Source organism: Coffea arabica, chromosome 3e (assembly GCF_036785885.1).
Source record: "Coffea arabica cultivar ET-39 chromosome 3e, Coffea Arabica ET-39 HiFi, whole genome shotgun sequence".
NCBI classification, from domain to species: domain Eukaryota; kingdom Viridiplantae; phylum Streptophyta; class Magnoliopsida; order Gentianales; family Rubiaceae; genus Coffea; species Coffea arabica.
The window spans coordinates 47,836,592-47,908,680 of record NC_092315.1 but is presented as its reverse complement, the minus strand read 5'-3'; the positions used below and the strand labels follow the sequence as shown (position 1 = coordinate 47,908,680).

General features: G+C 34.9%; 5 protein-coding genes across 6 annotated transcripts; 4 read left to right on the top strand and 1 right to left on the bottom strand.

Annotated features, from left to right (window-relative positions):
• Positions 1–15,769: 15,769 nt before the first annotated feature.
• LOC113737754 (chaperone protein dnaJ 20, chloroplastic-like) lies at positions 15,770–16,276 on the bottom strand. The gene has a single exon (XM_027264934.1). The coding sequence runs from the start codon at positions 16,274–16,276 to the stop codon at positions 15,770–15,772; it is 507 nt and encodes a 168-aa protein (XP_027120735.1).
• Positions 16,277–28,514: 12,238 nt separating this feature from the next.
• Positions 28,515–32,012, top strand: LOC113737107 (disease resistance protein RGA2-like). The gene has a single exon (XM_027264364.2). The coding sequence runs from the start codon at positions 28,605–28,607 to the stop codon at positions 31,986–31,988; it is 3,384 nt and encodes a 1,127-aa protein (XP_027120165.1). The 5' UTR covers positions 28,515–28,604; the 3' UTR covers positions 31,989–32,012.
• A 12,923-nt stretch (positions 32,013–44,935) lies between these two features.
• On the top strand, positions 44,936–53,672 carry LOC113737008 (2-alkenal reductase (NADP(+)-dependent)-like). 2 transcript variants are annotated; one of them, XM_027264251.2, is made up of 6 exons: positions 48,365–48,505; positions 49,188–49,520; positions 50,639–50,816; positions 51,462–51,628; positions 52,246–52,328; positions 52,649–53,672. In XM_027264251.2, the coding sequence occupies exons 1-6, from the start codon at positions 48,500–48,502 to the stop codon at positions 53,025–53,027; spliced, it is 1,146 nt and encodes a 381-aa protein (XP_027120052.1). In that variant the 5' UTR covers positions 48,365–48,499; the 3' UTR covers positions 53,028–53,672. The 2 variants fall into 2 exon arrangements, 1 of the variants encoding a protein (XP_027120052.1); XR_003459891.2 differs by lacking the exons at positions 50,639–50,816; positions 51,462–51,628; positions 52,246–52,328; positions 52,649–53,672 and having other exon boundaries at positions 44,936–48,505; positions 49,188–49,403.
• Positions 53,673–58,731: 5,059 nt separating this feature from the next.
• On the top strand, positions 58,732–62,130 carry LOC113737005 (putative disease resistance protein RGA4). Its single transcript, XM_027264249.2, has one exon. It carries the CDS (start codon positions 58,732–58,734, stop codon positions 62,128–62,130), a length of 3,399 nt encoding a protein of 1,132 aa, XP_027120050.2.
• Positions 62,131–64,931: 2,801 nt separating this feature from the next.
• Positions 64,932–69,248, top strand: LOC113737006 (2-alkenal reductase (NADP(+)-dependent)). The gene is made up of 5 exons (XM_027264250.2): positions 64,932–65,548; positions 66,689–66,866; positions 67,512–67,678; positions 68,355–68,437; positions 68,758–69,248. The coding sequence occupies exons 1-5, from the start codon at positions 65,312–65,314 to the stop codon at positions 69,134–69,136; spliced, it is 1,044 nt and encodes a 347-aa protein (XP_027120051.1). The 5' UTR covers positions 64,932–65,311; the 3' UTR covers positions 69,137–69,248.
• The last annotated feature ends 2,841 nt before the right edge of the window (positions 69,249–72,089 follow it).

The window sequence follows — 72,089 nt, the reverse complement described above, 5'->3', positions numbered from 1 at the left end:
TTCTTTAATTTTCACCAGAACGGAGCGATAGAAGCAACCTAATACGCATTATATAAACGGAGGAGCGTAACATACGAGCAATTAAATAATGCTTTAGTGGACCACGCAATACGACTTTTGCTTCCAAAAAAAAAAAAAAAGAAACTCTTTCTCGTATCACCATCTTTCCCAGGCAAAAGTATGTGGTATTCATTTATTGGACTTTGGCTTGCATCGTTTTTTGCAGACTTTTAGTTTTTTAAAGCAAATTGTCATAGGTTAGTGGGAGTTTGACTTGGTGAAACTAGTAAAATATACTAACATAAGCCTAGATCTTAGTTGAAAATGTAAAAATAAGTGCACAAAACTTGAACAAAAAAAGAGTAATTATATATATCATTGGTTTTCAAATCATCCACATATGACTACCAAGTGCCACACGTTTATAATATTCTTTTCTCAAATTTAGATTATATATATATATATATATAATTGTAATCTAAAGGTGCAATCAAGTCAATTGAATTTGAGTAGTGCATTATTCGATCTCAAATCGAGTTAAAAAATTCGGATTTGAACTCAAGGTCAATTTTATTTTGCAATCCTCAAACTCGAATTCATGCTCATCGAGTCAAATTGGGTTTAATTTGAGCTCAATTTAAGAAATGTAAATTTATACTTTATATAATTTTAAACAAGGGATAAAATAGAAATTTCATATTAATAAATAAATTTTTTTTTAAATCATGTATATGTGAAAAGCTCAATTGAACTCAATTAAGTTTGACAAGATTTCAAACTTCATATATTAAACTTGAACTTGATTCATCAAGTAGTTTGAACTGCTCAAAAACGTGAGCTCAAGCTCGATCTTTAACTGAGCAAATTCACGAACTATTCGATTAAACTCAATTTGTTTGCATCCCCTATTTTATTCTAAGCAAATCTCAAGTTTTATTGAGTTTTGTTAGGAAAATATGGGAAATGTTGGCAGAGGAAAATTTCTTTGTCCATTACCTTTATTTCGTCACTTCCCTCATGGCTTCCTTGTAATTTTGTATAAGATTTTAAATTATTCACACAAGCCATCTATAGTTTTATATAAAGTGAAAAGGGACAGAAAGTATCTCCTGTTTCGGCAATTAATCGAATGAGCACCAAAAGTGCATTTGATGAAATTATAACATTCACTTAATCTTTCTATAATTTTGTATAAATATCCATTTAATCCCCTCCTATGAGTTTATATAAATATCTACTTAATCCTCTTTTGGGGTTTTGTATTTATATACATAATTCTCTTATGATTTTATGGAAAATGGTCAGACTCGTTAATCAATTTAATGCACAAGTAAGGATGATATTGATATTTCAGCTAATGATGCTACAGAGACTATCTTCCATCATATTTTCATACTATATAAAATTATTGAGGGTTATATGAATATTTTCAAACGTTAGTAGATTACGAGTAATCTAGCCCTTTCAATATGACTTTGGGTTAAAATCACTGTCTTCAGTTTCTCGTACTGTCCTCGTCCCCAAGCACGTTTCAATCTTCTATTAGTGCCGGTGCCTCGCCATCGTTTTCGTAAACTGGAAATTTTCGAAAACGAAGCCCCTTAAATGTACGATGTTTTGCAGGTAGGCCATACACGTGTACGATGTTTTGCAGCAGTTTTTGGTCCTTAGCAGTAAACGGGTCCCCGTAGTTTAGACTAGTATTTTTTTAGCAAGTCCTAGAAATTCGAAAATTAAGATAAGGAGGTAAAGTAGTAAATTTGACTATAGAATTGGTAAATTTAACTATAAAAATATTCCTAGTCTTGTTTTCTTTTTTTATGGGATAATTTCACAGACCTCCCCTAAAATTTTTAATAATTATAGAGAGCTCCCTTCAGATTTTAAAAATTACATATACCTCCCCTACATTTACTATTTAGTAACAATATAAGTCCAACAATATTGATTTTTTCACAAAATTTCTAAATTACCCTTTAGACTAACAAAAATATAGTATACTCAATTATTTTTTTCCACACTTTACACGAATCAACAAACCTAATTCCTAACAACCATCCAAACATAAGTTTTAAAACCAAAATAGTCATCTAAAGGATCCCAAATTACATGTACAGTATCAATACTTGCTACGTAAAACACGCACACACACACACACACAAACCCTATTGACAATCAATTTTATACGTCAAAATTAAATATCAATGCTCAAATACCTTTTCAATACAAATTAATCTGACTTAGAACCGCTATTACAACCCTTCTATGGTTTTGAAAATATTAATATCTCAAAAATAGAGAATAAATCATACCTCCACAATAAAATCATAATAAAAAATTTCTAATCCAATGAAGGAAATCCTTATGTAATTATTGACATTTTATAAAAATTTTTCTTGATAACAAACAAAATATGACAAATTCAACATCTTTAGTTCTTCTTCCTATTTCAATCATCAATTTCATTATTTATTTCTCTATCATTGCGAGTCTCTTTATTTCCTTCTAACTTAACACATAATCTGATTCCTCTGTTGATTTTATAATTTCAATTTGCTAATATTTACAAAATTAAAGATAATAAAAAGAGGTTATATTAACTAAAAAAAAGAGGAGTGAAAATAGACAAGAGACAGAAAAATATATTTTTTTTTGGGGTTTGTAAATTTATTGCCTTAAATTTAAAATTTTCTACCAAGTGGAGGGCATTATAGGTATTTTACTATCCCAAGGGAGGTAAGTGTAATTTTTTAAACCTAAGGGGAGCTGAGTGAAATTGTCAAAAATCTCAAGGGAGGTTTCTGAAATTATCCCTCTTTTTATTCATCCCAAATTATAATTAACCTTTTAATTAAAAAATTTAGTTAACCTTTTGCTTCTCTAATATTAGGAAAGAAGATCTCTGGTTTTTGGAGAATAAAATAAGTGTAAATTTTTAAAAATTTCTTGGGACTCTTTAGGTACGTGATTCAACTTTGAAATTTTTTTAATGAATGAAATTTATTAAACTGGTTTAATTTTTTTATTCATCAAAAGAATTTAATTGGCAATAAGTGGCTTTTAGAAGCAAGATTACAATGCAAAGTTTCTAGCTGTTAATTGTTAAAAACAAAAGACAATGATACTCTATCCAATTATGTTTTACTTAATCAATAATAACTTTAAATTAGCTACTAGCATCTAATTTCCGTAGAAACTATTAATTGGTGGTACTTAGCTACTTGGATCAGCTTTGACACTGTAATTAGCTACTAGCCTCTAATTTCCATAGAAAATATTAATTTTTGAAATCTGAACCATCTGTGCTGCTTTAGAAATTCTGGAAGCTGCAAAAAAGCTGTGGTTATTTCACAAATTTGCTACAACACGTGCTACTTAGTTTAACTAACCATTAACACTTCAAAACTCAATGTTCACCTTCAAGAGTGCTAAATCTCTCAAATTGCCCTCTGTAGACAAAAAGTCAAACAAGTGGATTTGGTTTTTAATGTACGAGATGTGTGAAAAGATATTCAAGCCCTCGCATACATAATACTCTGATAGTTTTATCATTAGGGAATGGTGTTATTATATGTTTTCTAAATAAAGAATATTTTTGTGTCTAGAAAATTGTGATACAATTGTAGCTGTATATACTCATAGTAATTACATAAATTCTTTATTAAGTAAAATTTATAGTTATGATAATTTATGCAATTTAAATATTTTTCGTAAGAAAATACTAATATAACTTAAACATTAAAAAGATTTTATTAATAGAGAAAAAGAAATAAAAATGAAAGGAAATGTTTTTCATATATATTTAATCTCCATTTTTTAAAAGAAATCATTACAAAAATTGGAATACTTTTTTGTCAAAAAAAAAAAGTATATTTGATCATTGAATTATTCCAGTGTTTTAATATGTATATATTTCACTTTTCATTTTCTTTCTTTTGAATTAAAATATATATAATTAGAACATTGTATTTGTCAATATTTAAATGTAGATTGGTTTTTTTTTTCGGATAAAATAGTTAAATTTATGTAGAACATTGGTATTCGACCGACTTTCCAAAAAATGGATGATGCGTCAATCCAAGCATCAATTTGAGCCATAAATTTTAGTTTTTGATTTAATTATTTTTTGTTTTTGGTTCTAGTTAGTTATCGTTTGATTTGTAGTAGGTTTAGTGAATAAAAGGGCCAACTTTTGTGTTAACTCTTGAGCTTAATAGGCCTTTGATAATTAGCTTAGTTTGTTTAGTAGGAATAAATGAGGTAATCCCTATCCAATTTGGATTTGGGTTAGAGTAGGGTTTTCTATGTTTTCTATTTAAATCGCAAGTCTCTACATTGTAAAGAGTTTTTGGCCGTCTAATTAATGGAAATTGAGAATTTTCTCATTTTTTTTCTTATTACAAGTTGATTGTGTCTTCTTATCAAGAGTTATGACTTATTAATTCAAAGGCTACATTTGAATTGCGGTGTCGTTCTACCCTTTCTATTCCGAGATTCACACCATGTGTTAGATGTTGGATTACGATTGTATCAAGATAGCATCAATAGGTTCGCAACTACAGGGATTTGTAAGGTCGAGAAGTCATACCACCTCCAAATTTGATTCCATAGGACATAGTTTTTGGGCTGATCACATATAGGTTTTGTCCATTGATGGTTTTGTATCAGTGGACATGGTTAACACCATAGAGAGATACTTATAGAATTTCTATAATTAACCACAGCTAGACTCAGGAAATACTGAACTGGTGCGCAAGTTTTAGACCCTAATTTTCCACGTTGTTCTTAAAGGTGTTTTGGGCTTTATGCTGCAACTCTTTACTTCGTTCTAGAAAAATATCCTCCTATCTCTCAGTGATTTACCACAAAAACATGGGCAAATACTTCTTCAAAATGCATTCAATTCAAAAGTTCTCTGATTTTTTTCTTGTTTGAGCACCAAGATGTTTACTGGAGCTACAATTTCCTCAAATAACTGGTCAGTATCTTCTTAATCTAATTACATCTTATTTTTCATCCACATATGTCTCTTTCCAAGTTCTTTTATCCCCTATATAAATGTTCACTAAAGTTAAAGCCTTCAAATGTAGCTTGAGTCGTGCTTTTGGGAGAGACACGTTCTGAGCTGTGTTTTAAAACTCGGACTGGATCGGCCAGTTCGATCGATCGAATCGAGAACCGGCCAAGTGTCCGGTCCGAGTCATGTTTAAAAACCGGGTAAGTAAAAATCCGGTCAAAAACCGGGTTTGACCGGAAAAAACCAGATTTTTCCGGTTCAAACAACACCCCTAGATTGTTAAAATTTATTAATATACCTCAAATATTTCATACTTTACCAATATTTTCTTAAAGTTTGGTATTATTTTTCAATTAAGTCCATAATTTTAATTCTAAACTTGTTAATGCTCATTAAATAATATAAATTATTGCCTGATTGTTCTAATTTCTTTGTATTTTCTTGTTAAATATATTTAAAACATCAAATATATATGAATATATATTTATTAATATTTACATGTTATTAGGTATTTTACATATAATATTTTAATTTTTAAATAATTTTTATTTATGACATCATCCGGTTCAACCCTTATCGAACCCGGTTGAACCCATTGACCCCTGAGCTTGACCAAGTCGACACCTGGTCCGGTTCTGAAAACATAAGTTCTGAGTTCCATCTATCCTCTCCTTCTGAGACTGATAAATAGAAAACTTTGCACCAGTGAGACGACTGTATGCTCCTGAATGGCATAACTCTGCTGGGATGTTTATTTTGCCCTTTAAATTGCTTAGTACCATAGAATTTTGTCGTTGAGAAGTAAAGTGGCGTGTCCTTTCTTTAACTATATAATTTTCGAGATAGTTTAGCATATTAAGATTCGTATATTGCAACCATGGTTTGCCATCACGGGTCGCGGTCTCGGTTGTTCGGCATCCGTCACGGTATATCGGTTGAATATCGGGTGATACGCATATTATAGCACATGAAAGTTTCCAAAAATTTTGAAAAAATTATTAAAATTAGAAAATACCAAAAATGCATAATTTAAAAAAAAATCCGAGTCGACTCCGAGTTGACACGGATATATCGGCCGATATCATGCATCACAGATTCAAATCGGCCGAGTCAGAACGAGTCATCGCGGATATGGTAATATCCGCGATTCGGAGATTGGTATCGTACTGGTCCCCTCCATTGCAGTTACGACTCAGTCGATACGTATCGATATCAGTCGATATGGCGAACTATGATTGCAACAGAAGTAATATCAGCTTTCCATTTAATGAATCATTACCTGTTGTATTTCTGTAATGCTGTTTTCTCCATTATGATATATTACCTCATTCGTCCATAAACTGGTAGCAATAAGCATGCTAACTCTCAATTTTGATATATTATTTCAGTGCAGCCGCAATTTCAGAATGTTTAGCGGCACTGCGTGGTCTAGCAATTCTCCCAAAAAGAGACTGGAAAAAGTCTGAACTGTTAAAGGGTAAAAGAATGCTTCTTCTCAATTAACAGATTGATGTCTTGGTCATTGATCATTATTACAAGTTCAGGTTATTTATATAGCTAGCATATTATGCGTTGGTACATTCAGTTTACCCCAACTTTGTCACCATCTTACATTTGATACTTGCATTGACAAAACAAGCGTCATCAGTGTTGCTGATAAGAATTTTGGAGCACATTGTTTAGGATCTGCTATGGTGCGCATATGTCTGCATGTTTTGAATTTCTTGTTTAGGGAAACAAAGTTGAGTGCATCTGATTCAATTTGTTAAGTCTCTCTCTCTCTCTCTCGTTTTTGTTTCTGTTTGTTTGTTTATTTTTAATGTTCATATGGCATAAGCTGAATTGAACTTGTTTCAGCTCATTGGAACAGTCAACTGGCTGCATCATTTAGGCCTTTCTGCAATGATCTAAAAGCAAAAGAACCTCCATCATGATAAACATATTTAAACTCAGCCCCTCTACCTCTACCTTTATAACAGGAAATCCTGCTTGCTGCCAAATTGAAATTGTGCCTCGGTTGCCATTTTACAAAGTTTACCACCCTTGTTGGGGTAAATTTGTGGTGGGGTCCATTGCGAATTAGAGGATTTTTTAAAAAAATAAAATGAAAGAGAGAAAATCTTTCAAAACATTCCTTACATTTTGCAAATTGACTTTTTTCATTCCTCACTTTTAAAAGTATAATTTTATGTTCCTACAAATTCACATTGGTCAAGTTTGCTCTCTCTACCTAGGTTTTCGACTAGTTTTTTGATGGAATCCACCATGTGCCGTGCACATGATAATTTTTTAGGGGCAAAATTGCTAAATCAAATTTCACATAATTTAATTTTTTTCATCTCTCATATTTTACAAAATGAATTTTTTTGTCACTCACATTTCAAAAAATGAATTTTTTCATGCCTCACATTTCACAAAATAAATTTTTTCATCTCTTATTGATCATGTATATGAATAGTTTCTTTTTTTTTTTAAATCTATGTATATATCTATTTGATTTCACCTGAATAATGCAAATAGCATTTACTATATTTGTATTTGATTTCATCTACAACTAAAATTAGCTTATTTAGGTAAAATTAAATAGAGATATATTACATGTTATTTGTACTATTTAGGTGAAATCAAATAGACATATATATGAGTTTTCAAAAGGAAAAATCGTTCAAAACATCCCTCACATTTTGTAAAATATCTTTTTTATCCCTTACTTTTAAAAGTGAAATGTTACGTCCTTTACAAATTTACATAGGTCAAATTTGGTCCCTATCTAGATTTTCGACTAATCTTTGGTCGGAATCTACCACGTGCCTTGCACATGATTATTTTTTAGGGATAAAGTTGCCAAACACATTTCATATAATCTGATCTATAGTCCCTCACATTTCACAAAATAAATTTTTTATTGCTTATATTTCACAAAATAATTTTTTTCAAACACATTTTTTGGGCTGACTAAGCCCAGCAGGTATAGTTTCATACCATACCTATGTTAGAACAACATTTTTTTGGTTATTTTTTTATTTTTTGGACAATAATTGAAGGAATTAGCACATTAGATGTGATTGGATTATGTATGCCGTGGTTGCTAATGAAGTTCAAAATCGGGATTGAGACAAATATAAAAGTTGCAATTCAAATGGATTCTAACAAAAAACCACGGTTTACCCAAAACTATGAATTTCTGCAATTGCATGTGCAACACTTGTATTTAAACAAGTGTTTCATATGCAAGTACGTAACTTATCTGTTTTTTGTTTTACAGGTATTGTAATTGTTTATATGGCATGTGCAAATACCAATTATAACCTCTAAATTCAGACAATACACTATCCACACCTTAAATACATACAGTATTCTACTCCATTTTTTTAGCACAATAGATTCTAACAAAAAACCGTGGTATATCCAAAACAATGAGCTTGTGTAATTGCGTATGCAACACTTGTATCAAAGTAACAAATGTATAAACAACTACAATATGTGTAAAAACAAAAGCGAAAATTATTCAAAACGTGCATCACATTTTGCAAAATAACTTTTTTCATTTCTCACTTTTAAAAATGTAATTTTGCATTCCTTATAAATTCATATTGGTAAAATTTGGCCCTACCTAGGTTTCCAACTAGTTTTTTATCGGAATCCACCACGTGTCTTACACGTGATTATTTTTTAAGGGTAAAATTTTCAAATCAAATTTTATATAGTTCGATCCATAGTCCCTCACGTTTCACAAAATAATTTTTTTTTGTCTCTCACATTTCACATAATGAATTTTTTCTTCCAGTACATTTCACAAAATAAATTTTTTCAATTCTCACATTTAAAAAAATGAAAATTTTCATCCCCCATTGATAATATGTACGAATTGGTTTTTTTTAAACCTATTTATATATCTATTTGATTTCATTTGAACAGTACAGATAGCATGTAATATATCACTATTTGGTTTTCCCTAAACATACTATTCAGGTGGAATCAGATATATATATACATGGGTTAAAATAATTGTTAGTTTTTCAATCATATTCATTTCCTTTTACTCGAAAATTGAAAATATAGAAGACATTTAATCCAAAACATTATCGAGTGTTTATATTGAATTAAATTTGGACAAAAAATAAACAAAGAAAAAGTATGACAAAAAGAAGTAAGTGACTGGCACTTTCAAATTTTAAAACAATCACAAAGCAAATAGTTCAACCGTTGGTCTTAAAAGTAGCAAGTAGAAACTTCATATTTAAACTACAATTTGTTAGCATGATTATAAAATTTGAGTTGGGACCCATTAATTAGATGACCTTATTATACAATTCAATAAATGAATTATTACTAAAAGAGAAAAGGCAACAAATATTAAATAGGTTCACTTGGTGAAATCAAATAGATATACACATGAGTTTAAAACAAAATTGTTGGTTTTAAACCCAGGTATATATCTATTGAATAGCATGTGTACAACTACAATTAGTCTATTTAGGTGAAATCAAATAGAAATATATTACATGTTATTCGTACTGTTTAGATGAAATCAAATAGATATGTATATGATTTAAAAAAAATTCATACACATGGTCAATAAAGGATCAAAAAAATTATTTTGTAAAATGTGAGGGATGAAAAAATTCATTTTGTGAAATGTGAGGGACTATATATCAGATTATGTAAAATTTGATTTGACAATTTTGCTCCTAAAAAATGATCAGATGCAAGATACGTGGTAAATTCTGACAAAAAACTAGTTGTAAACCTAGGTAGGATTTGATCAATGTGAATTTGCAGGGTACATAAAATTACACTTTTAAAAGTGATGGATGACAAAAGTCAATTTTCAAAATGTGAAGGCATTTTGAATGATTTTTCGAAAACAAAAATAAATATTTACATTTTAAGCATAAATATCAATTATAGCATCTAAATTCAAATAATACACATTTTTTACACATTTGTAAGATCAATTATAACATCTAAATATCAGTTATAACCTCTAAATATCATTTTATGCATATTTACAATCTTCCAGTGCTTTATTTGTTCTATGTTATGCAGTCCATAATTTAGTAGAGAACTGTTATAAAAGAAGTGTGAAAAGAACATTAACCAGTGGATATAAACATATTTAAACTCAGCCCTCTGCCTCAACCTTTATAACAGGAAATCCTTCTTGCTTCCAAATTGAAATTGTGCCTTTGTTGCCATTTTATAAATTTTACCCATCCTTGTAGGGTAAATTTATGGTGGGATTGCATTGCGGATTAAAGGGTTTTTTTTAAAAAATAAAATAAAATGAAAACCTAATTCTTTTCTTAAGTGAAATGTATATTTGCATTACAATCTTCAAGTGCTTTATTTACAATATGTGTAAAAACAAAAATGAATATTTATAGTTTATGCAGAAATATTAATTGTAACCTCTAAATTCAGATAATACACATTTTTTACACATTTGTACTGTCAATTATAACCTCTAAATATCATTTTATGCTTATTTACAATCTTCAGGTGCTTTATTTGTTTTATGCTGGGCAGTCCATAAATATCATTTGTTTAGTTTTCCAGTCCTTTAGTACACTTTCTCTCTCTCATTGTCTCTCTGCCAGTGCTTTGGATATTATGTTCATTAAATTTTGTTAAAAAAAAATTTATGTTCCATCATTGCTTCTGAAACCTAATACTTGTCCCTGTATGTTAATGTTTTGCAGTGCTTTGGATGGGGTCATCAACTTGTGGCAGGTTCAGGGTAAAGGGTATGTAGTTCATTAAATCTTATATCTTCCCTCAGGATCTTGTTTTAAAAGTTTTGCATGTATGGTTCTTTAGATCAATCATGTTAATTAACATCATTGTCTTTTGCTTCTTGTTATCGTGATATATGTTCTAAGTTTGGGTCGCTTGCTTTCTTTATGGAAAACGAAGATCGAGTGCCTGTCTTTTAAGTACAACTGATTGTACATCCGCCAAGCAGAGGAGATGGCCAGAAGATATAGCTTGGCATCCTCAGGGAGATAGCCTCTTTTCGGTTTACAGTGCCGATAATGGGAATTCTCAAATATCAATCTTGAATTTGAACGAAACAAAAGAGGTGAGTAGGAACCATTTTAGTCTGAACATTGCTTCACATCAGTTTGTATTGGTCCTGTTGGAGATGCAGAACACATGTTTTTTAAGCTTGCATGTTTTGTATATGCTTACCAATGCTGTACAATGACCATCCTATTCCAGATTTGTAATTTTGACGTTTAGAACATGAATAAAAAATCACCCGTAGTCTCTCCTTTTTTTTTTTGCCCCCTTATTCTTTTTCTTTCCTTCTTTCTTTTGCCTGTAGACTTAATGGACTAAAGTTGGAAACCGTACTGAATTTAAGCTTCATAGTTTTGGTACTAAGTTATGGAGTTCTTCATCAACACTTTACAGAAATTAAGTTGATTGAATCTCATTGACCACTACATTAAATGGTACACTCCATAATGATGGAAATTCAGATGTAATCCTCCGTAGCGCAGCCTTGTAAAATTTGGGTTTATACATCATTTCGGGTGCACCAGAATAAGGCATAATTTGGGCTGGAGATTGGTAAAAGCCAATTGGTTCAGCTTAATTGACTTCCTGGAGGGAGCAATCTGGACTTAAATGATGGTAACTAACTACTTGGTTCACCTTCGACAGCGTAATTAGCTACTAGCCTCTGATTTCCGTAGGAAAAATTAACTTCTTGAGGGACCAATCTGGACTAAATTGGTTCTACGTAGCTACTAGCATTTAATTTGTGTGTATGTGCGTGGACATTGTACTTAGCAGAAGGGGCTTGCATCCCTTAATCATGAGGTCTCGGGTTCGAAAATCATGGGAATGAAAAAGACAATGTTTGGAGAGTTTTTCCCCGTAAGGGGCCAGACGTGGTTCGAGCAGGATTAGTCATAGATTGTAAAACGGATGCGAATACCTGTGGATTATACAAAAAAAGAAGAAGATATTTATAGAACAGTTTGTGCAATTGGTTAGATTTGATAGTTTGGCATCGTACTTAGCTACTTGGTTCAGTTTTGACATTGTAATTAGCTAATGGCCTCTAATTTCTGTAACTTCCTGCGGGAGCAATCTGGACTTGATTGGTGGTACCTACCTACTTGGTTCAGCTTTGACATTGTAATTAGCTACTTGCCTCTAATTTCCGTAGAAAAAATTTAACTTCCTGGAGGGAACAATCCGGACTTAATTGGCCGGTGGTACCTAGCTGCTTGATTCAGGTTTGACATTGTAATTGGCTATTAACCTCTGATTTCTATAGACATGCACGGATATTTATGGAGCATCTCGTGCAATTGATCAGATGTTGTGGGTTGTGATTTAAGATATAATCTTTCTTATCTTGTAACTCTCTCTGTTAAATCTAATGATTCTTCAGATCATATATATCTATGACGTGTTCTATATATTTTTTTGCTATTAGTGCAGCATTTTTGTCAAACAAATTGTGCTGCACGATTTTTAACTAGTGTGCAGTATTTCATTATCAGCTCAAGGAACAATATTCAAAGTCATATTACTTGCTAGAATAACAACTTTTCTTGCAGGACCCCAGAGCGACAGCTTCGGTTGTTTGATATTAGATTGAGGAATACAGAGATGCATGCTTTTGGGTGGAAGCGGGAAAGCAGCGAATCACAATCAGCTCTTATAAATCAGACGTGGTCTCCTGACGGTTTCTACATTTCATCAGGATTGATGAAATCAACAGAACCTGTTACCCACATTTTTGATATCCGGTTTAATGGTCACAGCCCTTCCCAGTCTATAAAAGCTCATCAGAAACTGGTTTTCAAAGCCGCGTGGCACCAAGCTCTTCCGCTCCTGATATCCAGTCTTGGGAACATTGGGCTGCACAGCACAAATTGAATGTTTATTTTCTCGGCTGTGGCGTCCGCTGCCTCGTCTTTTTTACTCGTTGTTCCCGATGTTTAGGAATTTACATTGTTGTAAGATCCCTCCTATCTTTTTTTGTTCACTTTTTTGTTCACTTTTTGATATTTTTAGGGATTAAATACATTAAAGCATTTGTATTATATGCTTTTTTTTTTTTGTAAGATACCTTTTTTTTTGAGAAATCTTAATTACAATTTATTTAGTCTAAAACTTGAGGTGAAGTTTTAATTATACTCAAACTCCAGATACAGCAAGTACACCGGTCGTACACGAGTATAGTGAGTATTCGAGTGTCAATACCATATGGAAGATTGAATCAATTACTGCCATTATTCGAATTCTTTTATTATTATTTTAACAATCACAGATGCCGGTGAATAAAACAATGCTGCAAATATGAACTAAAAGGAAGTAAAAACTACAATAGACAGCTCCTAGAATTGTGAAATTCCTAACTACTCTTGCTAGTGAATCTCTTGGGATGATTGATTGTTACTATCTCGATCAGTAATGGCGTAATTTTCTAAAATATATGATATCCAACATTACCTATAGCTAATCTATACCTATTTTCTCGATTATGAAATTAATTACAAACTCATGAAATTACTATAAAACAAGCCACAAAGATGCATATCTATTTTCGCGAATTTACTCCCTAAGTTTAGTACTTTCTTGAATTAGTATTAAATCCCAATTCTCATTACAAACTTAACACTTAAGATTATTACAATTAATGACCAATTAATCATGATTATAAAAGTAAAAGTACTAAATATCTGACTTAAGATAATAGCATCATATAATCCAAGAAATGTTACAAGATAGATCAACCAAAATCCAAGGCATGAAACTTAGAAACACATAAAGCAAATGAAAATAAGATCCAATCTTGTATTATAGTCAAACATTAGAATCCAAATATAATAAATCAAGAGTTAGAGAGAACCCTTGTCACATAGACCTCCAAGCTCTTCCTCCTCCATCCTCAATTTTCATCCAAGTTAGTTAAACACAAAGATTATTGGATGAACTAACTAACTCCGCCTATGCTAATCTAGCCTAAACTTAAGATTTTGGAAGTTCTAGTATAAGATCTACATTTTGTTGGTGATTTTCTCCCCTTTTTCCTCTCTAAAAGCTGCCTAGTCCGTCGACGGAGTCCCTTATAGGGAAGAAAGAAAAGGCTAAAAAACAAACAAATTGCGCAAATGATCAAGTTACATCTGACACAAAATCTCTGCATGGATTGTATAGAAAACCTGCGAGAATTGTCAATTCATGCATGGTTTGTTGCCATGGTTTGTGTTGCCCAATTTTTGCCTCTCAAAGGTAAACTTCTACCAACAAACCGCGAATAGATTCCATTCATGTAATCAGAATCCGTGAGTGGATTCGCCTTACTTTGCTGAGGATCCTCTTTTAATTCTGCCACTAATTTGATGTGTAAATATCTCCATGAAAATTGTTACATCAGCTCTTGTGCAAAACACGAAAGTTGTAACTCATCGAGTTAACTTTTCAAGACTCAAAGAATCAAGTCATTTGGAAGTCTAAATGTTAAGTTATGATTAAAAAGAAAAAAACTCCACACTGGTATTCAACTAGATTTCCAAAGGCTGGACAAGTTAACAAGATATAGATATGCTTTTTAATTTAACATGGTAATAATTTCCCATCACAAAAAATGAAAATAATACTTATAAAAAATATTTCACTTTTAATTTAACATGGTAATAATTTCCCATCACAAAAAATGATAATAATACTTATAAAAAATATTTCATTTTCACTTTTCCTTGTTTTCCCTTATTAATAACCCTTTTTGTTGTTTAAATATGTTGATGTTTTCTTATAAAAAAATATAAATATCTCAAATTATCAAATTATTTAGTAAAAATACTTATATAATTTCTACAATTACATCTGCAATTGTAACTCTATTTCTTAGACACTATGATGCTTTAACTAACATTTTATAATGATATCATTGTCTAGGATAAAACTGTCAAAGCATTATTTATCCAATGAAGGATATGAATATCTTTTCATACCTCTCATTCACACAAAATCACCCTACATATTTGACTATGGTTTGCAAGGGGCAATCCATATGCTTTATAATTACAGGGGGCATTTTGCTACTCAACCTAGGGGGGTGGAACTTGCTATTAAGCCTTTGTTTTATCACAAAATATGAACTGTATGAGGAGATAAACACAATTCAAAAATTAAAATTTTCACACTATCAAGTATAAAAGGCAATTTTCCAAGTTTGCAATCAAATAATACTATTAAGTACTTTTTTTTTTTTTGTCGAATACATCATAACTTCATTTCATTTTGTAAACTTGATATTACAAGACTTAGATACAGCAGATTCGCTTCCTCTGAGGTCATAATAAATACTAATTGCTCTTAAATATGTCACCCCAATCCCACTTTAAAACTTTGGGTTTCATATTCACGTTGATTTATTAATGGCTTTGAAAATGACGAATCATGATCAATTAGGAAGTTGGACTGTGGTACTTAAAACTATTTGCACTACAATTACTCATTTCAAATTTTCAATTAGCATAGGTTCACAAACCGCTCAAGTCAAATTAAAACACGCCATAATGTAAAATCCGACTAGATAAGCATAGTATATGAAAATTCATGTGAAACATATGGAACTACAGGGACTTGCCATAACATTTCTGCCTCAAACATGAGAGGAAAAACCAGTTCTGGGAAGAATTTAAGCCCTATAATAAAGTTCACTAAACTTTCTTGCTATGTTACAGTCAGGATAGCCATATTTAGAAGTTGGTGGCAGTTTTCTTAATTATACATTCCCATTTTCTTTCTCTTCTCCATCTTTTTCCTTGATCGCTCATTCAGTTCAGCGATTTGCCTCTCCCACACCTTATTTCCCATGGAACAACTCATCCCATGTCTTGTTCTTCCATCCGCTTCAGCCAAACTAAGCTCAAGATCGTACAATTCTCGCGAAATTGGATCGGATAATGTCTCGTATGCCATTCTCAGCTCAAGAAATCGCCTCGTGGACTCCTCTTTTTCAGTTGGAGGACAAGCATCAGGATGGAACTTGAGAGCTTTGCATCTATAGGCTTTCTTGATTTCGTCAAGACCTACAGATTTGGAGCAATCAAGAGAAAGTACCTCATAAAAGTTGGCTGCTCTTCCATTTTGCATGGTTCTATCAGCCTGACATCTGATCATAGTTCTGTGCTGAAGAAACTTCTCCTTACAGCTTCCTTTCTGATTAAATTGAACCATTTTTCCAGACAGAGTACTAATCCTACTAATTTGCAAGGATGCTTCCATACTATGGATTTGAGACTGAGAAAGAAATGAAGAAGTGTCTTCTTTAATTTTCACTAGAACCGAGAGATAGAAGCAACCTAGCATGCAATATATAAACGGAGGAGGGTAACATACGAGCAACTAAATAACGCTTTAGCGGACTTTTTAATATGACTTTGGCTTCAAAAAAGTCTTTCTCGTACCACCAATCTTTCCTAGGCACAGCTACGTGGTATTCATTTACTGGGCGTTGGCCACCATCGTTTTCGTAGACTTAGATTTTTAAAGTAAATTGTCTTACGTTAGAGAGTTTGACTTGGTGAAACTAGTAATATATATATATATATATATATATATATATATATATATATATATATATATATATATATATATATATATATAAATTTTGAAAACTTTAATCTAAGCGAATCTCAAGTTTTATAATCTCCTTCCCCAATTAATCCCCTTCCATGATTTAGTAGTCATCTACATAATTCTCTTATGATTTATGGAAAGTGGTTAGACTCTTATTCAATTTAATGTTTAAATAAGGGTATTTTTAATATTCCAGTTGATGACACTACAAAGATTATCTTCCATCAGATTTTCTTATTACATAAAATTACAGGAAATTATGCGAACATTTTCAAATCTTAAGGAGTTGTGTCCCATCATGCAAAAGTACAAGAGGTTATGAGTACTTTAGCCTTTTAATATGACTTTGGATTAAGGTAATGTCTTTAGCTTCTTGTATTGTCCGCTTTTCCCGCACCCAAGCTGATTTTTTGAAGCAGCTTACACGTCTAGGTCTTGGAGATAGGCCATACGTGTACGATGTTTTGCAGAAGTCTTTGGTCCTTATCTCTTATTGTTGTTCTAGCTTAGGGTCCAGAGAGCGCATCCGATCCTCAGCCTCTCTGAGGAGCGCCTTATCGGATCTCACTCTAAAAATTTGACATTTATAACAAATTTAACATTTGCAAACAAATTTTTTTTCATAATAGGGCTAGTGATTTTTTAGAAATCCAAGTCAAGTAAATCACAATTATTTGAAAGTGATTTTTTGGAATTTCAAATCAATCAAAGATATTCAAATTAAAAAAAAGGTTTAAAGAGTGACGGAAAACATTGGATGTTGAGAGGATTGATAATAGTTTTGATTATCGATTTAGGGCTTATAGATTTCTGTTTGATGTGATCTTTTGTTGGTTGGATCATTGATGCATTAGCTCGGTATTGTAATATTTAAGTGGAGGGAATAGCTAAATAAGTTTCAGAATAGAATTAGGTTAATGAAATCACATGAATTATTAAAGGTGTCAAATTTTTAGGCGAGGCCCAGTAAAAGGGCTCCTTAAGGGGGCTGAGGATTGGATCCGCCTAGAGAGAGGTTCTTTGGGTTAAAGGTTAGATTAAATCCTATTGAAGTTGCCTAAAAAAGAAGAAAAAAATAAAATCCTAACCTAAGTGCATGAAAGTCATTCAAAGATTCAGTTCAATTGGTAGAGACATTTATCAGTTGATCATTAATTCATTAATTTTAACTCTGAATTTCTCCCTTTCTCTTCTTTCCTTTATAAGACTTATAGTCTCTCATGAACCAATTCAAGAAGAAAAAAAGCCAAAAAAAAATGTACGGACAAGGTGGCACAAGATGATGATTGAATATGACAGGAGGAAAAAAAATGTCAAAGCTGTGGTCCGCATTTAAGGCTACTTTTTGGATTTTGTCAATAATCACCCGCCAATAATTGAAGGAAGTCAAAATAAGGCAGTTTTTTGTTTGCATGCCAAATCTACGCATTTCGGGTTTAGATTTAACACTTCGTACGCGTTATTCTATTTCGTTTTTATCCAATCAATCTGTGTATTTTTTAAGGATAAATTACTCATAAATCCTATCATTCTACATAATGCGAGATGATCCTCTAAGGTTTCAGAATAGCCACATAATTCTCCTATGAATTTATGTAAAGTAAAATATGTACGGAATGCAAAATCAATTATGGTGTTTATAGTGATAAAATCTTAAACTTCAAGTAATCTCCTTATAATTTGTATAAATATCCACTTTATCTCCTTGTGATTTTCGCTTTTATTTACATAATCCCCCTATGTTTTTATACAAGGTAGTTAAGCCGTCGATTAATTTAGCATTTAATTAAATGTGCTATTGGTATTTCAATTAATGAGTTACATAGGCTATTTTCTATCAAATTTTCACTTTACATAAAACCATAAAGAGATAATGTGAAAATTTTCAAATATTAGGGGGGGTCATGTGGCAATAAACAAAATCACAGGGAGGTTATATGTAATTTACCATTTTTAAGGTAAAAAAAGATAGGAATTATTAAGGTCACCTAATTCTTCATAGGAGGAATTTAAATAGAAGAATATGAAGTAAGACATGATGCCAAAAAGTACAGCAAGTAGCCTTGGCAACAAAAAATAGAACATCTTAATTAATTAAATAAGTCTGAATTGTATAAGCAAAACTTACTCCAAGAAATAAGTGATAAACTATTCATTTATTACTTAATACAAAATGCAGTCAAATGTTAGAATTTCAATATTTAAAATTCAATGATTTATTGAATTCAGATTTTAGGTTTCAGTTTTATCGAATGTATCCTAAACTTTCTCCCTATTAATGGATATTTTTTTAATTGTGTTACAGTTGTGAAAGATGTTAGTTGGATGTATTTTCTACCATTTAACGTTGGAGGCCAAGGTGGACTCCGTTGATGACTTCACATCCTTGATCGACTTCTTCCTACTTTGTAGGAGAAGTAGCCACAGCACCGAAGGTTAAGGGTCAATATATCCATACAGCAACCTTGAGGGCAGATGGCTCCAATAATTATATCCAGAAAGGAAACAAGATTTGAAATAAAAAATTGTATCACGTTAACAGTTAAAAAGAAGTTTAACTTTGTTGACTGGAAAATAAGTTTTATCTTCTGCAAGCAGCATGAAATATAGGAAAATTTTTTGAGTAAATAGTACAATTACAAATTTTCTGATTTTAAATTCTTTGCGTCCTATACATATATTAAAAAAAAAAGGAGCTTTCATCTGCCCCATGGAGGGTAATTCAATAATTGAATTTTTTATTGTCTAATTGGTCAAGCAAATTGTACAAGTTTCTAATGCATGGGGATGTAGATAATGACCATTTCAGCCTTTATTTATGGTTGCAGTGTGCTGGGCACGTGGTGATTTAGTAGTAATGGTTAGTTTTTGCCCTTAACTACTTTTCTATACTAATTTGTTGCATTTGTCTAAAACCACTGTCCCCTTTTTAATTGGGAATTTGATACTAACTAATTATTGAGGAGTTGTTAAGGCAATCTAATGGCTATTAGTGAAGGAATTTTGTTTCTTAACCGTTAATTTTAACTCTCGATAATTCCCATTTAGAATGTGCTCCAAAGAAGCTTTGGGCTTAGACTTTTGATCTCATTAGCATTTTTGCTGCAAATGGGTTTAAGCTTCACTTGAAATATCTCGTTGATGGAGAGATGTTTTTGTTTGCAATGACAATTGTAAATTATAAGGAGTTAATTATAGTTTGACCCTTAAATCTGACCACTTATAACATTTTGCCCTCCTCAATTTCAACCGTAACATCAATTTTTACACTAGTCCTTTCATCTTTTAAATTACAAATGAATTGACTTTGATAATTTGTGCTTATCTTGAAGCTCTTAAAATATTTCACAAGTCAATAAGATGCAAATTTATGCTTTTATGCCATTTTCACACCTTGCTTTATATTTTGTTTGTTTTCTACATTATTTAAAAAAAAAAGGATTTTCTAAACAAGCTTTCCACTGCATCTTTATTTTTTTTATCAGTATTTATCTTACATCAATCATATTAAAAAAAAAGTATTGCAATAAAAAAATGTTGGCGAGTTGTGTTCAAATGAATATAGCAATTATTGAGAAAATAGTCATTTATTAAATTACAATGGTTGTATGTGTTCAAGAATTAGTCAGAAATATAATTTGGTCATACAAAATATACGTCATGCATATTATGTGGGATGATATAAACATGCTAGTGCAGAAAAAATTCTACACTAACAGTGTATAAAGAATTATTCTATCTTTTCATATCCAATTAATATGTAAATGAGGAGAAATAGAAGAACAAAGATTATGGCATTACACCAAAAAAAGCTTACTTAGTCTTTGGAACAGAAGTAACGCATCAGTATCCCTTACAAAACTCCGTGAAGAAGGGAGAAAAGTAATCCTTAATTTAGTTAATCCTTAGAGCTGTGATGTTTCTCTATCCATATAATTTGATAATTTGGGGTTTTAGATTTTGTTTCCGAAATTATTCTTGCCACAACACAGTGTTTTCAGATAGGCTTTTGGAATAACAAGTGTTTTCCTTTATTATGTAGGAAAAAATGAATGAGCTGAAAAATCAGCTTCCATCGGATTCACAAGATCTAGTTGGTCGCAATGATATATTTGCCCAGGTGGTTGGGCAAGACAAACATGGTCATGTTTGCTTGTTTAGTGATGGTGTGAATCCAACGGACTTATGAGAAGACATTCCTAGTCGTAACACATGTTACCGTATAAGTATTCAACAACAGTCAACATTGATCCGTTTGGAGGAAAGGCTTCAGCGACAAGATGATGAAATAGCCAGCTTGAAGAAAATGGTTTTAGTTCAACATGGAAGGGGCTCTCCAATTGACAGCCCAAGACATCCTTCATCATCATCTAACAATGTGTCAAGCCATACTCCATCGCAAGCCATGCGACCTATTCGATTAAATATTTACAACTTCTAAACTTTTACATTTGTAATCTAGAATTTGGCATGAGTTTGATTCTTGTACTTGTTGGATCTTTACTAGGTAGGGAATATGGTTTCACTAAAAAGTTTGTTTGACCCAACAAAAATCGTGGTAAAGGGGTATTTACGGAGTCTGAATCCATTGGATGAGGTCGGGGAACAAGCTATTGAGCCAAACTGGTGTGAAATACAGATACAAGTTGCAATGAGTCCTCGTGAGCAATTGATTAGACTGTATGATTTGCAACAAACAATTCAAGATGCACTTGGTGCACCAGTTGTTTGGCCTTGTCATTTGGTGAGATATGCACTTAAATACATTGCGGATTTTCTGAAATTTTAGTTCTAGCTATGATGATCTAATGATCCCCTTGGTCTTTGTGCACAGGTGGAACCAGCTGAAGAATGATGGGGACTTCGTGGTTATGACTGAGGGCTCTCAACAAAATGTAAAGTTTGGAAGCTACTTTTACTTCTTTCAACTTGTTAGGGATGAGAGTCTTTTAGTTTGTGCACAAGAAAGTCTTTCAAGTTATTGTAAATGAGAATCTTTCGGTACTTGTTTGGGATTTTAGTACTTGCTTTTAGCACTTGTTTGCGATTTTAGTACTTACTATGTTTGTACTTGTTATCGACTTCTAATTCAATGAATTATATTTGAGTATCGACTTCTTCTTTTAAATTACTATATGCATTCTGTTCTTTGGGATAATTTTACAAGTCCCTTGGGATTCTGGTTGATGGAATGTGCAGCAAGGAGGACTAATTGCAGGTTGCTTCCATATAAAAAAAAAAAAAAAAACAGGGAAAAAATTCCTAATAATTAAAAGTGTCAGTATAGCTCAGCTTCGAAACAACACTAATGACAAATGGGCATGTCGTCCAAAGCAGTGTAAATTCACATGGCTATGTGTCCTTAAAGCCATATATTAAGACAACTCAAGATGCCTTCATAAATTGGATATCCTACTGGTCGCTACTGATGTCCTAATGTTATACGGACACTTTCGATTGTTGCAAAAAAAAAAGTTTTTGTTGGCAGAGGAAATGCTATAGCAGCATGATTTTCCTGACACATTTGAATGCTGCTAAAGATTTGAGGCTATCCCCACATTGGAAGGGACGACACTCGCCCTAGGTGTGAGGAAAGATAAAGTGTCAAGTTAGAGTTTTTATACTGACACCTTTAAATGCCGCTAAAGGCCATTTTTATTGTAGTGTAACTATGTTTGTTTAAAATAATTAACCTCAAGAGGGGTTAGTGTAATTGGTGAAACCTAAAGACCAATGAAATTGTCAGAAACCTCAAAGAAGGTTTTTGAAGTTATCCCTAAATTAATCTGTAACATTTAATACTATAAAAAAAATTCTTCTCCCAATATTTCCTTCTATATTCTTATATTTTCAATTTTAATTCCAATAAGGTTCCACCATCCTGATTAACTACGTACTTTGTAAATCCCATACCAATGAAAGTTACTCCAAATATATTCTACTAGTGCGAAAACCTATGCTGTGCACAATCAAAAAATAATAATAGAAAAATACTTGTAGGAATATAAAACATGGAGAAAATGGCCTTAATTTAATCCAATGAGTGGTTGCTAAAAACATATATTAGCAAAGGATTTAGTTGTCTTAAATCATTATAAACATGCATTACAAAATAATAGCGGGATAACATATTGAAGAAAACATCATTTAAAAATATAATAGATCTAAAAATATCAAAGTTATATTTAATAAAGTGGCGCTCCTCTTTTTCCAACCATCATGTCTAAGCTTAAGAAAAGTAACGCTAGTATTCAATTCGTAACATATATGCTTTTCAAGATCAATGCTAGTTTTGTGGATGTAATTTACCAAGTTAATGTGTAATTAGTTGCAGTATAAATATGGACTCCATGAAAAAAAAACGACATGTAGCAAAATGTAAGCTAATTAAATTACTACTTGAATAGCCCACGTAAAAAGTAGATATCACTAACTTGATGCGTATTTTTGAGAAACTATGATATGGTATATGAATAATTGATTGTGCAGATAATAAGTAGATATCATTCTTTTATACATTCAATTGAAATTTTACATAGTAAATGAAGAAACAGTTAAGAGGTTGAGAGTTAAATGTGACTTTTCCGTTGATGTTTGACACGCTAAGCAATACTTATCACTTTCAATGGAAGTAAAGGAAATGCATCTGTAAATTAATATTCTCATACACTATATTAACTATTTTTTAGCTCGTATAAATTGAAGTTTTTAATTTATCTTACATTGAAGTTATGTATATAAAGATTAACAAAATATACCTCACATATTCAAGATCCAAAATCAGGAATTTATACTTTAGTGATGCACTTTATTTTAGCAAAAACAATTCTTAATATTAGATTTTAAAGATTGAATTGCTCGTTGAGAGGGTTAACTGGATCTAAACTGGATATTAGTTGCTTGATGAAAATCTTCAAATGCATTTGCTAATTTCGCGTTATGGGAAAAAACGAACCTTTGAATGATTATTTTGGGAATACTTTTATAGGGATGGTATTGTTACAGAAGGTTTGGTCTAAAAGGATGTCATTGATATTTTTAAAACTTTAAACCGCTAAGTGATATGAATAAAAACTTTAAGGGAGGTTTTTGAAATCATCCCTTCAAATTTTGGAAAGAAGAAACTATCCACTCTGCTCCTAAATTATTTCCATTGCACTCTTTTGATCCCTCCCTCAACAATATATTGTTGCAAACAAGCCATTCAACCAAAAAAAAAAAAATCACATTTAAAGACCTTCGTCAAATTTAAGTGGTAGTGCCGATAGAATAATACTTTTAGCTCTTCCGACCATTCTAGCCCACAGAATAATATCACGTTTAAAATTGTATAAAAAGTTCTTAAACTATTTGATAGGGTATAATTTGTTACTAAATTTATTATTGATTTCCCCTTCTATCCCTGACAAATATTGTGTTAATTGCTGATATTTACTCATATTTGGTATTTGGAATCAATTTCAGGAGTGAAGCAGAAAATTACCAAAAAGGAGGGACTTGTATGGAAAAATGCAGACTTCTAAGGGCTTCAACCTTTGGGTCCTTGAATTGGTGGGGACCACAAGCTAGTGCAAGGCATTTAGTCATGTGAGCTTTTCAAAGAAAGCAACGTAGAGAGATTTGGAACAACAAGTACTTTGGAGGTTTTGTCCACATGTGCGGGGACCACGGATAAGAAGCATGAGTCATTTGGACTCTAGGAAAAGAAACGTACAAGACTTTGAATTTGGTGTGGGGACCACTAGAGATAGCATTAGACTTCCTTTTGGTTTTAAAAAGGGAGAAACGTACGAGAGGTTGGGAATCAATCAATAGTTCTAGTTTAGGCTTTTAGCATAGTTTTAGTTTTCTTTTCTGAGCTCTTTCGCATGGTTGTTCTCCATTAATGGAGGACTAACCTCTTAATTCTAGTCAAGGGGACAACTGAAGATTTGGTTCAACAATTACTGTGAGATCTAATTTATTTTAATTGCTTCCTTAATTTATTGGTATTTATATGTTTCCTACTTTTAATTGCTATAGCTCGTGTGAGTGATTGAATAGATGCGCAATATTTAATTATTCACATAGGCTATTTTGCTAAATAGGGATAATTGAATCCGTAATTGTTCGTTATCTTTATCTCAGTAGCAGCTGGCGTAATTGGGTTTATGTCAGGGGAGCATACGATCTAACTTAAATAAACTCTCGTAGCGTGTTTATTGGTTAGGATTGGGCCTTTCTAATTATTAATGCAATCTGGAAATTAAATCCTACGGTCGTACCTAGGGTTGTTTTTGGGTTAGAGAAATAGCTAACGGTCGTACCTTAGCTATCGATAAATTACGGAAGGGTTGGTTGTTTAGCGCGTGCGAGACAACTATAACCAATCTATTAGTAAATGTTGAAATTACCTCTGAATCAATGATCAGTGCCTGAACCATTTCTGAAGTATACCCTTGGATAGAGTTTCTCTTAGTTATTTCTCTTAATCAATCATTTCCTGCAGTTAATTTATTTAGTTAGCATTTAATCCAAAACCCCCCATACTTTGGACTCTAGAAGAAACGAATTATCTCCAGTCCCTGTGGATTCGACCCTACTCACCGCTATATACAAAATCTGTATTTTTCTTGAGTAGGTATTTATTATTGCACAGGTTCGGCACCTGTCACTATTTCTGTTATTAAGTTTTAGCCCCTAATATAAATTTTGTCTTATAATAGCCTGTAAACAATTGTAAGTGTATATGTTCAACTCTTCCGACAATTTTAGTTGTAACTATAGTGTAACCAGAGTGTATTTTTGTATAAACACTTAATATAACCATCAGGACCAGAATCAGGAGGGTTAAGAAGAAGAACTTCATTGCAAAATAATGAAGTGTATTCTTCTTCTTAACCTTTCTGATTCTAGTCTTGATGGTCATATTAAGTGATTGGATACAAATGTTCTTTGGTTCACGACTGCACTTGGGGTTAAAATGATTGAAAGGGATAAAACTATGCACTTTTAATTATTTAGGAGCTACTATGAAACAAAATTTAAATCAAGGGCCAAAACTTGCGACAACACGTAACTAATTTAAAGGCTCCCTAAATACTTTACTATTAAGAAATTCTTGTGTTAGGTCAATTTTATCTCTCATTCAGTCAGCATTAATGACTAAATTTGACCAAAGAGCTCAAACATGATACTTTCTTCTTCTTTTTTTTTTGCAGGACTTATTTACCTTAATATAAGGGATCAAAAGAGTGCAACGAGAATACTTTAGGAGCTGGACGAATGGTTTCCTCTTCTACAAAAAGGCACTCGTATGAATAACTCACACGAGGTACATCAAAATGTGTAGGAGTTACATAAAAAGTGTCATAAATTTACGTGTGCGAAATAATGTTTCTTTGCGTTGGCAAGTATATGACTTACAATCTGTTAAACATGTTGTACATTATTCGAATCGGTTGCGAGCCTTGCGACTGATGCTTGTCCATTCCCTTGTCTGCGGGAAGCCCACACAATTAGTCTATTGTACTCATTCCGTCCAACTTTGATAGTTATATTTTCCTTTTTCATCTGTTTCAAATTGTAGTCCACTTTCTAATTGAAAAATGTAGTTATCTTTTAATTTCTCTAAAATACCCTTAATCAATGTAGGTTGTTATTAGTATAAATTATCTTATTTAATATAGATTATTAACCCATCACATTTAATACATTTAGATTTAATGTGAAATAATGTAAAATGAAGATTGATTCTTTCTTGACCATCAATTCAAGTTTCTATGAATAATTAATATAAAGTTGTACTCTATTTAATGTAAGGGTATTTTAAGAAAATAGGAACCTAAATTTGTTTTTCCAATAAAGTTAACTACTTTTTTTTAAACTGTGTAAAAAAAAACTAGAACTATCAAAATGGGACAGAAGGAGTAGCTAATTACAAAGATAATCAAAAATTAAAAAGGAGAATAGTAAAAGCAAGTAAAAATTTCAGTCAAGGCCTTAAAAGGTTGCGCATGCCACGTTACATTGCACTGATGGTTAGCGCATTCAGTTTACGTATTATTACAAATATGAAATTCTAACTTTTGGATTGATAAAAAAAAAAAGTAAGAGTAAATTTTATATACACTATCAGTTTATACACTATCACGATTAGATGGATGACATATAAACAATTTTTGAATTTCAAATTCAAATTTTGCACACGTGTCACATTTCTAATAATGATAGTATATATGCTGACAATGTATATAAGATTAATCCAAAGAGTAAAAGAATAAGTTCAAGATTCATGCCAAAAAGATACTTGGTTGTTTACCACTCTCTGTCTGACTTTTTATTTTATTATTATAATATTATTTCTCCTTTTATAGATATCATGTTTTAATTCTTTTTTGTTTCCTTAAAATCTAATAACTATTAGTTGAATAATATCAAAAATTTAACAAACTCAAAAAATCAAAATACACACAAAAAAAGGATTTTTATGAATTTTCTGCTCTATTTTTTTATTTTCTATTATACATTTCTTTGTTAACTCACAAAATCAGAATACACAAAAAAAAAAAGATTTTTTATGAATTGTTTGTTGTATTTTTTGATTTTTTATTATATAGAATACATTTCTTCTTTAACTCACAAAATCAGAATACATTTCTGCATTAGGGTACTTGTCCCAACTAGAAGCGAAAAAGTTGTTTCAATCATGCAAGCATCTTTCACTTACCAATTAGGAATACTTTCTGATGAAGGTAGCTGGAAATTGTTTCAGAAAATAGCATTTGGTCATGGTGGAGCAGTAAAGACTCATGAATTAGGGGACGACATAGGAAGAAGAATTGTAGTAGAGTTGTGGTGGTGTACCATTCACAGTAAAGGCAATAGGAAGTTTGATGTACTAAAAAAAAAGATGAACATGAGTGGTCAGAAATGACAAAGAGTCGAACTTTTCCTGATGCTGGAAATAGAATCAAATCTGCTATAAAGTTAGCTACGATAATTTGCCTTCATTGACACTCAAACAATGTCTTGCTTGCTGTACTTTTCTTGAAAAGGTTTCTTAAAGGGCTAGGATTGGAAAATTTGACACAACTTTGGATGGCGCAGGGTTTATCTAATCCTTCCAAGGACGTAGGGGGTGACTACATTAATATTTTGCTCCGGAGTTCTTTGCTGCAAGTTGCTAGGAAGGATACTCGAGTATCGAAAACTACGCATTCAAAGTTGCACGACATTCTGTGCAATTTTTATTTTCAGAAGTAGCCAAGGACGGTTTCTTGGTTTCCTTGGATGAACTAGTAAGTGACAGGAAAATTCTTTCAAAGCAGCGAAATTTGGTTTTAGTTCTTGCATACTCTTGCATTACTTCTTGTAACTGTTCCCAGAAAAAGAAAAGAAGAAGAAGTAAAAAAATGGGATAGGAATAGGATTTTCTTCTTGTAACAAATCTTTCGTGTTATATTCTGTATGACAGATTATACACATGTAATTGAAATTTAACCAAATAAAGATGATTGAGTTGTTTATGAAAAAAAAAAAAACGCTGTTGTTTATCTCTCACAACCGAAGTAATCCTCACACTTTTGAGGTCTCAAGATAGCTCTTGATTCTCTATTAGGATCATGAATGTGATTCTAGTTGTGACATTGAGATCATCTTTATTGCTGAATATAGCCCATAATACCTTGCGTGTGATTGCCTTCAACTTCATCCTTTGCTTGGATGCTACCGTGTTCCATTCTATTCTTTAACTTTCTTTCATTCCTTACTTCTTCCTTTTGCACGTCTTTTCGTTCATCTCTTCCCCTTCTTTACTTCCTATTTTTCACATGGTTAAGCGACAAATGTTGGAGGAACTTATAATAACACTCTGTCCCCATTTCATTTACTTCTTTCAGTCCCCCTCCTCAAAAGGCTATTGACTTCTATGTTCTTTGCTAATATCACACAGATTAGCGAGCAATTCTTCCTCTTGTAGGAATACAAAAGTGAGATGGCTGATGTTTTGCTTAATATTGTTATAGAGGGAGTTTTGAATAAGTTAATTTCACTTGCGGCGGAAGAGATCAGTAAAGTGTGGGGTGTCAAGGAAGATCTTGACAGTTTAGCTGGAAATCTGGAGATGATTCAAGCTTTGCTGGTTGATGCTGAATGCAAACATAACAGTAGCAACGCCGTTGATCTTTGGCTTAGAAGGCTCCAGGATGTGTCGTCCGAGGCTGAGTACTTGCTGGACGAGTTTGCATATGAAGTTCTTCGCAACAAGTTGAAGAAGCGCAAGCAAGACCAGGTTCGTAGCTTCTTTTCTTGTTCATGTCCCCTCGCATTTCGTTTCAAATTTGCTCACAAGATTAAGAACATGAACTTGAGGATAGAGAAAGTTTATCAGGAAGCGGAAAGGATTGGGCTTAGGTCTGTTGAGATAGGTAACATGTCTAACAATCCCAGAAGTGATCGATCTAGTACTGCATATCCTTTTGTTGATGATTCCAGTATTGTGGGAAGGAGTGAGGAAGTGAACGAGGTTGTAAACTTGTTAACTTCTTCAGAGAAGGATGGTAATAACTTATCAGTTATTGGTATAGTTGGGATGGCTGGTTTGGGCAAGACAACGATTGCTCAGCTAGTCTACAAAAATGAAAAGGTGCTGAGGCATTTTGATCATAAATTGTGGATCCACGTGTCAGAAGATTTCAATGTTGAAAGACTCTTAAATAACATGGTAGAGTCTCTTACAGGAACCAACTCTAATCTGACAGTTGTAGAGGCAATTGTAAGAAAGCTTAACGAGGTACTTAAAACTAAAAGATTCTTGCTTGTACTGGATGATGTTTGGGATGAAGTTGCAAAGAAATGGGATGGAATGAGGAAGTGTCTGCGAGGGATAGGTGCATCGGACGAAAGTAGGATAATCGTGACAACTAGAAACGAGACAGTTGTTTCAATCATGCAACCATCTTTTCTTTGTCCATTGGGAACACTTTCTGATGGTGATAGCTGGGAATTGTTTGAGAAAATAGCATTTGGTCACGGTTGCGCAGCAGTAAAGACTCCTGAATTGATAAATATAGGAAGAAAAATTGTTGCTAAGTGCGGTGGTGTGCCATTGGCAGTAGCGGCAATAGGAGGTTTGTTGTGGTACAAAAAGGATGAACGTGAGTGGTCAAAAATAGAAAATAATAAAACAATGGCTGCAATGGAAGAAGCTGGAAGAAGAGTCATATCCGCTATAAAGTTAAGCTACGATCATTTGCCTTCATTGTCGTTGAAACAATGTCTTTTATATTGTACTATAGTGGGAAAGGGTGGCGTTGCAACAGTGGAAAGCATGATACAACTTTGGATGGCACAGGGATTGCTTAATCCTTCCAAGGGAAGTGACCTGGAAATGGAGGATGTTGGAAGTAACTACATGAGTATTTTGTTCCGGACTTCTTTGTTGCAAGTTTCCGAGGAGGATGGGTTTGGAAGAGCTATAAAATTCACTATTCACGATCTTGTGTTTGACTTTGTTGAAGAAGCAGCTAAAGAGTCCATTTTCTTGGTTCCCTCGGCTGAACTTAGAACCGGTAGGGAAAGTCTTTTAAAGCCGCGAACTTTGATTTTGAAAGATGGCCTTGCACATCATTTGCCGATTGTTCGTAATCATAAAAGCCTTCGAGTCTTACGTGTTGATGATGAAGATGTTAAGGAATTGCCAACCATGATTGGAAAGTTGAAGCTTTTAAGATATCTTGACATCTCCAGGATGTACAATTTGCAAACAATGAAACTCAGTAATCTGCAACAGCTTCCCAAAAATTTTGGAAATTTGGCTAACCTGAGACATTTGTGCATTGGAGAAGATGGAATCATCAATGGCAAGCCGTGTTTGCTTCCTGATATAGGGCAATTGAGTTCTCTTCAGACGTTGCCTTTCTTCTATGTAAGTCAAGATAAGGGATGCCAAATTGATCAGTTGGGGCGTTTGCCCAATCTCAGGGGCGACCTCAAGATCTTTGATCTCCAGAATGTTAGCAACGAAGAGGAAGCAATCAAAGCAAAAATATCCACAAAGATAAACCTTGATAGTTTGGAACTTCACTGGGATACTAGGACCAGAGACGAATCCACTGATGAGGATGTCTTGAAAGGTCTTGAACCTCACCCAAATTTGAAAGGTTTCACAATGGAAAACTTTATGGGCCGAAGCCTTCCATCGTGGATGCTGACCACAAGCCATCCTTTGGTCTTTCGTAATCTTGAGAAGATCGTGCTGAGGAACTTCAACAAGTGTCAGGAAATTCCACCACTTGGGCATCTCCCTCACCTCAATATTGTCAACATAATTGGAATGAAAAGTTTAAATTGCATCGGCACTGATTTCTTCGGTTGGAAAAATGTTGATGATGCAAGTAGTAGCAATCCAAGTGGCCTAGCAGGGGATGCTGTGGTTTCATTTCCGGCACTAAAAGAACTAATTCTGGAGTATATGCCTGATTTGATAGAGTGGTCAGGTTTGATGTGCCACGATTCATCACATTCAGTAGTCAAGATATTCCCTTCTTTGGAGATTTTAAAAGTCGAGCTCTGTCCCAAATTGGTAAGCCTACCAGATGGTGTTTGGCAGAACCTTATATGCATTAAAGAACTATGTATTTCGGGATGCCTTCGTTTAAGTCATCTACCAAAGGACGTGGGAGGATTGGCATCTCTTGAGATTCTAACAGTAATGTATTGCCCCAATCTTGTTTCCATTCCAGATATTCATTCCCTACGATCTCTAGTTCGGCTGACTCTTGCGTTCTGCAACAACTTGCGCTCACTACCAAGTGGAATGGAAGTCTGTACATCAATCAGAAGATTTGTATTTTTGGGGTGCCCTGCTATTCAACCAGAGGATTTGCATCCTCTGTCGAGGATGATTCAACTACAAGGATTGATGATAGGTGGTTTCTCTCATGATCTTGATTATTTCCCCTGGCCCAGCTACACCATTAATCCTTGTAGAGTTACTATTACCGATAATGAGAACAAAGAATTCCAACATCCTTTTGCCTCGTTGCTGTATCTTGGATTATGGGGTTGGCAAGCAGTCACATCTCTGCCGGAGCAGATTCGGCATCTCTCCAACTTGGTCTTTTTACAGATACTACATTTTGACGGGATTGTGGCTCTGCCAGAGTTCTTGGGTAGCATCCATTCACTCGAAGAACTGGACATTGCAGACTGCCAAAATCTGTTGTATTTGCCTTCTGCTGAGGCAATGCGTCGCCTCAACAAATTCAGGAAATTGACAATTAAAAAATGTCCACTTCTCAAGGACAGATGCAAGAAAGAGATCGGCCAAGAATGGTACAAGATTGCTCATATTCCAGAAATTCAGCTGCTGCCATGAACATGTGCAATGCATCGCCTCATCTTACTTTGCTTAATACAGCAACTACATGCACGTAAGTTTCAGTTCAATGCCCATGAAATTTTCCTAGATACAAGTCTCCCTTTTGCGTTTCTTGCTGAATTGCTGAAAGTCTTCGGACGATATCCATGGCTACTCAAAGCTCTTCTAAAAGTGATTTCCTTAATCTCCACTCTGCTATAGACTGCTTTTAACAAGATGAAATGTAGAATTTACAACTAATGTATAAATAATGCATTGCATTAAACCGCATATTCTAGTTGGTTCAGATTGAATACTATCCACCCCTTCATCACAAACTTAGTATCACATCTAATGCTGTATTTTCCATTATGATATACCACATACTGGTTCATTACATGTCCCTGCTCTAGAAAGAAGTAAAGCCATACAATAAGATATAATATTGAATAAATCCATGACAGACTATTTCAAGGCAAAGATGTGCCAACCTTGAGATTCATATATGTGAGGGCTTCATTTACAATTTCTTGCTTTATTAGTTCTCCGTACCTACCTCTTCTTTTGCGCATCTGTCAATGAACCATATCAACTTTATCTCTTCTTGTTTTCTGCATGATTAGACGATGTGCACAAGTTAATCTAGAAGTTCAAAGTATAGGAACTGACATGTATGGTAGGATTGGCTACTGCTTTTCCTCATATGGATCCATGTTAATTAACATATATAATTAGCAATTACCTGAGCAACTTTTGCCATGTGCTCTGAACTGAACCTTACAAAGCTTGATTTCTCCAGAAGAACCTAATTCTCGAGTGCATTATGTTTGTAAATTATCTGTTCTTGGATGATTTTGTTACTTTCTAAAATCTATAACAAACACTGAAACTTTCTTTTCCAGCACCAGAAAGACCAGACAGCACATCTCCAAGACGATAAGATTGTTGTATTTTGTCTCTTGGACCTCTCTTGATGCCGGTCAGTTGGATGCCTGGTGCAAGTGTTGGTGCTCCTATCTGCCTCAGTTCTCTTCTTGGGATTCTTTGCTTTTCGTTTCTTACTTCTTTAATAGTACTTTCTCATTTCCTTTTCCTTATTTTGTATCCTATATTAGTGCTTCTTGAATTTGTATCCCACATTGGTGTTTCTTGAATGTTACATATTATATCTTGGTCATGTTTCCCTTTCTTTTGATTATTGTTTTCCCCTATCTTTTTCTTATTTTTGTCTACCATGATATGATATACACAGTAGATAAACAAAAACTTAAAAAAGAAAATCACATACAACCAGGGATGGAATTGAAAATTTTGCTTTGAGAGGGGCACCTTTCAATTTCATGCACATGAGAACTTTGAAGTTTAAGACGAAAGTTTTTTGAAGATTTTTGCGGGGCCAAAAAGTTTAATTCATAGAAGAAATCATTTTTTAAAAAAAAACTCTCAAAATTCCAAGGACTTGGGAGAGGGGGGCAGGTGACTCCACCCTGTTCCACTTTGTTTCCGTCCTTGTGTGAAAAAAAAAATCAATGTAGTTAATTTCAAACCGAATAGGGATTCGTCTAAAATATTGGATCAGGGTCAATTGGTTGGATCGATCGAACCGTTCTCAAAACCCGCTGACCCAAGATCGTGTTTTGTATGATTTTGTCCGATTGTTGTACGTGTTCAAATTTTTGACATACAAATATATTTTAATGCTATACTAAATGCGTTAGATCCATGTACAATAGAGTGATCATAGCAGCCTAATGTCATTCCCTCTATGTCCATTGCTTTGATTATTAAGCTAATGGCCCTGTCAATAGATCACTGTAAAACTTCAGAAATAGCCCACAATCCAAGCTTCAGAAACTGAAAGTCATGCAAAACTTCTTCTTTCCACTCCTATTTGGTAATTCATCTCTTTTGCACCTCTGCATCATATTGCAAAATCAGCTGGCCAATAATCCAATTTTACCTGACCTACCAAAGTTTCATAGGGAACCGTCCTTTTAGCTAAAGTACAAGATATCAATGCCGGCTTTACCATTTATGATTTAAAAAAACAAAATGCCAAATAATCAAACCTACAAGTTAAACAACAAAGCAAAAACAAGTATCCGCTTTTAATTCCGGCCCATTGCAGATTTCAGTCTCCATTTCCAAAGAGATAAGAAACCTACCAATATTTATTTCAGAGAAGAAAAGGGTTGTTTTCTTTCTGGGGAGAGGATTTCAGAAAATGGCAGAGGAAGAAGTGAGCAATAAGCAAGTTATACTGAAGAATTATGTCAGTGGTTTCCCAAAAGAGAGTGATATGGAGGTGAAAACGATTGCTTTGAAGTTGAAGCTTCCGGATGGAGGCGATTATTCAGTTGAAGCATCAACTGGTATTTTTCTTGGACTTCAAGATCAGAAAATCTGTTTTCGTAAACCCCACTTGTAACTTGAAGATCATTAGATCTAGTTTCTAAACAACTTAAAGAGAGAGAGGGTTTTTGCAGCCCCTCACTCCTGCTCCATTGCGCCATACAACCCCCAAAAAAAATGAGGAGAAATAGAAGAACAAAGATTATGGCATTACACCAAAAAAAGCATACTTAGTCTTTGGAACAAAAGCAACGCATCAGTATCCCTTAATTAGTTAATCCTTAGAGCTGTGATGTTTATCTATCCATATAATTTGACAATTTGGGGTTTTAGATTTTGTTTCCGAAATTATTCTTGCCAGAACACAGTTAGGACTGACTACTTTATGTCTCTAAATTCGAATGCTTTCTCAAGCATTATGGGTGAATTCTTAGTTTATGATGGAAAAAAAAAAGAATTCTACAACGAGGACGATTCTTGGAGTGTGTTCTGCAAATAGGGGTCTTCGCATTCGGGAAATGCGAGCTCACTGAGCTCGCATTCCCCGAATGCGAGCTCGTGAGCTCGCATTCCGCAAATGCGAGCTCGAATTGGAGCTCGCATTCCCGGAATGCGAGCTCACTGAGAGCCAAGACAAGGAGGAAATCATGCAAATATTGAAAATACTTCATGCAAGATGGTTCGGCAGCAGGCTCGCGGCACAGCCTTTATGGTGTCTGATGTAGTTTCCTTTCATCCGACTGCAACTAATGACTTGAACAGTCAACACTTAGACTATAGTAATAAAAATTCTAAACATTTTCCATCTTTTAGCCGCAAAAATCCTTATGTTTAAGCACAAAACAAATTAGATGAAAGGATCATGCGAGCATCAAAGAACAATTTTTTCTTCAACAACAATGCTTCTGCAAATTTCGATGCAGAAAAATCATGCAAAGCTTCAAACAAAACTAGTGAACCTATCACCCCAAATACCCCTTAACACTGAACACTTCAAATGAAACCAGGGTTATTGATTATAAACACAAATCTCAGCAGATCAGAACTTGCGGCCAAACAAAGACAACCAAACAGCAACTGAAGTAGATAAAGTTTCAAAGCCGCAAGTCTGAACCAGCAAACTAGGAGTTCATGCAAAGAAACATTAAATTAGAGCTCGCATAATGCGAGCTCAATAAGTAGAGCTCGCATTTCGCGAATGCGAGCTCTATTCTAACCTCGCATTCGTGAAATGCGAGCTCTACTGAGCTCGCATTTCACGAATGCGAAGACCCCCCGGACGGAATTCATTACCAAAATCACCTCTTTTGTAGAATTTTTTTAAAATTCATCACAAAATTAGAAATTTCTCCAAGCATTATTGAGGATATATATTTGACAGTGATGTTAAGGGTTTCAGTCAGGAGCAGAATTTAATTGCCTTGAATTCCATTATGCAATACAATTACATTTGGAACGAATTACAACTTAGTTCTCCCAAATTGACTATTCTTCAGAGCATATCATCCAAGTGTTTTAGTTAATGCTTCTCATTCTATTGCACTCAAAAGTCAAGGGCGTGCACCGGCTGTTGATTTGCTAACGTTATTGCTGTATTCTTCTTCGTCTTCTTCTTTAGCACAATAATTGGTGGTACCCAGCTGCTTGGTACAGATTTGACATTGTAATTAGCTATTAGCCTCTAATTTCCATAGGAAAAATTGGCTTCCTGGAGAGAATCCTGGACTTAATTGGTGGTACCTAGCTACTTGGTTCAGCATTGACATTGTAATTAGCCGCTAGCCTCTAATTTCCGTAGAAAAAATAAACTCCTTGGAGACTGTCGAGGCTGCTTTTGAAATTCAAGAAGTTGCAAAAAAGTTGTGGTTTGATCAAATTTTGGCATGAGCAAATGGGCCTTGATTTTATTGCGTTAGATATGGTTTCTTTGAGTTTGGCTATTGAGATCATTCTTCAATTTCGCTCGTACTTAGATAGACTCGATTTTTGCAAATTCAATGGTCCAAATTGTGCTACACCATCTTATCAAGTGATGTGACACAATTTGAACTATCAAATCTTTGAAAATCAGGTCCATCCAAGTTTTGATCCTTCAACAAAGAACCGAAAACAGTTGGCCGCCTCGTTGCAACTTGGTTATTGGTAATTACACCTCAGCTTCTTTGTGGGTGGTCCTCTTATCCCATTATATTTTTGTACATTTTTGTATCGGAATTAGTTACCTTTGCCTTAAAAGGAGAAGGTACCCGCTTTCTTGTGTACTTTTTCTCCCTTTGTTGCCTTAGCGGCTCCAAGCCAGAAGCCCACCAACTTGAGTCTATTCTTGGAACATTGTAGCTTTCTCCTTCTCCTTGATGCTTAATTGCTATAATGAAATCCGAGAGGGAGCATGTGTGATTGTATTATCACCAATTCCACAATGCATCAGCGCAAATACGACAATCAAAATTTTCACATAATTAAGTATAAAAGGCAATTTTGCAAGTTTACAGTCAAATAATACCGTTCAGCGCTTAATAAGTACTTTTATGAATGATTCTACTGGATGAATTGCTCTTGAATAAGTCACCCCAAGTCCACTTTAAAACTTTGGGTTCGGTATTCACTTTGATGTACTTATAGCTTTGAAATGACGAATCATGACTAGTTAGGGAGTTGAACAGTGCTACTTAAAACTATTTGCATATAATTAGGCATTTCAAATTTTCAATTAACATAAGTTCTAGACTGATTAAGTAAAACCTTAAAACACACCATAATATAAATTTGACCAGATAAGCATAGTATGCGAAAGTTCATGTGAACATATTGAACCACAAGGACCTCCCACAATATTTCTACCTCAAACATAAGGAGAAATAACATTTTGGGAAGAACTTAAGCCTTATGCTAAACTTTCTGGCTATATTACAACCAGGATAGCAATATTTAGAAGTTGGTGGCAGTTTTCTTAATTCCACATTCCCATTTCCTTTCTCTTCTCCATCTTTTGTCTTGATCGCTTGTTCAGTTCAGCGATTTGCCTTTCCCACACCTTATTTCCCATGGAACAACTCATCCCATGTCTTGTTCTTCCATCCACATCGACCAAACTAAGCTCATCATCGTACAATTCTCGGGAAATTGGATCAGACAGTGTCTCGTATGCCATTCTCAGCTCAAGAAATCGCCTTGTGGACTCTTCCTTTTCCGATGGAGGGCAAGCATCAGGATGGAACTTGAGAGCTTTGCATCTGTAGGCATTCTTGAATTCGTCGAGACCGACAAATTTGGAGAAATCAAGAGAAAGTACCTCAAAAAGTTGGCTGCTCTTCCAGTCTGCACGGTTCTAGCAGCCTGACATGAGATTACAGTTCTGTGCTGAAGAAATTTCTCCTTACAGCTTCCTTTCTGATTGAATTGAACCGTTTTTCCAAACCGAATACTAATCCCACTAATTTGCAAGGATGCTTCCATACTATAGTTTTGAGACTGAGAAAGAAATGAAGAAATGTTTTCTCTAATTTTCACTGGAGCTGAGAGCTAGAAGCTACCTAGTATGCATTATATAGACCAAGGAGGGTAACATATGAGCAATTAAATAAAGTTTTAGTGGGCTTTGTAGTATGACTTTGGCTTCCATCGCTTTCGTAGACAAAATTTTGTAAAGCAAATTGTCTCAAGTTAGTGGGAAGGAAACTAGTAAAATATACTAACATAAAACAAGATCTTTGTTGAGAAGGTAAAATAAGTACACAAAACTTGAAAAAAAAAAGAGTAATTATATATATATATATATATATATCACTGGTTTTCTCAACACCCACGTACGACTGGGAAATGCCACATATTTGCAATATTCTTTTCTTAAATTAATGTAGGTTATATATTAAATTTTGAAAACTTTTATCTAAGCGAATCTCACGTTTTATTGAGTTTTCTTCTTAACATATGGGAAACTTTGGCAAAGGAAAATTACTACGTCCATTACCTTTATTCCTTACGATTCCCTCATGGCTTCCTTGTACTTTTGTATAAAGATCGCATGACATCGTTCAAGATTTTTAAAATATTCACATAAGCCCCTTGTAGTTTTATATAAAGCAGAAAAAGAACCGAAAGTATCAACATTGCAATGATTGATCAAAACGTGCTCCAAAAGTGCATTTGATCAAATTATAATATCCATTTAACCCTTCTATAATTTTGCATAAATATCTGCTTAATTCTCTCCTGTGAATTTGCATAAATATCTGCTTAATCCTCCTATAATTTTATGCAAAGTGATTAGGCTCTTATTCAATTTAATGCTTAAGTAAGGGTAACATTGGCACTTCAGCTAATGATGCTACAAAGACTATTTTTCATGAAATTTTCATGTTAAATAAAATCAAGGGGATTATATGAATATTTTCAAACCTTAGGGGGTTATGTGGTATCGTGAAAAAGCACAAGAGGTTATGAGTAATTTACACTTTTTAATATGACTTTGGATGAATATAGAATGGCCAAAAAGGTTATTAAGTATGGCATGGGTCAATCGCTAAACTTTTTTTGTGACCACAAAGGTTATTAAATTGACAGAAATGGCTGAGCCCAATAACGTGGGCTTGTAAACGAGTGGGGGGGTGGGGCATTAAAGTGGTTGAATGGTGTGTTGAAATTAGGTTCAAGCCATCGTCGGGTCTTGGGTCGCTATCTCCTCACTCCCAAACCTCTAGCCCACCACGGACTAGATAAGCACTTGAAACTGACAGAAACGAGACAGCGAGGTCATTTTACCAAATTCTACTTGTAAAACAATTGGCTGCCAAAGGTCATTTTGCTAAAAGGATCGTTGAATTTTAATGATTTACCTATTACTTTACCAATAAAATTTGATAAAATAATCTCAATTGCCCATTTTTGTGACCTTTGTGGCTACCAATAAAGTTTTATAACTGATCCGTGTCATGCTTAATAGTTTAGTCACCTTTCAATCTTGGATTAAAGTCTCACTGTATTTAGTTTCTTGCTCTGTCCTGGTTTCCACACCCAAGCACACGTCTTAATCTTCTATTGTGGCATGGCATCGTTTACGTAGATTGGACTTTTAGAAGCAACTTGCATGTCTTGGTCCTGCAGGTAGGGCACACATGTACGATGTTTTGCAATTGTCTTTGGTTGCTTAGGGTCCCGGAGACAGGTACATTGGGTTCAAGTTTAGATTCAATTTATTTATGTTGCCTATATAAGAAAAAATAAAATCCTATTCAAGTATATACAAGTCGTTGAAAGATTCAATTTATGTGGTTGGGACATTTGTCAGCGGATAATGAATTTGGTAATTTTGACTTTGATTTCTCCTTTTGCTCCTTCCTTGTAAGGTTTATAGTCTCTTCTGACATTCAGATTAAAAAAAGAAGGGTAAATTACATTTTACCTCCTGTGATTTAGCATTTTTTTACATAACCTCCTTATAGTTTCAAAAACTATATATAACCCCCTCATGGTTTGGATTAAAGTGTCAAAGTGACGAAAATAGTCATTCGTAACAGAACTTCTAGAAATGTCGTAATTACCCTTATAAATACATGACACACTAATCCCGTGTGATTTTTATATTTTACTATATAATCCCCTTATGGTTTAATATTTACCATATAACTCCCTTATGGTTTTCAAAATATACACATAACCCCCTTTAGTTAATAAATAATTTTCAACTTTACATAAGGGTATTTTTGACATTTTAGGTGACTCCGTTGCCAATAATCATTCCCGTTATTTTGACACTTTAATCCAAACCATAAGGGGGTTATATATAGCTTTTAAAACTATAGGGGGGTTATGTAAAAAATACTAAACCAAAGAGGATAAAGTGGAATTTGCCCAAAAAAAAAAAAAAAAATTACATACAAGTTGGCACAAGATATTGGTTGATTGAATACAAGGAAAGAATACAAAAGCCATGGTTTACATCTAAGGCTATTTCCTGGACTTTGTCAAGAATCACTGCGACAATTTAAGGCTTCATTTCTAGTAGAAGAATTATCTTTCAATCGATAATTCCACTGTTTTTTTTTTTTTTTTTGAATTGCATATCAAATTTACCCATCTCGGGTTTGACAACAAAGGACATCCATGTCCTTCGACAAAACTCCCTGAACAAGGTGAGAAAAGAAGCAGTTAATAGAGCTATAATTGAGTGAAAAAAATGACCAGACTGAGTTTTCTCCCCATTAATGGATACTTTGAATTGTGTTACTGTTCTCAAATTAAACTGTTATTAGTTGGATGTATTTTCTATGATTTAACTTTGAAGGCCAAGGTGGACTCCATTGGTGACTTACACATCCTTGATTGACTTCTTCCTATTTAAATGTCCATTCATACAGCTACCTTGAAGGCAACAGATGGCTCAATAATTGTTTCCAGAAAGGAACCAAATTGTGAAATAAAAATCTGTACCATGGCAACAGTTAAAAGGAGTCATAATAGAGGGTTTGCTGATTTACACGAAATTAAATTGAAAAAAATGTTTTACATGTAAATTAACATAAAAACAGGTCTTCAATCTACCGTCCTTTTCTTCTCGCCAATCAACAGTTTCCTATTTCGCTGATTCCAAATAAAAAGAAAACATAACCATATATAGATCACAATTCCAGCTAACATCAAATATTGCTAAAGTATAGGCTAAAAATTCTTTCTCTAATACGTAATAAAAGTTATAAATGTAGAACTCAAAGGAATTAAAGACAAAATAAAGATTCATCAATGGAGAAAAGGTTTTCTTCTACCTAGTTTCTTTGTGAAATTTAGTGTTACAAATTTCTGTACTTTTGTGTGCTTCTGTACCACTTACATCAACAAATTCTACACTAATATCAAAGTCACGGAAATAGTCATTCGCAATGGAACTTTTAAAAATGTCGAAATTACTCTTATAAATATATGATACACTAACTCCATATGATTTTTATATTTTACCATATAAACCCCTTATGGTTTAATACTTTATTATATAACCTCCTTATGATTTTCAAAATATACACATAACCCCCCTTGATTAATAAATAATTTTCAACTTTGCGTAAGGGTATTTTTGACATTTTATGTGACTTCATTATAAATGACTATTTCCATCACTTTGACATTTTAATTCAAACCATGAGGGGGTTATGTATAGTTTTTGAAACCACAGAGGGGTTATGTATAAAAATACTAAACCACAAGGAGGTAAAGTGTAATTTGCCCTAGAAAAAATAAACTCCCTAGAGATCGTCGAGGCTACTTTTGAAATTCTAGAAGTTGCAAAAAAGTTGTGGTTTGATCAAATTTAGGCATGAGCAAATGTGCCTGTGAGTTTGTAGGAATTGAGGTCTGATCAAAACCACCACTATCACATTGAACAATAAAGGGGAGAATCATATTTGCATATTGCTTGTGGGAAGCTCTTATATAAAAAAATATGCACTAATGATTTGGCAATAATATCTTGTTGTTCAATTGATTTTGAGTATTTGATCTAATGGGTGGAAGGTGACATTATTGCTGTTATCTTCCCAAAATAATATAGAATAACCATTTCATACCTCATAATGTGACAATTATAAGTGAGTGGCTTTTTTTGGGATATAGCATTTATATGTGGTCCATGTGTTGACAATGATTTGGTGAACAATATTTTGGCAACACTTCAGCCGTTGGATATGGTTTCTTTGAGTTTATCTATTGAGATCATTCTTCAATTGACTCGTATTTCGATAGACTTGATTTTTAAAAATTCAATAATTAAAATTATATTACACTATCTTATTATCAAATGAGGTAACACAATTTGAACCATCAAATTTTTTAAAATCAGGCCTATTTAAGTTTTGGCCCCTCTACAAATAAAAGAAATGAAAATAGTTGACCGCTTGGTTTCAACTTGGTTATTGGTAATTACACCTCAGCTTCTTTGTGAGTGGTCCTCTTATCCCATTATATTTTTGTACATTTTTGTATCGGAATTAGTTACCTTTGCCTTAAAAGGAGAAGGTACCTGCTTTCTTGTGTACTTTTTCTCCCTTTTGCAAGTCTTGTCGTTCATCTCTTCCCCTTCTTTACTTCCTATTTTTCACATGGTTCAGCTATACATGTTGGAGGAACTTATAATTGTTAGGATATCAGGCCAACTATTTGAAAAGAAAAGACCAACAATTTAATTGAAAACAATATCTAGTATGAACAATGAGCAACTCACAAGAATTAACGTGATTCGGCTTAATCACCAAACCTACGTCTACGAAGAGGGAAACTTGTTCTTACTACGAGAAAAAACGCCCCAAGATTACAACTTGATTCCCAAGCCCTAACTCTTGTATAACCATCTCACCCACTAAGAACTCTCTCATTCCTTTCTTGTGTCTTTGTAGTATGCCAATCTACCTATTTATAAATAACATTATTTGGCCAAAAAAATCAAATAACAATTGGAAACCAATACTAATTCCTAAACTCATATAGAGTAGGAAATAACATCTAATTCTAAACCAAATAGGACTTTACTTAACTACTACTTCAAGCAACTAAAATCTAAATAGGAAACTAGTTACTTTTCACACCAAATAAGGATCTTGACTAAAAGAAATTAAACCAATTTCCTAACAAATCTCCACTTAGGCGAATATTTCTTTAAGCAAACACAGCAAACCATCCCAAAAAAATCCATTTGCCATTTTCCACCAAATACATTGGTGCCTAGCTACACACCCGAATCAAGAAGGTCTTGTTTTCCACTGATTCAATCGGCAAATAAACGTGTGTAGCTAGCCGAGTCCAACATCTAGTTGACTCGTGAGAGGGGTCTCAATTCATCCTCTCCCACAGCAGGACTTTTCCTCTCACCACCATTTGTAATTTGAGAGCATTCATGGATCCCCTTCCGTTCCCAATCCATTGAGGTATTCAAATGATACAAATTACCATACTTCTTCCCCATCAACAAGACCGTCTCACCATGTATGATTTTCAAGACTCCACCTGCAGCGAAAAAATGGTAGCCTTCGGAGTCTAACTGGCTCAAAGAAATTAGATTCCTTCGTAATTTTGGGACATAAGCCACACCACCAAAGAACAAATCTCTTCATTCAATATTTTGATTTTCACCACTCCAACACCTTTGACTTGACAAATAGATTCATCACCCAAGGACATAAAACCTGCCTTCTTTCTTTGGAAAAGAAAGAAGTATTATTACCTTTGAAAATTGTGAAAATATCTCCACCCGATGCATATCCAACAACACCATCATAGTCATTCTCATCATTTTTTGTTTTGATGAGGGCAATATCTATTGATATGGCCAAACTCATGACAACCAAAGCACTGGATTCCACCCTTTCTCTTGGCCTTTGAACCACCTGCCTTAGATTCACCGCCAAATTGTTTTCCTCTTTTATTCTCACCTCGAACAATTAACGCAGCTTCTTGTATCACATCCTGGTTTGCCTTCCTTTGTTTTTTATGATCCAACAAAGAAGATTATACATTCTTGAACTCTAAAGTGTCCTTCCCATACAATAGGGTCGTCACAACACTTTCATAAGAATCAGAGATTGAGGTAAGAAGTAAAAGGGTCTTATCTTCTTCCTCAATATCCACGCCAACCTTTTGGAGTTGATCCAAAATTCTGTTGAACATATTCATGTGATACATGAGACTGCCACCCTCCTCCATCTTTAGTGCATAAAGTTGTCGCTTTAAATGCAACTTATTGGACAAGCTTTTAGCCAGATAAAGCTTTTCCAATTTTTTCCAAAGGTCTGCTGTAGAATCTTTCTCATCTATCACATTGTTTATGATGTTGTCTGCCACATAGAGTCGAATCGTGCTCTCACACCTTGCGTCCAACTCCTCAAACTCATCATCCTTCATGCTCTCTGGCTTCTTGTTCTTTCCATTCAACGCTTTTGCCAAACCTTGTTGAACTAGAACATCCTTCACACTTCTTTGCCAAAGAGTGAAACTTGTAGTTCCATTAAACGATTGAATTGGAAACTGTATAGTTCCAAACCCCATGGTATACTACCACCCACTCAATTCAAATAATTAACCAAAACCCTAACGGAGTTTTAATACCACTTGTTAAGGTATCAGGCCAACTATTTGAAAAAGAAAATACCAACAATTTAATAGAAAAAATATCTAGTATGAACAATGAACAACACACAAGAATTAACGTGATTCGGCTTAATCGCCAAGCCTACGTCCACGGAGAGGAAAACTTGTTCTTATTATGAGAAAAAACACCACAAGATTACAACTTGATTCCTAAACCCTAACTCTTGTATAACCCTCTCACCCACTAACAACTCTCTCATTCCTTTCTTGTGTCTTTGTAGTATGTCAATTTACCTATTTATAGAGAACATTATTTGGCCAAAAAAATCAAATAACAATTGGAAACCAATACTAATTCCTAAACTCATATAGAGTAGGAAATAACATCTAATTCTAAACCAAATAGGACTTTACTTGACTATTATTTCAAGTAACTAAAATCTAAATAGGAAACTAGTTACTTTTCACACCAAATAAAGATTTTGACTAAAAGAAATTAAGCCAATTTCCAAACAAAAATAACATCACAACTACTCTATCCCCATTTCATTTACTTCTTTCAGTCCCCCTCCTCAAAAGGCCATTGACTTCTATGTTCTTTGCTAATATCACACAGATTAGAGAGCAATTCTTCCTCTTGTAGGAATACAAAAGTGAGATGGATGATGTTTTGCTTAATGTTGTTATAGAGGGAGTTCTGAATAAGTTAATTTCACTTGTGGCTGAAGAGATCAACATAGTGTGGGGTGTCAAGGAAGATCTTGAAAGTTTAGCTCGAAATCTGGAGATGATTCAAGCTTTGCTGGTTGATGCTGAATGCCAACATAACAGTAACAAAGCTGTTGAAATTTGGCTTAGAGGGCTCCAGGATGTGTCGTCCGAGGCTGATAACTTGCTAGAAGAGTTTGCATATGAAGTTCTTCGCAACAAGTTGAAGAAGAGCAAGGTTTGTAGCTTCTTTTCTTGGTCATATCCGCTCGCATTCCGTTTCAAATTTGCTCACAAGATTAAGAACATGAACTTGAGCATAGAGAAAGTTTATCAGGAAGCGGAAAGGATTCGACTTAGGCCGGTCGAGTTAGTTAACATGTCTAACAATCCCAGAAGTGATCGATCTAGTGCTACTGATCCTTTTGTTGATGATTCCAGTATTGTGGGAAGGAGTGAGGTAGTGAACAAGGTTGTAAACTTTTTAACTTCTTCAGAGAAGGATGGTAATAACTTATCAGTTATTGGTATAGTTGGGATGGCTGGTTTGGGCAAGACAACGATTGCTCAGCTAGTCTACAAAAATGAAAAGGTGCTGAGGCATTTTGATCAAAAATTGTGGATCCACGTGTCAGAAGATTTCAATGTTGAAAGACTCTTAAATAAGATGGTAGAGTCTCTTACAGGAACCAGCCCTAATCTGACAGTTGCAGAGGCAATTGTAAGAAAGCTTAACGAGGTACTTAAAACTAAAAGATTCTTGCTTGTATTGGATGATGTTTGGAATGAAGATGAAGAGAAATGGGATAGAATGAGGGAGTGTTTGCGAGGGATAGGTGGATCAGACGAAAGCAGGATAATCGTGACAACTCGAAATGAGACAGTTGTTTCAATCATGCGAGCATCTTTTACCTGTCAATTGGGAACACTTTCTGCTGGTGACAGCTGGGAATTGTTTGAGAAAATAGCATTTGGTCACGGTTGTGCAGCAGTAAAGACTCCTGAATTGATAAATATAGGAAGAAAAATTGTTGCTAAGTGCGGTGGTGTGCCATTGGCAGTAAAGGCAATAGGAGGTTTGTTGTACTCCAAAAAGGATGAACGTGAGTGGTCAAAAATAGAAAATAGTGAAACCTGGGCTACAATGGAAGAAGCTGGAAGAAGAGTCAGATCCGCTATAAAGTTAAGCTACGATCATTTGCCTTCATTGTCGTTGAAACAATGTCTTTCATATTGTACTATAATGGGAAAGGGTGGCGTTGCAACAGTGGAAAGCATGATACAACTTTGGATGGCACAGGGATTGCTTAATCCTTCCAAGGGAAGTCACCTGGAAATGGAGGATGTTGGAACTAACTACATGAGTATTTTGGTCCGGACTTCTTTGTTGCAAGTTTCCGAGAAGGATGGGTTTGGAAGAACTATAAAATTCACTATTCACGATCTTGTGTATGACTTTGTTGAAGAAGCAGCTAAAGAGTCCATTTTCTTGGTTCCCTCGGTTGAACTTAGAACCGGTAGGGAAAGTCTTTTAAAGCCGCGAACTTTGATTTTGAGCGATGGCCTTGCACATGATTTGCCGATCGTTCGTAAAAGCCTTCGAGTCTTAGTTCTTGAAGATGAAGATGTTAAGGAATTGCCAACCACGATTGGAAAGTTGAAGCGTTTAAGATATCTTGACATCTCCAGGACTTCAATAACAGAACTCCCAAATCCCATTACACAGTTGTACAATTTGCAAACAATGAGACTGAGTAATCTGCAACAGCTTCCCAAAAATTTTGGAAATTTGGCTAACCTGAGACATTTGTGCATTGGAAAAGATGGAATCATCAACGGCAAGCCGTGTTTGCTTCCTGATATAGGGCAATTGAGTTCTCTTCAGACATTGCCTTTCTTCTATGTATGTCAAGATAAGGGATGTCAAATTGATCAGTTGGGGCATTTGCACAATCTCAGGGGCGACCTCAAGATCTTTGATCTCCAGAATGTTAGCAACCAAGAGGAAGCAATCAAAGCAAAAATATCCACAAAGATAAACCTTGATAGTTTGGAACTTCACTGGGATACTAGGACTAGAGACGAATCCACTGATGAGGATGTTTTGAAAGGTCTTGAACCTCACCCAAATTTGAAAGGTTTCACAATGGAAAACTTTATGGGCCGAAGCCTTCCACCGTGGATGCTGACCACAAGCCATCCTTTGGTCTTTCGCAATCTTGTGAAGATCGTGCTGAGGAACTTCAACAAGTGTCAGCAAATTTCACCACTTTGGCACCTCCCTCACCTCAATATTGTCAACATAATTGGAATGGAAAGTGTAATTTGCATCGGCACTGATTTCTTCGGTTGGAAAAATGTTGATGATGCAAGTAGCAATCCAAGTGGCCTAGCAGGGGATGCTGTGGTTTCATTTCCGGCACTGAAAGAACTAATTCTGGAGGATATGCCTGGTTTGAAAGAGTGGTCAGGTTTGATGTGCCACGATTCATCACATTCATTAGTCAAGATATTCCCTTCTTTGGAGATTTTAAGAGCCAAGATCTGTCCCAAATTGGTAAGCCTGCCAGATGGTGTTTGGCACAACCTTAGATGCATTAAAGAACTATGGATTTCAGATTGCGATAGTTTAAGTCATCTACCAAAGGACGTGGGAGGATTGGCATCTCTTGAGATTCTAACAGTAATGTCTTGCCCCAATCTTGTTTCCATTCCAGATATTCATTCCCTACGATCTCTAGTTCAGCTGACCCTTGCGGGATGCAACAACTTGCGCTCACTACCAAGTGGAATAGAAGTCTGTACATCAATCAGGCGGTTTGGATTATTGGAGTGCCCTGCTATTCAACCAGAGGATTTGCATCATCTGTCGAGGATGATTCAACTACAAGAATTGGTGCTAGGCGATTTTTCTTATGATCTTGATTATTTCCCCTGGCCCAGCTACGCCATTAATCCTTGCAGAGTTTCTATTACCGATTATGAAAACAAAGAATTCCAACATCCTTTTGCCTCGTTGGCGTCTCTTGTATTATATGGTTGGCAAGCAGTCACATCCCTGCCGGAGCAGATTCAGCATCTCTCCAACTTGTCCTTTTTAAGGATAGAGCATTTTGACGGGGTCGTGGCTCTGCCAGAGTTCTTGGGTAGAATCCTTTCACTCGAAGAACTGCACATTGAAGACTGCCAAAATCTGTTGTATTTGCCTTCTGCTGAGGCAATGCGTCACCTCATCAAATTAAGGAAATTGACAATTGAAGAATGTCCCCGTCTCAAGGACAGATGCAAGAAAGAGATAGGCCAAGAATGGGACAAGATTGCTCATATTCCAGAAATTCAGCTGCTGCCATGAACATGTGCAATGCATCGCCTCATCTTACTTTGCTTAATACAGCAACTACATGCACGTAAGTTTCAGCAACTACATGCTGTTTATATGAAAGTTTCCTAGATACAAGTCTCCCTTTTGCATTTCTTGCTGAATTGTCGTAAGTCTTCCGACGATATCCATGGCTACTCAAAGCTCTTCTAAAAGTGATTTCCTTAATCTCCACTCTGCTATAGACTGCTTTTAACAAGACTAAAGGTAGAATTTACAACTAATGTATAGATAATGCATTAAACCGCATATTCTAGTTGGTTCCGATTGAATACTATCCACGCCTTCATCACAAACTTAGTATCACATCTAATGCTGTATTTTCCGTTTTGACATACCACATACTGGTTCATTACGTGTCCCTGCTCTAGAAAGAAGTAAAGCCATATAATAAGATATAATATTGAATAAATCCCCTGTTAATTCCATGTTGAGATGCCTTGAATTAGATCTTCGACCTTCGCTGAGCTGTTCGGGGGTTTTGCTTACGGTATATATTAGTTACCGTGTCTGTTTTATTTCGGGTCTTGTTTTGAGCCTATTTTTGGGTCCAGTCCGTTTGGTTGTATATATATACACCTTTTTTTAGTCTGTAAACTATTCCGATTACAACTCTAATAAAATCTGATTTCCCCCAAGTTGTTCTTGTCTGTTCTTGTTTTGTTCTTTCTGTTCCGCTGCATCTGTTATAACATTCCAACCCATTGCAGATTTCAGTCTCCATTTCCAAAGGGATAAGAAACCCACCAATATTTATTTCAGAGAAGAAAAGGGTTGTTTTCTTTCTGGGGAGAGGATTTCAGAAAATGGCAGAGGAAGAAGTGAGCAATAAGCAAGTTATACTGAAGAATTATGTCAGTGGTTTCCCAAAAGAGAGTGATATGGAGGTGAAAACGACTGCTTTGAAGTTGAAGCTTCCGGATGGCGGCGATTATTCAGCGGCAATCTTGGTGAAGAATCTGTATTTGTCTTGTGATCCTTATATGAGATCCCGCATGCGCAAGCTTGAAGGTCATTATGCTGAGGCCTACACTCCTGGCTCTGTAAGTCAGTTTCTGTGAACATGTGTACGTTTTGTGTTTCTCTCTTCTTCTTTTTTGTTGGTTTAAACTGGAGTGGTTAATGGATGTTTAATCAGTACATGCAATTGTAGTGCTAAAGATAGAGTGACATTTGGATTTCCAGACCTTTTTTTTTTTTTTTTTTTTTTTTTTTTAGGCGTCATGAAGAATTTTTATGTAGAGATAGTCTGCATGAGTGGAAATTCGAATTTTTCATTTGTGAATTTTATGTTATGTTGCTTAATTGGTGTTAATCTGAACATCTGCGGCTTGCTCGCTTTTATGGTTGATTTTGAAGTATTCACTTGACTCTGAAGTCATGAAACAGTCAAAAGTTTTTATTTTTGTACAGTTAAATAAGATCATATGAGAATTCTGACTTGCATGTGTATATCTAGAATATGTAATTATGTTTGACCTGGTTAGCAGTTGACCTTGATTCATCTTTCTGTGAAGAAATGAAACTCAAAAGTAGATTGAAACCTAGATGTTCCGGAATTTCATTCTTTTTTCTTTTTTTTTTTTGATAAAATAAATCTGGTGGTCAAGAGCATGTGGGCCTTTATGGTTTTCTGCATCACATGGAAAATGATGGAGCAAATATATTCAAAGAACAGTTTGTTCAGTGTTGGAGTAAGTTAACTATTTGGGAATCTCCAGAGTATTAATTTAAGAGAAGGATGCACTTTGATTTATAACTCTACATGACAGTAGAAAGCATTATAACTCCAAAGAGTAATGTTGACAATGTGTAGTGATTTCACAAAGAACATTCACTGGTTGCCTGATTATGCTTTTCTTTTTCAGTACACATGTCAAAGAATTCAATTTTGGAAACATTTTTCTATGTTTTCCACAGTGGCTTTGCTTATCATTTGGCTGGAGAACCAATAGATTGAAGTTGGTTTTTTCTCTGTTCATTGTTACTTATTGCAGTCCCATAAATGGTTGTCTACTTGAGATAAGTCCCATGACTTTGGATATAACATAATAGGTGTAATACATGTAGTTGTTTATGGTGCAATTGAAGGGGCAGAAGTTTTGCTTTTCATGAGTAGACTCAAGTCAAATTCATAACTTGATACTGATTCACTTTGTAGCCTATAGTGGGTCTTGGAGTGGCTAGAGTTTTGGAGTCAAACAATCCAAAATTCAGCAAGGGTGATCTGCTGTGGGGATTGACTCGCTGGGAAGAATACAGTGTAATTGCTGATCCTGAGACTCGCTTTAAAATTCACAACACTGATGTGCCTCTGTCCTACTATACAGGAATCCTCGGTCAGTGCCTCTGTCTGATTAGGTTTCCATCACAGTACACCAGTATAGAAGTTACTTCCTTTTCTTATTGGAGATTTCCAGCATTTGATGTTTGTTACCTTTAAAAGCTTTGTGTGGAACTTTAATAAGCTTTAGCAGTCTGATTGAAGCACTTTACAGTTGTTTGCTATGGTAGGAATGGGATATACATCCTTTATGTATAGTGAGCTTTACATGATGTAAGATCTGCTATTAAGCGAACTGCCATCAGAGAGTGATGAGGAATTAGGTCCATTAGTTAATTGCTTGAGTCTTTTATTTATGAATAGTTTGACTTCTTCCTTGAACCTCTTCATCTGATTTAGATGCTACTACAATGCCATATGCTTGTATCTCTTGCCACCACCTGATGCTAATTTTCTGGACCTGATCTTCTATGTTTTTACCATTACTGGTGTTTCTAACGTTACCTTATTTGGAATTTCTGGGACATTCTTCAAGGATGGGATAAAGAAATATGTTTTATTTACCTCAAGCAACTGAATGTGGCTGCCCAACCTTTTACTATGATGCTTCCAGTGTTATATCCTTACCAGTTTTCCATCATGGCTCCTAATTTTTTAAGACCCCCCCCCCCCCCCTTCAATTGTTCTGCTTTGCTAACAGGTATGCCTGGCATGACTGCTTATGCTGGTTTTTTTGAGATTTGTTCTCCGAAGAAGGGAGAGCGTGTATTCATTTCAGCAGCTTCTGGAGCTGTTGGTCAGCTTGTTGGACAGTTTGCAAAGGCTTTTGGTTGTTATGTCATTGGAAGTGCTGGAACCAAAGAAAAGGTAATCTCTTAAGACATCTGCATGGTCAAATTTCCTCTTTTTTGGGTTCAAGAAAGCAAGCCCGCACTTCGTTTGCTGCCGTTTAGATCATTGGAAACCTTGTATCAGTTTCAGTGAGAACTTTATTCATGTTTCTGTTGAAATGGATTCATATAAGATTGTGTGGGTATCTTCTAGATAAACTGAATGTCAAGTCCTTTTTCTTTCCATAGACTTTCTTTGCGTACAAATTGCGACCTTTTAATTCTATAAAGAATGTTGACGGTCATTATGGGCCAGTCTTGGTGAAAGCTACTCAGAACTGATTGCTTGGATCTTCTGTTATCTGATTCCAGTGGTAGTTGTACCTATGCTTCATGAAGCACCATATATTCAGATAGCATCTATTGAGCATCTAATGATCTGTTGTACCAAAAACAAGAAAGGGAAAATTAATAAATTCACCCTTCTTACTCCAGGCATCTTGCATGATTAGCCTGAATAATGTTTGCAAGAGGAACTTTTACTTCATATTTGTTTGTTAGAACAAACACTGAGGGTACTTAAAGCTAGCCACATGATATCACTGTATTCCTATTGTTTCTTCTCTCATCTTGCTTTATCTTGTTTCTTTAAAGGTTGACTTGTTGAAGAACAAGTTTGGTTTTGATGAAGCTTTCAACTACAAAGAAGAGCAAGATCTAAATGCGGCTTTAAAAAGGTCAGTCCTAATATACTGGCTGAAAAGTTTAGATTTTAAAATCTACTTTCTGACTCCCCAAGGCAGTTTGTTCTGAGTGGCAGGGCATTCACTTAAATGAACTGTGTATATGTGTCACCTGGTACATGTGTACCTTGAGCTCGAAGCACACTTCTCCAAGTTATCAACATTCAATGCAGATCTTAATTTGCCAGCATTCATTCTTTTCTTGCATGTCATGTTGGCGCATTAGAGGAGGATGATTCTGTCACAGTCAGTTTCTTACTTTGGACTGCTCAAAGTAAATCAGCATTCCTGACTTTCTATCTTTTTTCCCTTAGGTACTTTCCAGATGGCATTGACATTTACTTTGAGAATGTCGGAGGAAAGATGCTTGATGCCGTGCTTCTCAACATGAGAGTCCACGGTCGCATTGCTGTTTGCGGATTGATCTCACAATATAACCTTGAGCAGCATGAAGGCATTCACAATCTCTTCTGCCTGATCACTAAGCGAATTAAAATGGAAGGATTTTTGGTGTTCGATTACTATCATCTCTATCCGAAATTTCTGGATATGGTTCTACCCCAGATAAAAGAAGGGAAGATAGCATATGTGGAAGACATAGCTGAAGGCCTTGAGAATGCCCCAAGCGCCCTGATAGGACTCTTCTCAGGTCGCAACGTCGGGAAGCAGGTTGTGGTGGTTGCCCGTGAATAATGTGAAACCTTTTCAAGTCTCTGTCAACTTTACTTTCCTTGGTCTTCTCTAATAATAGACAAGAATCTTTGATGATTTTGTTGTTCAAAATAACATCATTTCAGTTGTCTAATTACATCTACCTTTGATTTGCTAAATGCTCATGTGCTTCATCAGACTTATCCCTTGTAACACCTAAACACAGTTTTGCAGCATTGGAGAAAAGGATGGTTACATTAACAAAACTAAGTTGCTAGTACAATTCCCCTTCAACAAGACAAAGGTGGATGACTATTGCACAGCCAAGAAATTGCAATGCCAACTATCTCAAAAGTCAAATGCTGGTCCATTCATTATTTGATTCAGTGAGTTTAATGTGATCTATTCTGGCACAATATGTACGGATAATTAAGCTGCTGTTGACCAAGATGACATATTTTTTGCTCAACACATTTTTATAGCTAGATAATGACTTGGAAGTTTGGTGCTAAATGTGTGCCTCCTAGGCAATCTTGGAGATAAATTGGGAGCTGAAAGTGGGATACCAGAAAACCCCCCAGGAAATCTGAACCAATCAAGTATGTGGGGATCTATGGGGCTTAGCCTGTCTCATTGAAATGTTTTGAAGTGTAATTTTCTTGATAATAAAAAGGTGTTGCCCACTAATTTTTGTGTCAAAATCTTATTAAGAAAAGGCATGGTATTGATGTATTCCAGGTGTGTCACATTTTTAAAGTGGAGGCAAGAGGACCTTCGTTAGTGTACAGGTACCAAAGCACGCCTTTATCAGTAGGAGACGCAAAAAGGTTTGAAGGCGTGATCGTTCGAGAAGTTTTTAGCTTCACGCTTTAAAAGAGATGCATGAAACACCTCCAATTTTGCACCTTTATGTGAAATAAAATGGAGAAAATAAACAATTCTGACAGCCATAGGACAAAAATAGTAACATATAGTAGTCTTCATTGCTTGAGGATCGATCCATCTCCTGTTTTACTAGCAACTGTATTTAAGAGAGCTCAATTGCTCAAACTAGCTGCAGTGTTCAAAGGGTGCCGTTGTTGGTAAAAGATGGCCAAATTTCTTCACTTTCATTGTTTGAAATTTTCAGGTACATATATAACAGGTTGCTTCTCTATATTCTTTCTGATTAATAAAACAAATCTTGGAAAACCATTTTAAGAGTTGTAGTTAAAACTTCAACTCCAGAGGGTTTCTAGTGGTCGTTAGCTCTATTTGGGCTTTCTTTTAATCTAACAAATATAGCAATTTGCTCATTTGAAAACTGGAGAACATAATTATTCTAAAATCATCTTCATAATTAATTAAATACAAAAAAGACTCTTTAGAGGCTGAGCAAATGCAATTGATCCTTAAGTGCAATTTCTAGAAAATAAACATGTGTTGCGCAATAAATTTTGAGTTAAATACCTTAAGCACTTCAAATGTCTGGTTTGATCTGAACTTACGGATTTTTGATGTGATTTCTTAGATCATTGTATCTAAAAGAAGCATGCAATGTAAGATATATGGTTCATTTTGCTAATTTTATTTCTTTGTACTTATCTTTCAAATCATCACAAACATTTTCAAGGCACCAAAAAAAATGAGGAGCAATAAGAAGAATAAAAAGATTTGGGTTTGTTTGTATAGAAGATTATTTGTGAAAAAAATCAGAAAAACTATAATGTTCTTTGTGATGTAATGTATGTGAAACAAAAAAAAAAAAAAAAACCTAACAGAAAGATGATTAAAAAAAAAAAAGTGTTTATGATTCATTTTTTTTGCAAAAAAAAAAAACCAAATTATTGATTGACAAATTAACAAGGAAATAAATTTGGCAAAAATTTTTCTTGAATACCTCCAAATACCTAGCATCATTGGTTTCTTTTTTCCCCACTAAATACATGACAAATATCTAGATTTTGGTCAAAATTTTTTTCAAAAAAAAAAAAGCCACAAAGTCCCCCCCCCCCTTCTTCCCCTCTTCCAATTAATTCTTTCCTTTTCCAATGTTAGGTTTACTTTTTTTTTTTTATCCAATGTTAGGTTTATAGTTCATATAATGTTCTACTCTTAGTTTTTCTAAGCTGCCTAATGTACCTAATGCAGCCGGAGAGAGGTTCTTTGGGTTAAAGCTTAGATTAAATCCTATTTAAGTTGCCTAAAAAAGAAGAAAAAAATAAAATCCTAACCTAAGTGCATAGAAGTCATTCAAAGATTCAGTTCAATTGACAGGTGCCGAACCTGTGCAATAATAATTACTAAAAAGTCCTAATGATATTTTGGCAACATTTCAGCCGTTGGATAAGATTTCTTTGAGTTTATCTATTGAGATCATTCTTCAATCATTCTCGTAGATGATCGATAGACTCGATTTTCAAAATGATGTGACACAATTTGAACCAGCAAATCTTTAAAAATTATGTCTATTTAAGTCTTGGCCCTTCAACAAAGAAAAGAACTGAACTTGGTTATTGGTAATTACGCCTCAGCTTCTTTGTGAGTGGTCCTCTTATCCCATTATATTTTTGTACATTTTTGTATCGAAATTAGTTACCTTTGCCTAAAAAGGAGAAGGTACCCGCTTTCTTGTGTACTTTTTCTCCCTCTGTTGCCTTAGCGGCCCACTTTCTTCTTCTCCTTTAGGAGCATGTGTGTGATTGCATTATCGCCAATTGCACAATGCATCAGCGCAAATACTACAATTAATCAGGGCAACTTGATGCGCAGCATCAGGCTTTAGCGCTGTTTCAAAATTAACACTTGTAGGGTAACATTTATATTGCAAAAACTCAAAAAAAAAAAATTAATTTGTTTTGTCACAAAATATGAGCTCTATGTGAAGTTAAACACAATTCAGAAATCAAAATTTTCACATTATTAAGTATAAAAGGCAATTTTGCAAGTTTGAACTTTGAAGTCAAATAATACTGTTAAGCGCTTAACAAGTACTTTTACGAAAGATTCTACTTTAGAAGGTTCGATATTCACTTTGATGTACTTATAGCATGATTAGTTAGGGAGTTGAACAGTGCTACTTGAAACTATTTGCATATAATCAGTCATTTCAAATTTTCTATTAACATAAGTTTGTAGACTGATTAAGTAAAACCTTACAACATACCATAATATAAAATTTGACCAGATAAGCGAAAATTCATGCGAACATATTGAACCACAAGGACCTCCCACAATATTTCTACCTCAAACATAAGTAGAAATAACATTTTGGGAAGAACTTAAGCCTTATGCTAAACTTTCTTGCTATATTACAACCAGGACAGCAATATTACTGTATCACTTTTTGAATTTTACATACAAATATTGATGTTTTTATCATAAATTAAATGTTTGAAAGTAAAATACTTATAAAGAGCTGATACTTTAAATAGGTAATGCATACTGCATATAGTTTAACATGCAAATAGTTTGTTAATTAGTTAGTTAGTTAATTAGTTAAGCAGTTAATTAGTTAATTAGTTTAACATGCAAATAGTTTGTTAGTTTCGGACAGACAACAGCTTTAGTTAATTGGTTAATTAGATAATTAGTTAATTAAATAATTAGTTAATAGTTAATTAGTTTAACTATTAACTAATTAGATAATTAGTTAAGCAATTGTCAAGCAAATAATAATTGTCAAGCAAGTAAGGGCAAAATTGGAAGAAAATTCTTATCTCACCTCTACAAAAGCTGTCAAGGAGGTTTCTGCAACGAATTATTACTGTTCATGGGAGGTGAATGCAATTTCTAAATCTAGAGGGGAGATCAGTGCAAATATCAGAAATCTCAAGAGAGGTTTCTGCAATTATCCCAAAAAAAAAAAGGGATAATTTCAGAAACCTCCCCTGAGGTTTCTGACAGTCTCAAGGACCTCCCCTGAAGTTCCGAAAATCCCTTATACCTCCCCTAAAACTAAGTAGATAGTTTCAGGTCCAACCCAATTGAGGTGGACAATGAATATAAAATGTGTTTCAGGAGAGAGAAAATAATCAAATTCCATCTCTGCCCTCAAGATTGTCATTAGTGAGGATGTTTATGTTGAAAATTTCAATGGAATCTAGTTCCTTTGAAATTGCGGGGGGTGTATGTGAAACTGATGGAAAAAGGTAAGGCTGTATTGCAAGAAATTGTCTTCTAGTTCATGCCAACGGCTCTCAAAGTAGTTCTTTGTAACGGTAATAAGAAACAGTAGTGTTGCTTTGGAGCTCTATATAATTGCCTACTGAAGTTGCAAGAGAAACCAGTGAATGTTGTTGGGTTGTGACTGAGGTTTCTTCACTGCTAAAATTCGTTGTTGAATAAAAGACCAGCTCTTTATGCCTTTCGTCCATTATACTCACAGAATACCCAAGGTGCCTTAAATAGAAATTTATTTATCGGATAAAATAAATTTAAACCCATTGAATGCCGAAATTAAAATAAAATAAAATAAATTTATTGAATTAAAATAAAAAATTTTTCCAGTTCTAATGAATTTAGAGCCTTAACTGCTAAAATTTGTAGACGCTTTCATTGCAAATTGTAAATCATTTTATAATTTGCAGTTAAATCATTTATATTGAGTACATGGCATTACAGCTGAAGCAAAAGGAAAAATCATGCCAAAATATGGAAGCATCATACGAAACAATGATGGGAAACTGAGGTACATGACCTTGCATTTGTTAAATGCAAGGTACATGACCTCGCATTGAAGGAAAATGGGTACTCTGTAAGTATAATGGACGAAAGCCATAAAGAGCTGGTCTTTTATTCAACAATGGGTTTAAATTTATTTTATCCGATAAATAAAGGGATATTTCCAAAGGGATATTTCCGTATATAAAGGGAATTCAAATTGGGGCTTTAAGTTGGTAGAAATGATCAAGAAGTATTCCCCAAGATTCCGATCCAGAGTATGTTCCCATCCAACAATTAATTAAATAACTATCAAGAACGAAATAATCTTTTAGTTTGATTTTGGTTAAAATTCCCTTTTATGAAAAAGTAGAATAGGAACGGAATAAAAAGGAATAATTCTTTTTTCCTCTATTAACTATCCTTTTTATTCCTCTATAAAATAAAAGAAATTTTTTGGATTCTTTTTTTATTGAATATTAAATATCCCTTTTAGTTTGATGCAATTTTTGGCGCCTTTTCTCTTAGCCCAAATTAGCAATTCATTTTATTATCAAATTCCAGTTAAGTTACTTAATCCTTTCTATTACTCATTTCACTAATTAATTCATGTTATTATCAGAATATATTACTTCAACAGCAGGGATATTTGTGTCAATTCAACGTTTTTCAAGTCATTTTGGGACCCAACAATCTGACAGGGGAGGTATAAGGGATTTTCGGAACTTCAGGGGAGGTCCTTGAGACTGTCAGAAACCTCAGGGGAGGTTTCTGAAATTATCCCAAAAAAAAAAGATAACCTTTTCATACCTAATAATGTGACAATTACAAGGGACCACCGGCTTATATGTGGTCCGTGCGTGCGTGGACAATAATTTCGTGGACGTTAGTTTGGCAACACGTCAGCCGATGGATAAGGTTTCTTTGAGTTTATCTCTTCCCCTTCTTTACTTCACTATTTTTCACATGGTTCAACTACACTCTGTCGCCATTTCATTTACTTCTTTCAGTCCCCCTCCTCAAAGGGCCGTTGACTTCTTTGTTCTTTGCTAATATCACACAGATTAGCGAGCAATTCTTCCTCTCGTAGGAATACAAAAGTGAGATGGCTGATGTTTTGCTTAATATTGTTATAGAGGGAGTTCGGAGTAAGTTAATTTCACTTGTGGCTGAAGAGATCGACATAGTGTGGGGTGTCAAGGAAGATCTTGAAAGTTTAGCTCGAGATCTGGAGATGATTCAAGCTTTGCTTCTTGATGCTGAATGCAAAAATAACAGAAGCAACGCCGTTGATCTTTGGCTTAGAAGGCTCCAGGATGTGTCGTCCGAGGCTGAGTACTTGCTGGACGAGTTTGCATATGAAGTTCTTCGCAAAAAGTTGAAGAAGCGCATGCAAGACCAGGTTCGTAGCTTCTTTTCTGGTTCATATCCGCTCGCATTCCGTTTCAAATTTGCTCACAAGATTAAGAACATGAACTTGAGTATAAAGAAAGTTTATCAGGAAGCGGAAAGGATTGGACTTAGGCCTGTTGAGTTAGTTAACATGTCTAACGATCCCAGAAGTGATCGATCTAGTACTATTGATCCTTTTGTTGATGATTCCAGTATTGTGGGAAGGAGTGAGGAATTGAACAAGGTTGTAAACTTGTTAACTTCTTCAGAGAAGGATGGTAATAACTTATCAGTTATTGGTGTAGTTGGGATGGCTGGTTTGGGCAAGACAACGATTGCTCAGCTAGTCTACAAAAATGAAAAGGTGCTGAGGCATTTTGATCATAAATTGTGGATCCACGTGTCAGAAGATTTCAATGTTGAAAGACTCTTAAATAAGATGGTAGAGTCTCTTACAGGAACCAACCCTAATCTGACAGTTGCAGAGGCAATTGTAGGAAAGCTTAACGAGGTACTTAAAACCAAAAGATTCTTGCTTGTACTGGATGATGTTTGGAATGAAGATGCAGAGAAATGGGATAGAATGAGGAAGTGTCTGCGAGGGATAGGTGGATCGGACGAAAGTAGGATAATCGTGACAACTCGAAACGAGACAGTTGTTTCAATCATGCAAGCATCTTTTCCTTGTCAATTGGGAACACTTTCTGATGGTGATAGCTGGGAATTGTTTGAGAAAATAGCATTTGGTCAAGGTTGTGCAGCAATAAAGACTCCTGAATTGATAAATATAGGAAGAAAAATTGTTGCTAAGTGCGGTGGTGTGCCATTGGCAGTAAAGGCAATAGGAGGTTTGTTGTACTCCAAAAAGGATGAACGTGAGTGGTCAAAAATAGAACATAGTGAAACCTGGACTGCAATGGAAGAAGCTGGAAGTAGAGTCAGATCCGCTATAAAGTTAAGCTACGATCATTTGCCTTCATTGTCGTTGAAACAATGTCTTTTATGTTGTATTATAATGGGAAACGGTGGCTTTATATCAGTGGAAATCATGATACAACTTTGGATGGCACAGGGATTGCTTAATCCTTCCAAGGGAAGTCACCTGGAAATGGAGGATGTTGGAAGTAACTACATGAGTATTTTGTTCCGGACTTCTTTGTTGCAAGTTTACGAGAAGGATGGGTTTGGAAGAACTATAAAATTCACTATTCACGATCTTGTGTATGACTTTGTTCAAGAAGTAGCCAAAGAGTCCATTTTCTTGTTTCCCTCGGCTGAACTTATAACCGGTAGGGAAAGTCTTTTAAAGCTGCGAACTTTGATTTTGAACCTTGCACATGGTTTGCCGATCGTTTGTAAAAGCCTTCGAGTCTTATTTCTTGTTGATGAAGAAGTTAAGGAATTGCCAGCCACGATTGGAAAGTTAAAGCTTTTAAGATATCTTGACATCTCCAGGACTTCAATAACAGAACTCCCAAATCCCATCACACAGTTGTACAATTTGCAAACAATGAGGCTTAGTAATCTGCAACAGCTTCCCAAAAATTTTGGAAATTTGGTTAACCTGAGGCATTTGTGCATTGAAAAAGATGGAATCATCAACGGCAAGCCATGTTTGCTTCCTGATATAGGACAGTTGAGCTCTCTTCAGACGTTGCCTTTCTTCTATGTAAGTCAAGATAAGGGATGTCAAATTGATCAGTTGGGGCATTTGCACAATCTCAGGGGCGACCTCAAGATCTTTGATCTCCAGAATGTTAGCAACCAAGAGGAAGCAATCAAAGCAAAAATATCCACAAAGATAAACCTTGATAGTTTGGAACTTCACTGGGATACTAGGACCAGAGACGAATCCACTGATGAGGATGTCTTGAAAGGTCTTGAACCTCACCCAAATTTGAAAGGTTTCACAATGGAAAACTTTATGGGCCGAAGCCTTCCATCGTGGATGCTGACCACAAGCCATCCTTTGGTCTTTCGCAATCTTGTGAAGATCGTGCTGAGGAACTTCAACAAGTGTCAGCAAATTCCACCACTTGGGCACCTCCCTCACCTCAATATTGTCAACATAATTGGAATGAAAAGTGTAAATTGCATCGGCACTGATTTCTTCGGTTGGAAAAATGTTGATGATGCAAGTAGTAGCAATCCAAGTCGCTTAGCAGGGGATGCTGTGGTTTCATTTCCAGCACTGAAAGAACTAATTCTGGAGGATATGCCTGATTTGAAAGAGTGGTCGGGTTTGATGTGCCACGATTCATCACATTCATTAGTCAAGATATTCCCTTCTTTGGAGATTTTAAAAGTCGAGCTCTGTCCCAAATTGGTAAGCCTGCCAGATGGTGTTTGGCACAACCTTAGATGCATTAAAGAACTATGTATTTCGGGATGCATTAGTTTAAGTCATCTACCAAAGGACGTGGGAGGATTGGCATCTCTTGAGATTCTAAGAGTAATGGATTGCCCCAATCTTGTTTCCATCCCGGATATTCATTCCCTACGATCTCTAGTTGAGCTGAGCCTTGCGGGATGCAACAACTTGCGCTCACTACCAAGTGGAATGGAAGTCTGTACATCAATCAGGTTTTTTGTATTATTGGGGTGCCCTGCTATTCAACCAGAGGATTTGCATCCTTTGTCGAGGAAGATTCAACTAGAAGGATTGGTGCTAGGTGATTTCTCTCATGATCTTGATTATTTCCCCTGGCCCAGCTACACCATTAATCCTTGCAGAGTTACTATTACCGATAATGAGAACAAAGAATTCCAACAACCTTTTGCCTCGTTGCTGTCTCTTATATTAAGTGGTTGGCAAGCAGTCACATCTTTGCCGGAGCAGATTCAGCATCTCTCCAACTTGGCCTTTTTAACGATACATAATTTTGACGGGATTGTGGCTCTGCCAGAGTTCTTGGGTAGCATCCATTCACTCGAAGGACTGGACATTGAAGACTGCAAAAATCTGTTGCATTTGCCTTCTGCTGAGGCAATGCGTCACCTAAGGAAATTGACAATTAAAGAATGTCCACTTCTCAAGGACAGATGCAAGGAAAAGATCGGCCAAGAATGGTACAAGATTGCTCATATTCCAGAAATTCAGCTGCTGCCATGAACATGTGCAATGCATCGCCTCATCTTACTTTGCTTAATACAGCAACTACATGCACGTAAGTTTCAGTTCAATGCTGTTTTTGTGGCTACGTTATATGAAATTTTCCTAGATATAAGTCTCGCTTTTGCATTTCTTGCTGAATTATTGAAAGTCTTCCGACAATATCCATGGCTACTCAAAGCTCTGCTAAAAGTGATTTCCTTACTCTCCACTTTGCTATAGATTGCTTTTAACAAGACGAAAGGTAGAATTTACAACTAATGTATAGATAATGCATTAAACCGCATATTCTAGTTGGTTCAGATTGAATACCGTCCAACCCTTCATCACAAACTTAGTATCCCATCTAATGCTGGTTCATTACATGTCCCTGCTCTAGAAAGAAGTAAAGCCATATATAAGAAAAATATTGAATAAATCCATGACAGACTATCTCAAAGCAAAGATGTGCCAACCTTGAGATTCATATATGTGAGAGCTTCATTTACAATTTCTTGCTTTATTATTTCTCTGTACATACCTCTTCTTTTGTGCATCTGTCAATGAACCATATCAACTTTATCTCTTCTTGTTTTCTGCATGATTAGACGATGGGCACAAGTTAATCTAGAAGTTCAAAGTATAGGAATTGACATGTATGGTAGGATTGGCTGCTGCTTTTCCTCATATGGATCCATGTTAATTATCATATATAATTGGGCAAATTACATTTTACCCCCTTGTGGTTTACCCTTTTTTTACATAACCCCCCTATGGTTTCAAAAGCTATACATAACCCCCTCATGGTTTGGATTAAAGTGTCAAAGTGACGGAAATAGTCACTCGTAACGGAACTTCTAAAAATGTCAAAATTACCCTTATAAATACATGACACATTAACCCCGTATGCTTTTTATATTTTACCATATAACCCCCTTATGGTTTAGTACTTTACCATATAACTCCCTTATGATTTTCAAAATATACACATAACCCCCCTTGGTTAATAAATAATTTTTAACTTTACATAAGGGTAATTTTGACATTTTAAGTGACACCGTTACGAATAATAATTTCCGTTACTTTGACACTTTAATCCAAACCATAAGGGGGTTATGTATAGCTTTTGAAACCACTGGGGGGTTATGTGAAAAAACGCTAAACCACAAGGGGGTAAAGTGGAATTTACCCTATATAATTAGCAATTCCCTGAGCAAATTTTTGCTTTGTGCTCTGTAACTGAACCTTACAAAGCTTGATTTCTCCAGAAGAACCTGAATCTCGAGTGCATTATGTTTGTAAATTCTTTATTCTTGGATGATTTTGTTACTTGCTAAAAGCTATAACAAACACTGAAACTTTCTTTTCCAGCACCAGCAAGGGCAGAAAGCACATCTCCAAGACGATAAGATTGTTGTATTTTGTCTTTTGGACCTCTCTTGATGCCGGTCAGTTGGATGCCTGGTGCAAGTGTTGCTGCTCCTATCTGCCTCGGTTGTCTTCTTGGGATTCTTTGCTTTTCGTTTCTTACTTCTTTAATTGTACTTTCTCATTTCCTTTTCCTTATTTTGTATCCTATATTACTGCTTCTTGAATTTGTATCCTACATTGGTGCTTCTTGAATGTTACATATTATATCTTGGTCATGTTTCCCTTTCTTTTGATTATTGTTTTCCCCTATCTTTTTCTTATTTTTGTCTACCATGATATGATATACGCAGTAGATAAACAAAAACTTAAAGAAGAAAATCACATACAACCAGGGATGGAATTGAAAATTTTGCTTTGAGAGGGGCACCTTTCAATTTCACGCACATGAAAAATTTGAAGTTTAAGACAAAAGTTTTGTGAACATTTTTGTGGGGGCAAAGAGTTTAATTTATAGAAGAAATCTTTTAAAAAAAAAAAAAACTCTTAAAATTTTAAGGACTTGGGAGAGAGGGCAGGTGACTCCACCCTGTTCCACTTTGGTTTCATCCTTGTGTAAAAAAAAAAAAAAAAATCAACGTTGTTAATTTCGGACTAAATAGTGATTCGACTAAATTATTAGATCAGAGATCAACTAAAAAAAAAAAAATCAACGTTGTTAATTTCGGACTAAATAGTGATTCGACTAAATTATTAGATCAGAGATCAACTAGTCGAATCGATCGAACCGTTCTCAAAAACTCGCTGACCCACGATTGTGTTTTATATAATTTTGTCCGACTATTATACGTATTCAATTTTTTTATAGAGAGGGCAGGTGATTCCATCCTGTTTCACTTTGGTTTTGTCCTTGTGTAAAAAAAAAAATCAATATTGTTAATTTCGGACCGAACAGCGATTCAGCTAAATTATTGGATCAGAGATCAACTGGTCGGATGAATCGAACCGTTCTCAAAAATTCGCTGACCCACAATTGTGTTTTATATTCGATTGTTGCACGTATTCAAATTTTTGACATACAAATACATTTTAATGTTATACTAAATATATGTCAAGTATTGCATTCATATACACGACTATTGAATATATGTCAACTATTTAATTCATATGCATCACTTTTAATCTGAGTATAATAATATAATGTAATTATATATCAAATAATGTAAAAAAATACTATAATCGGGTTGAACCACCCACAACCGGAACTGCATTAGATCCATATACGATAGAGTAATCATAGCAGCCTAATGTCATTCCCTCTTATGTCCATTGCTTTTGCTATTAAGCTAATGGTCCTGTCTTTTTTTTTTTTTGGTATCCGGACTTTCAATCCGACTAATGATCCTGTCAATACATCACTTTAAAACTTCAGAAATAACCCACAAATAGCCCACAATCCAAGCTTCAGAAAGTCATGCAAAACTTCTTCTTTCCACTCCTATTTGGTAATTCATCTCTTTTGCACCTCTGCATCATATTGCAAAATCAGCTGGCCAATAATCCAATTTTACCTGACTTACCAAAGTTTCATAGGGAACCGTCTTTTTAGCTAAAGTACAAGATATCAATGCTGGCTTTATCATTTATGATAAAACAAACAAAATGCCAAATAATCAAACCTATAAGTTAAACAACAAAACAAAAGCAAGAATCCGCTTTTAATCGACCCATTGCACATTTCAGTCTCCATTTCCAAAGAGATAAAAAAAACCCACCAATATTTAGTTCAGAGAAGAAAAGGGTTGTTCTCTTCTTGGGGAGAGGATTTCAGAAAATGGCAGAGGAAGAAGTGAGCAATAAGCACGTTATACTGAAGAATTATGTGAGTGGCTTCCCAAAAGAGAGTGATATGGAGGTGAAAACGACTGCTTTGAAGTTGAAGCTTCCAGATGGCGGCGATTATTCAGGGGCAATCTTGGTGAAGAATCTGTATTTGTCTTGTGATCCTTATATGAGATCCCGCATGCGCAAGCTTGAAGGTCATTATGCTGAGGCCTACACTCCTGGCTCTGTAAGTCAGTTTCTGTGAACATTTGTACGTTTTGTGTTTCTCTCTTCTTTTCCTTTGTTCTTTTTTTTATTGGTTTAAACTGGAGTGGTTAATGGATGTTTAATCAGTACATGCAATTGTAGTGCTAAAGAGAGAGTGACAATTGGATTTCCGGACCTTTTTTTCTTATTTTTTAGGAGTCATGTAGAATTTTTATGTAGAGATAGTCTGCATGAGTGGAAATTCGAATTTTTTATTTGTGAATTTTATTGTATGTTGCTTAATTGGTGTTAATCTTAACATCTGCGGTTTGCTCGCTTTTATGGTTGATTTTGAAGTATTCACTTGACTCTGAAGTCATGAAACAGTCAAAAGTTTTTATTTTTGTACAGTTAAATAAGATCATATGAGAATTCTGACTTGCATGTGTATATCTAGAGTATGTAATTATGTTTGACCTGGTTAGCGGTTAACCTTGATTCATCTTTCTGTGAAGAAATGAAACTCAAAAGTAGATTGAAACCAAGATGTTCAGGAATTTCATTCTTTTTTCTGTTCTTTTATTTTTTTGATAAAATAAATCTGGTGGTCCAGAGCATGTGGGACTTTATGGTTTTCTGCATCTCATGGAAAATGATGGGCAAAAATATTCAGAGAACAGTTTGTTCAGTGTTGGAGTAAGTTAACTATTTGAGAATCTCCAGAGTATTAATTTAAGAGAAGGATGCACTTTGATTTATAACTCTACATGACAGTAGAAAGCATTATAACTCCAAAGAGTAATGTTGACAATGTGTAGTGATACTATCTCTTCTTTCTTGTTTCACAAAGAACATTCACTGGTTGCCTGATTATGCATTTTTTTTCAGTACACATGTCAAAGAATTCAATTTGGAAACATTTCTCTATGTTTTCCACAATGGCTTTGCCTATTATTTGGCTGGAGAACCAATGGATTGAAGTTGGTTTTTTCGCTGTTCATTGTTACTTATTGCAGTCCCATAAATGGTTGTCTACTTGAGATAAGTCCCATGACTTTGGATATAACATAATAGGTGTAATACATGTAGTTGTTTATGGTGCAATTGAAGGGGCAGAAGTTTTACTTTTCATGAGTAGACTCAAGTCAAATTCATAACTTGATACTGATTCACTTTGTAGCCCATAGTGGGTCTTGGAGTGGCTAGAGTTTTGGAGTCAAACAATCCAAAATTCAACAAGGGTGATCTGCTGTGGGGATTGACTCGCTGGGAAGAATACAGTGTAATTGCTGATCCAGAGACTCGCTTTAAAATTCACAACACTGATGTGCCTCTGTCCTACTACACAGGAATCCTCGGTCAGTGCCTCTGTCTGATTAGGTTTCCATTACAGTACACCAGTATCAAAGTTACTTCCTTTTCTTATTGGAGATTTCCAGCATTGGATGTTCGTTATCTTTAAAGGCTTTGTGTGGAACTTTAGTAAGCTTTAGCAGTCTGATTGAAGCACTTTACAGTTGTTTACTATGGTAGGAATGGGATATACCTCCTTTATGTATAGTGAGCTGTACATGATGTAAGATCTGCTCTTAAGGGAACTGTCATCAGAGAGTGATCAGGAATTAGGTCCATGTGTTAATTGCTCGAGTCTTTTATTTATGAATAGTTTCACTTCTTCCTTGAACCTCTTTATCCGATTTAGATGCTACTACAATGCCATATGCTTGTATCTCTTGCCACCACCTGATGCTAATTTTTCTGGAGCTGATCTTCTATGTTTTTACCATTACTGGTGTTTCTAACGTTACCTTATTTGGAATTTCTGGGACATTCTTCAAGGATGGGACAGAGAAACATGTTTTATTTACCTCAAGCAACTGAATGTGGCTGCAGAACCTTTTACTTTGATGCTTCCAGTGTTATATCCCTACCAGTTTGCCATCGTGGCTCCTAATTTTTTTAAGACCTCCCCCCCCTCTTCAATTGTTCTGCTTTGCTAACAGGTATGCCTGGCATGACTGCTTATGCTGGTTTTTTTGAGATTTGTTCTCCGAAGAAGGGAGAGCGTGTATTCATTTCAGCGGCTTCTGGAGCTGTTGGTCAGCTTGTTGGACAATTTGCAAAGGCTTTTGGTTGTTATGTTGTTGGAAGTGCTGGAACCAAAGAAAAGGTAATCTCTTAAGACATCTGCATGGTCAATTTTCCTCTTTTTTGGGTTCAAGAAAGCAAGCCCGCACTTTGTTAGCTGCCATTTAGATCATTGGAAACCTTGTATCAGTTTCAGTGAGAACCTTATTCATGTTTCTGTTGAAATGGATTAATATAAGATTGTGTGAGTATCTTCTAGATAAACTGAATGTTGAGTCCTTTTTCTTTTCTACCATAGACTTTCTTTGCGTACAAATTGCGAACCTTCAATTCTATAAAGAATGCTGATGGTCATTACAGGGCAGTCTTGGTGAAAGCTACTCTGAACTGATTATTAGTAGCTTATTCTAACCATTCCATATCTGAAGGCAGTCAAGCATTTCATATTGTTTGGATCATCTATTGTCTGATTCCAGTGCTAGTTGTACCTATGCTTCATGAAGCAGCATATATTCAGATAGCATCCATTGAGCATCTAATGATCTGCTGTACCAAAAACAAGAAAGGAAAAATAAATAAATTCACCCTTCTTACTCCAGGCATCTTGCATGATTAGCCTGAATAATGTTTGCAAGGGGAACTTTTACTTCATATTTGTCTGTTAGAACAAACACTGAGGATTCTTAAAGCTAGCCACATGATATCACTGTATGCCTATTGTTTCTTCTCTCATCCTGCTTTATCTTGTTTCTTTAAAGGTTGACTTGTTGAAGAACAAGTTTGGTTTTGATGAAGCTTTCAACTACAAAGAAGAGCAAGATCTAAATGCGGCTTTAAAAAGGTCAGTCCTAATATACTGGCTGAAAAGTTTAGATTTTAAAATCTACTTTCTGACTCCCCAAGGCAGTTTGTTCTGAGTGGCAGGGCATTCACTTAAATGAACTGTGTATATGTGTCACCTGGTACATGTGTACCTTGAGCTCGAAGCACACTTCTCCAAGTTATCAACATTCAATGCAGATCTTAATTTGCCAGCATTCATTCTTTTCTTGCATGTCATGTTGGCGCATTAGAGGAGGATGATTCTGTCACAGTCAGTTTCTTACTTTGGACTGCTCAAAGTAAATCAGCATTCCTGACTTTCTATCTTTTTTCCCTTAGGTACTTTCCAGATGGCATTGACATTTACTTTGAGAATGTCGGAGGAAAGATGCTTGATGCCGTGCTTCTCAACATGAGAGTCCACGGTCGCATTGCTGTTTGCGGATTGATCTCACAATATAACCTTGAGCAGCATGAAGGCATTCACAATCTCTTCTGCCTGATCACTAAGCGAATTAAAATGGAAGGATTTTTGGTGTTCGATTACTATCATCTCTATCCAAAATTTCTGGATATGGTTCTACCCCAGATAAAAGAAGGGAAGATAGCATATGTGGAAGACATAGCTGAAGGCCTTGAGAATGCCCCAAGTGCCCTGATAGGACTCTTCTCAGGTCGCAACGTTGGGAAGCAGGTTGTGGTGGTTGCTCGTGAATAATGTGAAACCTATTCAAGTCTCTGTCAAGTTTACTTTCTTTGGTCTTCTCTAATAATAGACAAGAATCTTTGATGATTTTGTTGTTCAAAATAACATCATTTCAGTTGTCTAATTACGTCTACCTTTGATTTGCTAAATGCTCATGTAACACCTAAACACAGTTTTGCAACAATGGAGAAAAGGATGGTTACATTAACAAAACTAAGTTGCTGGTAAAATTCCCCTTCAACAAGACGAAGTTGGATGACTATTGCACAGCCAAGAAATTGCAATATCAACTATCTCAAAAGTCAAATGCTGGTCCATTCATTATTTGATTCAGTGAGTTTAATGTGATCTATTCTGGCACAATCTGTACTGATAATTAAGCTGCTGTTGACCAAGCTGACATATTTTTTGTGCAACACATTTTTATAGCTACATAATGACTTGGAAGTTTGGTGCTAAATGTGTGCTTACTACGTAATCTTGGAGATAAATTGGGAGCTGAAAGTGGGATACCAGAAAACCCAGGAAATCTGAACCATTCAAGTATGTGGGGATCTATGGGGCTTAGCCTGGCTCATTGAAATGTTTTTAAGTGTAATTTTCTTGATAATAAAAAGGTGTCGCCCACTAATTTTTGTATCAAAATCTTATCAAGAAAAGGCAAGGTATTGATGTAATTCTAGGTGTGTCACGCCTTTAAAGAAGAGGCAAGTGGACTTTCATTAGTATATAGGTACCAGAGCGCGCCTTTATCAGCAAGAGAAGGAAAAAGGTTTGAAAGCATGATCGTTCGAGAATTATTTAGCTTCACACTTTAGAAGAGGTGCATGAAACACCTCCAATTTTCCACCCTTTATGTGAAATGAAATGTAGAAAATAAACAATTCTGACAGCCATAGTACAAAAAAAGTAACATATAGTAGTCTTCATTGCTTGAGGATCCATCTCCTGTTTTACTAGCAACTGTATTTAAGAGAGCTCAATTGCTCAAACTAGCTGCAGTGTTCAAAGGGTGCTATTGTTGGTAAAAGATGGCCAAATTTCTTTACTTTCATTGTTTGAAATTTTGAGGTACATATATTACAGTTTGCTTCTCTATATTCTTCCTGATTAATAAAGCAAATCTTGGAAAACCATTTTAAGAGTAGGGGCTTCACACCATGGTTGCATGATGTGCTTGGTAGTTAAAACTTTAACTCTAGAGGGTTTCTAGTGGTAGTTAGCTCTATTTGGGCTTACTTTTAATCTAACAAATATAACAATTTGCCCATTTGAAAACTGGAAAACATAATTATTCTAAAATCATCTTCATAATTAATCAAATACAAAAAAGACTCTTTAGATGCTGAGCAAATGCAATTGATCCTTAAGGGTGCGTTTGGTTCTACCGAATTAGAATTGAATTAGAATCAAAATTCTATAGAACTGAAATTCTATGAATTGGAATTCCAAGTCATTCCAATTCTTTCATTTGGGAAATTCATAGAATTGATATAGAATTTATTTGGAATTCCAAATTCTTTGTTTGCATGAGAGAAGAATTCATTAGGAATTAGAATTGTTTTCAAGAAAATTTGCTTACATAAAATTTTTCTTTTTTTTTCTTTTTTCGACATAATAATTTCTTTTTTTCTTACATTGAGCTGATTTTTACTAAAGATTTAAAAGAAAAAACCAAGTTGTGCCTTTAATAATTTATTTTTTCTCACTCTCATATCAATTTCTTTGGTGAGCATTTCCTTTAGCATGTTTTGATCCATTACCCCTTTTGTGAAGAAATATTTCCCCATCTCAGCCGTGGAATTTTCAACTGTGTTTTGATATATTATAATAAAGCAAAATTCTTTCTTATTTCTAATACTTATGCAAAATTCAAAAAAAAATTCATCAATCATAATAGCTATGCACAACTAAAACTCAAACTCCTCCATTAAGTACCAATGGCATGATAAAACTATGAGAGAGGAAAACTTTGAAGCAATTTTTCACTCATGTGACAAAAACTACAAAATCAAGAAGCAATATTTCATGAAAAAAAATTTAAGGAAACAATCAGTTACAAATAAATCCTACATATGTAACAAAAACACTTGATCAAATGCTTCAACTGTATACACCAAAAAGCTAAAAACTACCAGTTACAAATAAATCCTAACTCAAGAGGCCAACTGTATAAACCAATTTCTGTTTCCCCCTTTTCCACTCCTACTCCAACTGCCTCGCCCTGTTTCTGTCTCTGTTTTATGTTCCTTCAGTAAATAAATAAAAACTTAAAAATAAAAAAAATCCAGCCAAAAACGCATATCTCCAAATACCCCTTTGTCTATTCATATCAATTCTTCACTTAGGTAGCTGCGCATTGAACCGTAAGGAGAGTTGATAGCCACAAATTGTATATGTTCAGGCATACCTCTGCGGATCAGAGGTTAAGAGAAAGTACTTCAATGAAGCAACAGACACAACATTTCAACGCCCAGTTTTGGGACGTTTCATTCCACTAGTATTGAATGGTGACACGCTGCCACTTGGTCCTGGACTCTCTTCTCTAAAATTTGAGTTCAGCATGGCTAGTTCATGAAGCTGCTACCTCTTTATATGGTCCTGAGACTCATCCTGCACGAAAAGAAAATAAGGAACATCAGTTGAAACCAGGTTAACTTGATTTCCATCAAGGGTTCACACCAGAACTTGTGATGACATTTACTGAGGCTATACACAAATTTTCAGCTGGATTTGAATATATGGTTCAGCGACTGAACTTCATGGTCAAATTCATCTTCTCATTCTATAGTTAATTGGACTTCAACGTCAAAAAAGAGGGGTGAAAAGAAAAGAGTAACATCAATTATCTCAAGTAGTTAACTTATGCAATTTGAAGAAAATTATATAGCATACCACAAGCTTTTGATTTAAATAATTGAACTCAAACCCACTCCAGTCACAGCACCACAAATTAGTGAGAGGA

Coding starts and splice junctions, on each gene's coding strand:
- LOC113737008 (XM_027264251.2), top strand. Junction 51,629..52,245: donor GTGCTGGAACCAAAGAAAAG/GTAATCTCTTAA, acceptor GTTTCTTTAAAG/GTTGACTTGTTGAAGAACAA. Junction 52,329..52,648: donor CTAAATGCGGCTTTAAAAAG/GTCAGTCCTAAT, acceptor TTTTTCCCTTAG/GTACTTTCCAGATGGCATTG.
- LOC113737754 (XM_027264934.1), bottom strand. CDS start 16,276: ATGGAAGCATCCTTGCAAATTAGTAGGATTAGTACTCTGTCTGGAAAA.
- LOC113737107 (XM_027264364.2), top strand. CDS start 28,605: ATGGCTGATGTTTTGCTTAATATTGTTATAGAGGGAGTTTTGAATAAG.
- LOC113737006 (XM_027264250.2), top strand. CDS start 65,312: ATGGCAGAGGAAGAAGTGAGCAATAAGCACGTTATACTGAAGAATTAT. Junction 66,867..67,511: donor CTACTACACAGGAATCCTCG/GTCAGTGCCTCT, acceptor CTTTGCTAACAG/GTATGCCTGGCATGACTGCT. Junction 67,679..68,354: donor GTGCTGGAACCAAAGAAAAG/GTAATCTCTTAA, acceptor GTTTCTTTAAAG/GTTGACTTGTTGAAGAACAA.
- LOC113737005 (XM_027264249.2), top strand. CDS start 58,732: ATGGCTGATGTTTTGCTTAATATTGTTATAGAGGGAGTTCGGAGTAAG.